The sequence below is a fragment of the Malaclemys terrapin genome, chromosome 3 (assembly GCF_027887155.1).
Source record: "Malaclemys terrapin pileata isolate rMalTer1 chromosome 3, rMalTer1.hap1, whole genome shotgun sequence".
Classification (NCBI taxonomy): Eukaryota; Metazoa; Chordata; order Testudines; family Emydidae; genus Malaclemys; species Malaclemys terrapin.
Window position 1 is genome coordinate 11,536,969 of NC_071507.1, and position 72,089 is coordinate 11,609,057.

The 72,089-nt window shown below is 42.2% G+C and overlaps 1 protein-coding gene across 2 annotated transcripts; it reads left to right on the forward strand.

Moving 5' to 3' along the window:
• The first annotated feature begins 32,112 nt into the window (after positions 1-32,112).
• BTBD3 (BTB domain containing 3) lies at positions 32,113-57,108 on the forward strand. 2 transcript variants are annotated; one of them, XM_054022572.1, is made up of 5 exons: positions 32,113-32,211; positions 46,917-47,178; positions 47,716-47,806; positions 48,285-48,403; positions 52,710-57,108. In XM_054022572.1, the coding sequence occupies exons 2-5, from the start codon at positions 47,036-47,038 to the stop codon at positions 53,740-53,742; spliced, it is 1,386 nt and encodes a 461-aa protein (XP_053878547.1). In that variant the 5' UTR covers positions 32,113-32,211; positions 46,917-47,035; the 3' UTR covers positions 53,743-57,108. The 2 variants fall into 2 exon arrangements, with proteins under 2 accessions (XP_053878547.1, XP_053878546.1); XM_054022571.1 differs by lacking the exon at positions 32,113-32,211 and having other exon boundaries at positions 46,322-47,178.
• The last annotated feature ends 14,981 nt before the right edge of the window (positions 57,109-72,089 follow it).

Consider the following 72,089-nt stretch of genomic DNA (forward strand, 5'->3'; position numbering starts at 1 on the left):
CCTTTGACTTCATATCTTGGAACAGTTTTATTGCGAAGATTAGTATCTCGGTAACCACTCCATACTTCTATTATATTCCATAGAAGGAAAAAAAAACAGGTTATTTAATCTCTCCTTCCTTTATGTTGTAAAAACTCATCTATCCATGTAACGTGTGGCTTTGCTTCTCTGCTGCAGCCTGTTTTACAGTAGCACAAAGCCATGGAGGGATTAATTGAAGGTATTTGGCATTCACACTGTGCTTAAGAGGTTGTCAGAGATATGTATATTTGAATCCAGTAGCCAACTGAACCACACAGGTCTGACTGCATTGAGCACAGGGGCATGATTTACAAGGGCTAGCGGTTGCCCAGTTACTGTCAATAAATCACATTTGGTATTTAATTTGATGATGCAGAAGAAAGAATGTTAAAAGGTAAGGCAAAACCTGTCAAGACAGAGATAAAATGTCCACTTTCCCAATTAATAATTGGGACTTTTTATTTTTATTTTTTGCATCAACAGACCAAGCCACCTTTTCCTTTATAATTGCAGAGGTGGATTTCCCTGTATTATATGATGTTAAAAGCAGGACTCACTGCGTTGCTAGAGAGAGTCTTGTATTCAGGAGATCCAGATTCAGGTGACGAATCTACCATGGGACTTGCTATGTGACTTTGTTCTGTGCCTTAATTCACCATCTGTAAAATGGAGATAATCCTTTCCCACCACACTTTCTCTTGTCTACTTAGACTGTAAACTCTTTGGGGCATGGTCTGTCTCTTACACTATGTATGTACAGTGCCTAGCACAGGGGAGCCCTGATCTCAACTGGTTTCTTTAGGGGCTAATGTAATATCATCACCACCCCCATTAGTATTATGAACAATAATAGCCCCTGTGTTATTGGGATGAAATCAGTCCATGCACACATGGTAATTTGCTTCCTTTTATTGTCATTTAGAAACTCTACCAGCACTGAATTATGAAATTACAACATAAAAGCAAGACAGTATTTCCTGAAGGTAGGCATGCTAGATGGCATTGAGATAACTCATTTGCCTTCTTTTCTGGAGGCACGAATTTAAATCCTCCTTCCATCACAAGTGAAATGAATTCGGAGGGGTCAACCTAATCTTCTTGGCCACATATCCACCTCAGACAGTCACCACGTATCTTAGAGGTTATTGCTTACAAACTGATGTGCCAAACTAGGAAGCCAGAGGCCTGGAATTCTAGGCAATGCCAGTATATCAGTTGCTTTACATTTAAGAGGACGTACGTGAGTAGTGACTTTGCTTGTGGCAGATAAACAAGCCAACATCCTACATGCACCTGCTTGCTCCAGAAGCTGCAAAATCCAGTTCTAGCTGCAAATTTTCCTCTTAACCTGAAGCAAATTTGACAATTACAGTAGTAATCCATTCCATATCATATTTACTAATGTGCACTAAAGGTTTCTCTTTTAGACTGAAATACAGGCCCACCGCTTGTTCATAAACAGAATACACGGTGCGATTATACCTATATCATACATATAATATACCAACGATGCATGTATATCTATATTCCTAGACAAGCTACATGAAGGCTGCATCTGCCCTTCGAGCAGGGTGTGATTCCCAGCTTGAGGGGACATAGTCCTGTATCTCTCAGCAAGCTAGCATGCTGCAGCTAGCACTGTAGCGTGGGCAGCCATGAACAGCAGCATGGGCTAGCCACCGTGCGTACAAGCCCGCCCAGACCCTGTGGGTACCTACACAGAGTGGTGAGCCTGTGCCATGTCTTGCTGTTGTGGTTATGCTGGTTTTAGCACGCCAGCTCGAGGAGAGCCAGCCTGAGTGTGTCTGTGCGCACTGAGAATCACACCCCCAGTTCCAAGGGGTAGCCAAAGATGGAGTTAAGGTTCAGAGGCACCTCTGGGTAAAAAACGTTTCAGAGATGTTATCCCAAAACCTGAGCATTACAAACCCAAGAAATGCAGAGTTCAGGTTAAACTTAAAAGAAATTCAAACATGTTATGGCACAGAAATGCATAGTTTAACACATAGTAAGGCACAGAAATACATTCCCAGAAACACCTCTGGATTTCCCCAGTGCACGTGATCAAATGCCTTATGCGGGGAGATAGCACCCATGGAGTACGTGCCCATGAGAGCCGGTTAGGAGAAGAGCAATGAGTTGAGAGCTCTTGCTCAAACTCCTTCTGTTTATCAAATCCTACTTACTCAGCTCCTGCTTTATGGCAACCTGTACGAAGATGGCACAGTACAGGAAGCCCTGCTTGCCAAATAGGATTGCATGGTGCAGCCTCTGGAAAATCCTGCTGTGAGGATGTGAGGAGTCCCAGAGCTGTGTAATGTTATTTCAGGCCCATCATTTCAGACTGAGAACAACCAGGTGTCTGAAGCCCCGAAGCAGCTGCTGAGAATTTGGAATTCCAGCCCACAAAACAACACCATAGCCAAGCACGTAACCAAGTCTGCTTTGCTGAGTGAGTGGGAGGAGGTTGTTGGAACTCCCTGGGCATGATCCAGCCTCATGGGTGGCACGTAATGAAGGCTAGGGGAGGCTAAGCCTCCCCAAACCTCATGCTGCTGGGGTAGGGCAGTGGCGGATTTGGGGTCCCCTGAAAAATCGTCGACCCCCACCACAGCCCCAGAGCTGGAGGAGCTCTCGCTCCCCGCTGAGGTGGGGGCACAGAGCTTTTCCAGTGTCAGGGCAGCGGGGCAGGGGAGAAAGGAGTGAGCATGGGCAGGGCCTCGGGGGAAAGAGGCGGAATGGAAGCAGAACAGAAACATGGCCATGCTTGAAGAAAGAAATCCAGGCTGGTCCCTTCACTCCCCCTCATAATACAGCATTAAATGTAACATCTAGCACAGCACTGGAGCATGCTAATCCTGACTGATTTGGGCTGACATCAACAGAACAGCGCCATTCAAGGCGAGATCTCTTGGGGTGAGAAATCAGTCATTAGGTTATTGTTTTCCCCAGCACTATATTATCCCCTTGGATGCTCACTCTGTTTTAAATTACCCTCATGCACTTTAATACTAGTCATGAAAAAATAACCGACCACTCATGCCTAAAAGATTTTAAATGATCAGAAACAATACAGGTAGCTATGGAACGGTGATCCTTTTGTTTTCACCTACTGCATGCTTACAAGTCCTAAGCAGTCTTAGTGCTATCGAGTAAGTCCTGCGGGATGTGTAGAGCTGCCACACTACCTGTACACTGGAGGTGCAGCCTTTGGTTTCCCGGGATGCTTCCTGCTGAGGTAGGAACAAAGGGTACGTCTTCACTTACCAAGACAGGGCAGTCACAGGCTGCAGCTACATAGAGTAGTAAGACAGCTTTGTTGCCTCATTTCTGTACATCGTTCCTGTTCATAATAGAGAGTTTATCTTGTCAGGAGGATACTACACTCTCCCTATGTGGAGATGTCAGGGGCCATTTTGTTCCGAGAGATCAGTTCAGATCGTCAGAGAAAGCACATTGTGAGTGATCCCTAATGGAAACATAAGAACGTAAGAATGGCCCTACTGGGTCAGACCAAAGGTCCATCTAGCCCAGTATCCTATCTTCCAACAGTGGCCAATGCCAGGTGCCCCAGAGGGAATGAACAGAACAAGTAATCATCAAGTGATCCAGCCCATGTCGTTCATTCCCAGCTTCTGGCAAACAGAGATTAGGGACACCATCTCTGCCCATCCTGGCTAATAGCCATTGATGGACCTATCCTCCATGAATTTATCTAATTCTTTTTAGAACCCTGTTATGGCCTTGGCCTTCACAACATCCTCTGGCAAGGAGTTCCACAGGTTGACTGCGTTGTGTGAAGAAATACTTCCTTTTATTGGTTTTAAACCTGCTGCCTATTAATTTCATTTGGTGACCCCTAGTTCTTGTGTTACGAGAAGTAGTAAACAACACTTCTTTATCTGCTTTCTTTACACCAGTCATGATTTTATAGACCTCAATAATATCTCCCCTTAGCCATAGCACGAACCCGGGTCTGCGTCTTTGCAGTGTAAACAGACCCTGAGTGCTTGCTGAGCTGAGTCAGACTGATTTGTGTGTGGATGGAAGGGAGGCTTGTGCTCAAATCTGAGTTGGAGCTCAGGCTTAGCGTGCAGTGGAGATACTCCCCCGCGTACTAGTGAACTGCCCACACAATACACATACCTTTAAAAAATAAAATCCCCCAACCATCAAAAGACATAAGACATATGCTCACTCCTGCTCTTTGGGTCAGTTGCACGCAATGCTCAAGCCAGCTCTTGGTACTGGTTGGGACTAATATTTGCACCTTTTCTACATATGTTTGCATGGGAGCCTTATGAGTTGGGTCAACCTATGCGGACAGCAGACAATGCCACCTTCGGGTACAGAAGCACTTTACATGGGAAGAAGGATGGGCTTGTGCTTAAGATTCTAGAGTAGGACTCAGGAGATTTCCATCTCTGCCACAGATTCCCTGTGGGACCTTGGGAAAGTCACTTATTGTGTCTGTACCTCAGCTACGCAGCCGTAAAAATGAAGATCATAAATATACTTCCATGCCTCACCAGGTGCTATGTGGGTAAAATCCATCTGGGAGGTGCTCAGATGCTACAGTGGTGATGGCTGCAGAAATACTTAGACAGCTCGATCAAGGTGCAGAGGGAAATTGCCTCGGACCCCCTCCCCCATTCAGCAGTTCCCCACTGCAGCTGGTTCCATCTGTAAAATACTTCTCTGCCTGAGTTCAGTGCCAACAGCAAGGAAAGAAGAGACCCTGGAGAGAACCGTCTTCAATTCCCTGGGAAAAGAATGCAAGGAGCAAGATGGGGCCAATAAGAGGCTGATCGGAGACCTGAGGTTTACTGAAACCCCTTCCTGGAAATGAGAAAGCGAGAGGCAACTAACCAAAGCAACACAGACTGTAATTTCACGCTGTGTTGAAAGGGTAAGAGAAGTGAAAAAATGAGGTGATTGTGCAGTCAAAATCGATAAGAGGATCCAGAAAGGCTTTTTTAACAAATAAAACATTGGAAAAAGGAGAGAGAAATTAGAACCAATAATAAGCAAAAAGAGGATAGCAACAATGCTGACTTAAATGGCTCAGCAAACAGCTGCTTTTTACACTCTCTCTATAAGAAGGAAAATAAAGAAGAGAGGTTTGGACAATTTGGCAGCACTGAAGACCTTGTAAAATTGGCTGTTGATAAAAAGCTGGTGAGGAAATACTTGTGTACTTACATAAGTCCGCAAATCTACATAATGTGTGGGGAATTAGCTAATGAACATACTGGGCCACGGACAAGTTCATTGCGTTTTTTTTTTTTTCTGGGTTTTACACAAGACACTGTCTCTACTTGAGTCTGTTGTAAAACTGCATTTGGTGCCTTCTTGCCTACAAAAGAAAGTTAGGAGTAATGGGATGAAATGAAAAAAAAGGCACATAGTGATTCATAAATCCCAAGCTCAGAAGGGACCATTGTGATCATCTAGTCTGTCCTCCGGTATAACACAGGCCAGAGAACTTCCCAAAATAATTCCTAGAGCAGAGCTTCTAGAAAAAGTATCCAGTCTTGATTTTTAAATTGTCAGTGATGGAAAATACACACACACAAACACACACACCACGTAGTAAATGGTTCCAATTTAGGCTGAATACCAAGAAAAACTTCCAGATAATGTGATCAAACAAAGTGCAATAGTCTCTCAAGGAAAGTGGTGGAAATGCCATGTCCTGGGACATTTACAATTAGAGCTTTAGGAGGTGTATTGCAGGGAGCAATCCTGCACTGGCCAGAGGATGGACTTGCAAGGCTAGATTTTAGCCGTCTAATTTCTACGTTTTTTTTAGGACACATATACAGAAGCAAAGGAGACAAACAAAATATGGGGAAGATTACCGCCCCATGGACACTAGCAGGGAAGGCAGCGCTGCTTTGACTGCTTTATGATATTCCATTCTTTCCTCTCGGAGAGGTCCTGCATGGTAGCTTGAGACAATTGCTTTTCTTCCGGAAGGGATCTCTTATATAGTGATTGGCAAGACCCTGTGGTTTCCTCCCTCCCATTCACTGTATATGTGGGGCCTATAGGGAAGATAGTATAGCTCTTTGGATTATGGCTTGCTCACTCGGGTGACACCCAGCTCTATTATATTTTCCATCAGACACAGGGCTCAGTTTCACAGCAGGGAGCCTACCAGCAGTGAAATTGACATTCTGCTATTATTTCAGTGCAGTATCTGGGTTTTCTCCATTCCCTACAGTAGTTGAGATTGGGATATGGTGAGGTTCAATCAGGACAAGACAGAACTGCTGCTGAAGGCTTGAAGGAACTTAAGTCTATAACAGGGCTAGTTTCCGCCCCTGTAGTTGAGGGGAGTGGCCCATCTTTTGCCCAAGAAGTTTGTAACTGGGGAGCATGTCTGGACTCCTGTCTACTTCTGGGGTCCCAGGTGACATCTTGGCAGGGGATTAGACTAGATGACCCTTGTGATCCCTTCTAACCCTAAGATTCTATGATTTTATGATCAGGGGCATAGTTTTAAATCAGGGCTTGTCTAAACTACAAAATTAGTTTGACTTAAGGTAGGTTGATCTACAGCCACTGCAGCAATTAAATCAGCTATTGGTGTCCACACTTCTGTCAGTGGTGTGTGTCCTCACCAGGAGCTCTTGCACTGACGGAAGTGGGGCATTGTGGCGCACTGACAGCTGGAGTGTGGGGCACTGACATTCACATGGGGCTCACAGCTGGGAGCTCCCCCCACCCCTGGGCTGGCAGCTCCAGTGTGAGCACAGGGCTCGATTTCACAGCAGGGAGCCTACCAGCAGTGAAATTGACATTCTTGTTAGTTTCATGGCTGCTATTATTTCACATTTTGTCTGGGCTCTGGCTGTCAGTCCTGTGCGTGGGGCTCACATCTGAAGCCCCCCGCCCCGGGGCTCACAGATCAGGCTGTCGGTGCCAGGGTGTGGGGGGAGCTCCCACTGTGAGCCCAGGCCTGGCTGATAGCTTGGGCTGTCAGTGCCAGGGCCGGGGACCTCCAGCTGTCAGCCCCACACGGGGCAGACAGCCAACAGGCAATGTAAGTCACGCAGTGTCTACACGGACACTGCATTGCCCTAACTACATTGACCTACGCGCTACATCTCTTGTGGAGGTGGAGTTATTACCCTAACTCTGTCAGAGTCTACACCTACATTGGTGGGAGCAACATTGTAGTGTAGACACTGGCAGAGTTAGGTTGACATAAGCTACTTTACATCGACCTAACTCTGTAGTGTAGACCAGGCCTCGGTCTCTGCAATATACTCTACAGGAGGCTACACCGGAAGCCACTTAGAAACAAACAACTGGTGTTGAAGAGGGAAGCCTGCCTCCCAGATGGTATTAACAATAAGAAGCATGACTCATCTCCAGGGATTGCATTGGCTTCCTATTCATTTCTGGGTGTAATTCTCTCTACAAAGCCCTACATGACTTGCTATATATGAATAGCCATATGTCTTGTTTCTACGTAAGTGTTGTACCCAGGGGTTTGCCTCTCCCACCTTGATCTTTTTTTGAGGTGAGTTGCCCCAAGAACAGAATTTTCCCTCCTGGCCTGAGCTCAGCCATTTCTGTGACTTTTGAAGTGGGAGTTAGGCTTTCTTCTCTTACCCATGTTCACTGTCTCATGTGGGTTCCCCACACCAACGCTTTTAAGAGTGAATTTGTGCTCCTTCTCCTTCTCCTCGAGGACTTAACATGGGCTCCAGATGAGCTCTTCTTTCATGGAAGTAGAATGATGAGCAACTTGGAGTCAATGTACCTTTTGCACTCTGGGGTGTCTAGTTATGAAACTGTGATGCCTTTTGTTTTCTGAGTATTGCAGCTTTAAAGTTCTAAGAACGGAGTTCAGCAGCCATTTTGTTATCATAGCTCAGTGCAGACTGTGGAGCAGCACACTCTGTGCTCTCTCACTTTTGTTCTTCTATGTTATTCTCCTTAATCTAGAAGAGAAATGATATCAGCCTGGGGACATGATTCCTATTTGGCTATGGAAGCATAATATGCCCCATACATTGGATTATCCTGGTGTGACACTGGTGAAGGCTTCCCTGAAACCTAGTCCCCAGCAACTGGTGTAAAAGTTGTTTGTAGAATCTTTGGGGACTTTTTCTTTCCACTGTTCCTCAGCCAGCTACAGAAACGGAAAACAGGTGATGTTAGTGACATTTTAAAAAAGAATGCTGCTGACAATAATAATGAATATTACTTTTAAATGTTTATTCTGGAAACATAATAATGTGTTACAGCCAGAAAGGGATGAACAAAATTTAATTGTGCCAAATCTGGAAATTATATTGAGTAATAAAATTGTGAAACAGACAAATACTACTCTTTAAGTGCAAATCTTAGCACAGCCATAACTATGGAGCTATTGCTGACACCTCCCTAATATTAATGGCCAAAGAGTCTACTGGAAAAACCACAGGGGCAAGTTTTTTACACATTAGATAATTTCAGAGTGAGTGCAGTGTTTTAAACTCTTGCAATTTTAGAGTGAGACTGTGATATTTGGTATTTTCCTTAAAGCCTACTCTCCTAGGGTCATGGTGTTACATGAGGATCTCAGCTTTCATTTTAAAAAATAGGTAAGTTTCCAGACCTCATAGTTGTGAAGAAAAGCTTGAAAATGTGATCCCAATGTACCATAAAGTTTCAAATGCCAGCTAAAAAGAACACCACATTTATTTTTTTTCAATCGCATTATTTTTAAGCCAGTCTCATGATCGTTAGAGACCTGACTCATGATTTTTGAATTCTTGGGGTTGACAGTACTGGGTACTATGTGTTTACTTAATGAATCCATTTCAGAATGTCCAGATAACTGCCCTGTTTTAATTGCTGTATGTGGTTTAAGTCAACATCCTCAAAGACATTTTGGCACCTAACTCCCATCGATTTCAGTGGGAGTTAGGCACTTAAATACTGTGGTAGATCTGGGCCATAGTTAATAATTTACACATTTTCTTTTCATCTTTCACTTCTCCCAAAACCAGCAGCAGCACCTTTCTATCCTCAAGCAACCTGCAAATGTTTTAGCTTCCCGTATTTGTTGCTAGGCGGAAAGGGGTTTAATCAAGAAATGATGGATAACACTAGATAAATAGAGCATTCACCTGATGACATATGAAACTGTAGCCCAGTTGTTATTAATGTTAATGTTTTTCTAAATCTTCCAGGTGACAAAAAGTGCTTTGAATGTCAGATTCCGTGCTTGGTCTGTGTGTCAAACTCCCTTGATAGCAAGATCTCGCTGAGAAAAAGGATCACATACTTACGGATTTTACATTAGTGCTATCAGGTTTAAAATATTGGTAAGTAAAATGTCATCCACTTTAGACAACAGCTTAATTTTTATTCCAGTTGTCTTTATAAACTATGGGCTGGACCTCGCAATGGACTGCGGGCCCCAACTATCTACCTCCTGTCACTACTAGCAGATGTTAGTATTGGAATTTTGGTTTTATACCATTCCCAGAAATACAGATCCTGCCTTTAGAAGCAGTGTTCTCTTAATGCCATCTGTGACCTGTCCCAGAACCTCTCTAATTGGCAGTGCTTGCAGGAACGACACATCCAATATGGTGACATCCATTGCTATGGAGGGATTTGGGGGTAACCAAACCAATCCAGGCTACTCAAAGCCTTAGAAATCCTCTGTTCTACCCAGAGCAGAACCTTGTTGGCTCATATCAACAGCCATTGAGATGGCCAGATTCTTACTAATACTTCCATTGAGTAGTACGTTTGTGGTCTTTAATGAGAGGCATTCAGCAAAAGACTGGCTGCCTGCACTGAAAGAGTTAAAATCTCTCTGCTAAACAAAACAAACTTGACTTGCATCTGAAACATCTAGAGCTTTCCTACTATCACATGCTTACGGTGAACCAGGCTTATTCACTGTATGCATGAATAGAATGCAATATGTATTACGTGGCCTAAGAGTGAGAAGGATTTTCATTACAGACTTATTTGTCTTCTTTCCTTCTAAGAAGGTTGCAACTTATTTCTAACATTGCCTGGCTCTGGTTCATCAGTGGAGAAACATTACATCATGTCATAAAACAGCCAACCTGTCTTCTCACTCTAAATATCTAGAAAGAAGATTAGTGCCCACGCCACTAATTCATCCACATCTGTCTTGACGAGCCAGACTGCCCTGCTATTGCAAAGCACGTCTCTGTTGCAGATTTCAGAACAAAAACAAATCATTAAACTCAGTATTCCCTTCATACTCAGTAACAGAACGACTGCCATCCCTGACGGAGCTGTCCTGTCATAGTGGAAACTACCAAGATGCTGTTTAGCAAGTCTAGTTTGTATAAAACACAGCTATTTATATCCCTAGTACTGCACAGCAGCGATGGGAAGTGATCATCAAAGACATTTTGATTATATGAATAAGAGTCAGTTTCAAATTTATCCTTGAGATGTACGCATGAAGTCTTTTGATACCGAGGCAGCAGTACCAATTAGGGATACATTCCTTTTCCATCATAGAAGGGTGGGGGGTTGGTCAGTACTTAGGTGGGAGACCTTTAAGGCAAATTTAGTGTGCTGCAGGGAGTGGCTTTCATGTTGTCAGTATGTGGCAGATTCTTCCCTTTGAAGCTGTCCTGCCAGCTGCTGAAAACACTGCTCCTGCCGGTGCTGCCTTTAATAAGTGATTTTGCTTTTGCTTATTAAAGATCCCAAAGCTCTTCTTGCAGGAACTGGACTCTCAATCCTGCTGCCCTGTCCAAATTCCAGCTTGGGGAATTACATTCTGCCTACCTAAATCCCTAATGTCAGTTGGACAATATTCTTCTTCACCCTAGGGTAGCGTTGCAGTGGCTGATAAACAGCTGACGTGATCCGACCCAAAGGTATAAATCAGCTGTGATTGATGGAAATGATTCCTGTGCTGCTACAGTGATTTGTGATCATTAGAAATGCTATATAACTGCCCTGATTACTATTATTACTCCCCCTCTAATAAGTTAGTAATACAAGACCCCATCATTAGAAGTGATCAAAACTAGGCCAGTTAGTCTTCTGGGGGCATTAGCGAAGTGGAAAATCTTATGGAACTGGAATGCAAAGAGATCAGGCTAGCTGGTCTGGAAAGTTTCTCTCCTCCCCAACCATCGTCTTTCCACTTAGAGTGTGAATTTAGCAAACTTCCTTCTGAATAATAAAATAGTCAAAACATTCTGCATGAAGAATCTGAGCCAGTGTCCTTATTTGGCCTTTTGTCTCTGCTGAAGTTGATATGCTCTGTCACTTTTCAGTCCTTTTGGACAAACATGAAGGCGCTTTATAGAGCAGGAAGATCTTATTTTATATATGGTATGGTATATGCAGCATGCAGATTAGCCTGAAATGGAATCCCAGCAATGTAACCAAAACATCTTGATTCACTTCCTGTCATTGCTACGCCATAGTCAAGATATAAAAGGTGGTGTTTGTACATAATCTCAAAAAGCAGCATTTCACCTGACTGTTTTCTCTATATTTCTCATTCACTTTTACCTCTTGTATTTGTTCTCTCATCAATAGCGCTAATCCGGCAAATACTTAAGCACATGCTCAACTTTATCCATGGGGGTAGTCTCCATTATCTTCAAGGGACAGTGATGATTTCTCTGAGCTAGTAATAAATTCTCCCCCCCTCCTCCCCCGCAGGTTGGTAGAAAAACACTGCCTTCAAAGGGGCTACTAACCACAGTTGCCAACTTTCACACGGTAAATAAGCACCCCAACTTTCACAATAAGCCAAAAATCAAGCTAATCCCATTTCAAAACAAGGCCAAAACAAGCTAATCCCTAAGAACCTCAACACTCTATGTGACTAGATCCCCCCGGCGTGCAGTCTGGGACTGTGGTGGGCCCGCTGTGCAACCCTGACTCTCTCCCACCCCTTCTCCCTGCTTGCCATCCCTTGCTGGGAGCCAATAAAAACAAAGAAGCAACAAGCAACAAGCCAAACAAGCAACTCACAAGTCAATTAAGCCAAAAACAAGCCCAATTTCTGTGGTTTTTTTCGTGGGTTTGGCATGTCTGCTACTAACATGAAGTTACGGGTTTATAGGATCAAGACTTATATGATTAGCATTTTCTTCTCACTCCTCTCTTCCCTTTGTAAATATCTACTAAACTCTAATGTTGTTACCACATCCCTTCGCATAAGCCTATTTTTTCCATCCCCTCAAATAACTATCCTCCATCTCTCTTCAGATACCATATTTTCCTCTATAACTTTTTGTCACTTGATTGGTCCTTCAGTGTAGTTTCTCGGATGGTTGCCTGTCCCATATTATAATGTGCTGACTGGAAGCCCGCACAAATTTAAAAATACTTATTTCCATAAAAACGCACTCATTGCCTTGCAGGCTGGTGACAGGCCATTAGCCCGCCATCAGATTAAGAGAAATGTATTATTATTTGTATTCCCAGCGCGCCTAAGAGTCCCAGTCCTGGACCAAGACCCCACGATGCTAGGTGCTGTGTAAACACAGAACAAAGAGACTGCCCCTATCCCAATCTAAGTATAAGATGAGAGACAACAGCTGAGTTCAGACAGACTGGGAAGAGACAATATTGGTCCTGTGGTTCCATTTGTCTGTCTGTTCGCAGGGGGAGGGGGGGAATCGATTTTTAAATCAGAGAAAAGATAACCAGTGTTAGTTTTATTTGTTGTAGCTTCATTGGAGGTCAGCTGTGAACGCCTGAGCCAAATTCTCTACTGGTGTAAACTGGTACAGCTTCAGTGGGCCTGCGCCCAACTCACACCAGCTGAGTATTTTTGGTAGATGGCACCTCTAAGGATGACAAGCCCCTTGAGAACAAGGGAACGTGCATGTATTTTTTGCAATTGAAGCAAATTCAATGCCAAGTCATGGTTTTAAAAGAACTGGGCAGGGGCTAGAGGTGAAATCAAGACACTCCCCTTTATGGACTTGGAGGACAATCCTGCTCCCTCTGAAGTCATTGAGGCAGATCTTCAGCTGGTGTAAACTGTCATCACTTCATTGAAGTAAATGGAGGTATGGCACTGCTCCCATTGACTTCAGCAGAAGCATGTTCAGGACCTTGATTGTAATGCACTGATGAATCCAGCACCCGTGAATGCTCGAAGATATAAACAGTGCACTCACGTGTTACGTTGGGGTGAAAGTCACCTCTGGGTGGAGAAGCAGTACATGGCAAGGTGGTACGTAGTCCCTCGTATTGGTCTCCTGTAGAGGGGTGAATTTCATCCACTAAAGATAAAATCTCAGACGTGAGATGGAAGTTGTATCAGAAGGGAAGAACTGCCGATTCACAGAAGAAACTGACATAGAGAAAGAGCTCACGCAGCACGGTATAAAAATCTTGATATGAAGATTTTATGCCGAATTACACTTCGTGAGAAAAATAGGAGTTTGATGTCATGGTTATTTCCTAAACTGGAGTACTGTGTGCATTATAAGCTGTCTCACAAGGATAGTATAGAATTTTATTTTTCTTATGAATTTCCTTAGTACAACAGATCCTATAAAAACTGCTAAGGAGCTTGTCTACTATCTTTGAAACTACCTCATTTTGTCTCCCTTTCTGGTCCAATAACATGCCAGTTTTATTAAATGACAGAAAGCTCAATAATTTAAAGGGACACTGACATGCTAAAAATCATATTTTTAAATCCCTGGCCTATGTTATAAATAACAGGTTATATTATTAAAACCAAAAGAATGTTCTGATTGATTTTTCATTATTTTGTTGGGTTGTTTACTTCTTGTGTTTTCTCAGCTTGGACTTTCAAATAAACCAGGCAGTTGCTGTCTGTAGTCAATGTCAGGCTTTCCTGCAGAAGTATGTTGCTGCAGTGTTTAATTTGAAAACATACAGAGAAAATGTTTGTTTAATTAATGTATTTATTTTTAAAGAAAGCATCCCGCTGGATTTTTTTTAAACAAAGGTTTCTCTTCTATTGGTCTTAGGGGAAATAATGGGGCTTGAAATTACCAGTATCCCTAACCTCTTATCAAGAGACTTTACCATAGAGTCATCTTCTCATTAAGTCACATACACAGGCTTATTTTGTTTCTTAACATATTATTTTTTTATTGAGATATTGGGGCCTGATCCCACAAACCTTGTGGCAGAGACCATCAACTGATACCCAGGAGTTCTATAGGCTGAGAAACTCCAGGTTCATGTCCCTAGTATGCTCAGGTCCCTATTATATTTAATTCTTAAGCACAACTCACACAGTTCGCATCCTGATCCAACTCCCTCTGAAGTCAACAGAAAGACTCCCATTGATTTCAGCATGAGCTGGATCAAGCCATTAATCCCTTAAATGAGTGTTAATTAAAAAGTAGAGAGAACATTAGAAATTAAGCCTGAAAATGTTTCCCTCCTACACCCATCTCATGGTTCTGACAGCTGCAGTGGCAGGGATCTTGTATTCTTTTCTTGGTTATTAGGAGCTCTGTCAATCAGGAAGGGCTTGGCGGCACTCTGCTCTCTGATCACAGGGGCTGTTTGATGACCCATGCTACTCAAAGGTTTTTTCTTATAAGCACACTACTCGTCTCACACTGCTTTTCTTTCAAACGTTCGCTTTTCTGACACCTTGAACTCTTGGAGTGCTAGCATGAGCGTAATGGGGACAGTTTCCCTACAACAAAGAGCAGTAGCCTCAGGACTGCCTTTCAAAAGGACCCTTCTGTACCCAATTCCTTCCAGCTAATTTTTTCAATAGAAATTTGATTTCCTCTTCTGTAAATAATTTTTGCCTGCAGTTCTAAACAGAAATCCTCCTCCTGGGTAACAGCATCTCAACAGCAAGATTTACTGTTCAACTTTGCAAGCCTATTCAGCTGAGATTTTAAAGCCTATTTGAAATATTGTTATTCTCATCCATTCGGACAATAGGTTGATTAGCCAATCTGGGGACTTGATCCTGCAATCCTTACGCACACAACCAGCCTCATTGTCTTCAGTGTGGCTACCCACATGTCAGGACTGCTTGGGAGAGAGGGGGTTGCAGGATTGGACCCATGTTCATCTCACTAGCTTTCTTCTCTCATTATAATATTGATCCCAAGGAGCCACAGGTGTGGTCCAGGACCCCATTGTGCTAGGTGCTGTACAAAGATAGAACAAAAACACAAGGGGTTATTAAATTGACATGCATTTGGTAAAAAAAACAGATAAGTAATAGACTTATTTCAGAACCTGGGCTTTCCATATTACCTTGATGCCTATTAATATCCTTTATCATAAAAGATCAGTTCATGCAGACCTTACTAGTCAGGACCTTGTCCATTATTGTCCCACTCCTGTTCCCACAGCAGACAATGACAAAACTCCTGTTGACATTAGTGGTAAAGAATCCACCCCTGTGGGGACTTATTAAACTCATTTGAGTCCAGTGTTGCCACCTTCTGTGGTTTTATGAGTATGGCAATATTTAGTGGTTTTCCTCAAGCCTCAGCTCCTGGAGGCAAGTGATTTCATGAAAATATTCCATTTAAATATGGGGGGAGGGATAGCTCAGTGGTTTGAGCATTGGCCTGCTAAACCCAGGGTTATGAGTTCAATCCTTGAGGGGGGCCACTTAAGGATCTGGGGCAAAATCAGTACATAGTCCCACTAGTCAAGGTGGGGGCTGGACTCAATGACCTTTCAAGGTCCCTTCCAGTTCTAGGAGATAGGATATCTTTATTTATTTATTTATAAACATAAAGTCAGTCTCTAGCCATCCCAGTTGCAGAGAAAAGCCTGAAGATGTGAACTTTAAAAGCTTGGAACCCACAAGACAAACAGAAAGAACCTAGAATGTGGGTCCATTTTTTGTGTCTCGTGATTTTGAGGACCTGGCTCATGATTTTTGAATGCTTGGGGTTGGCACTACTGCTTTCCTCCCACTGGGTCTATGGCTGCTCCCACTGAAGATGCTGGCAGAACTCCCACTGATTTTAGGGGAAGCGGTTACGGTCCCTTAGTCTCTGCTTTAAGTTCAGACTAGAGATAACCCTAATGTCCAGGTGTAGCTCCCAATGCCGACAATGTTCAGGGATATCTGGATATGTGGGCTTGGTTCAGGCTCATTTCAAGGGGTCCATGTCTAGGATGAAGATCCGTGCATTTCTGCCATGAGATTCAAGGTCCATGGTCTGTAATTTTAAAATCACAGACCATATGGTTTTTCCCATGATAGCATAACATGGATTCTGTTTGTAACAATTAGCATCTGGATCCAGGGGTTTGTTGTATAATGAAATGTCAGTGTCCAGGTGGGTGGGAGGGGTTATTGCACCAGAGAGTCATATCATGTAGTTTGTGGTTCTAAGTTACCCTTTGTATTCATTTACTTTCGTGTTTGCTGCTGTGATATGAAGACAGCCACATATGATTGAGCTCTAACATGGGGATAGTGAGCTTGACCTCCTTTGTAAAGCACTATATAAGAATGAGGTGTTACTATACCTCTGCGCCCTTCATTAGCCCATAGTTTTCCTTTGAACATCTAGAAATGAAAATCCGAATCACATTACAATATATAGTATTTATTTCATTGTAAACCCCACTTACAGCAGCACTTAATTAACTTTTCATCATCTAACACCATTTCATCTGCATCTTTGGATTCATTACTGTGGAATATTTTTACCAGCAAGGTCTCCTTCTGAAAAAAAATTGACACTTAAAACTGAACATTGTGTCTGACACATGTCCATTTCATCTCTTATACCGCTAGGATCTCTAATCAGTCGCCCTCTTGATCTAAGACGTATACATCTTTAAATACCCTTCATCACAGTCAATGTTTAAAAAGCTCAGAATGGTTCTGTCTACACAGCAGATGGGAGGTGTTATTCTCAGCTCAGGTAGATGGACAAACACTAGCTCTATTCAAGCTAGTGCTTAAAGTTAGCACTGTGCTGGTGACAACACAGATGGTGGCACAGGCTGAGTACGTATGCGGAGGTTGGGCAGGATTGTAATTGGTAGGTTAGCCCCAGCTACCATGGCAACACTGCCATTTTTAGGCACTAGCACATCTGGGAATTACCCTTCCCAGCTACTGTCTAGATTAGTGGTTCTCAATCTGTGGCCCATGTGACATCCTCACGGCCATACAGGTAGTATATATATTGTGTGGATGTGGCCAACATAACACACAGAAACCTGCGTATGCAGTCCACGGTGGTAAATAGGTTGAGAACCACTGGTCTAGCTGTAACCAGAGTGGTCTGCCTCTTTAAGAGAATGTCTGTCTTCTTTACTTCGTTTTCCCCCTTAGAGATGCTGATGTCTTTCCCATTCTGGGTTCCCTGTTTTGTGTGGTCTGGGCGTGCGAGTGAATGATAGGAATGAAATCTGAATGGAGGTGCATTCTTCTTCTGGTTTATTTCTTCATTTTGTTAATCATGGTAGCATTTGGCCTTTTCTCGATCCCACCCTAAGACCTAGGGAATGGACAAGCAGGCAAATGCATACACCTGTGCTGATGGCCATGGGGGTATTAATGACTGGCAGAGCCAGATTAGCCTAGCTCTGCTGCAGGCTGGGGCAGCAGGTGAGCAAATGGGAAGGTGAGGCCCGGAAAACAGGATTTTTTCAAAAAGAATGCGAGATGACTGTGGTTTGAATAATTTATATTTATTGAATAGAAACAAAGATGGGTGATGTAACACATGTAAGGTTAAAGAAACAGTTGATCGCCTGCTGTGGGAATGCAGGGAGTGTTTCCAGGAAAGACAGGTTCTTTGTGAAGAATTTATGAGAGTTTATTGTGAGGGGTTAGTGAAAGTAGCGGGAAAGTGGAGCGACACTAAAGAGCTGTGCTATGTTTTTTGAAGGATATAGAGCAGTGTAAGTGTGTGGGAATGTCTGAAGAATAGAGCAGGTAGTAGACCCAGTAGGTGAGCCTGCTTCACTATAAAGCAGCAGAAGAAGAAACAAGAAACCTCAGGGGAAGTGGGATTGGAAAGAGAAGGCTTCAGAACTGGCTACCCAGACTAGTAATACTTGGGCTAAGATCCCTATATATATAGAGAGAGAGAGAGTAAATCATGTGTGTCTAGCTCTTTGTGTTTCTTTGCCCCATAATGAGGGCTGAAACTTTCCATTTCACCCGAATTGATCTGCAGCACCTTTTTCTTTCTGAGCCAATTGAATTGACGGGTATCTATGATCTGGTGCTGGAGGAACAGCCCCACAGAGCCACCTGGACCTGACATAACACATCATGGGGGAGCCTTGTTTCTAGAGGAAATGGTGGCCCTATTGTGTGTGGAAGAATGACATAGTGCTACAGGAAAAGGGGAGAGGAATTCTAGGCAGAAAGACAGTCACAGTGCAATGAGGTGAGCTGCTGGCCAAGTTCAGGGACCTAAGAGTGGTGTGCTACAAAAAGAGACCATCCAATGAACAAACCCTAGATTTTAATTATGGTGTTTTCTCATTCGTGCACAAAATTAAAACCCACCCGTCCTCTATCGTTCTCTTTTTTTAATTAAGAGTTTTTGCTACACTAAATTGTTACATTGGTGCAATTTTATCAAATCGAACTAAGGACACCAAATAGTCCCTCTCTCAGGATTACGTACGAAGGGCCAACGCCTGCCCTCTCTTGTGTGGAGGAAAGGAACATATGGCACTTCCTCCCTTCCCCCATGCAGCAGTAGGGCAGGATTCAAAAGCCAGTACTCAGTAGAATGCAAGGAAGCTATGTTCAGCCCAGTCCTGAGGTGGTGGGATGGGGTTGGCCAGCTTGGGGCATGGTCAGACGTCTGACCTCTTTCATGTGCTGCACTCAGCAACACATGCTGGGGGAGAAGGGTAGCTGTTCCTCTCTGGAGCGCACTTGTCTCTTTGAAGCATTAGGAAGCTTTGGGGATACATGTATAGCTCCCTCCTCCCCCCACCATCATGCTATGCAGCCCCCTGCTCCCTCCACCCCACTCTCCCTACCCAACACGGGTAAGACCATGACAGATAGGATTTTACCCTGAACATCTCTCCAATAATGTCAGATTCAAGATGTTGTTCCTGGCAGCTCCTAACGATAAATGCATGTCATTAAAGAGAGAGAGAGAAAAGAAGAAGGTGGCAGCTTATTTAAGAAGTACTGGGTCAAACCTATGGTGATCAGTTGAATGATACTTGAAAATTACTGCAGGGTGATCCCATTGTAAGTTATGATAATTAAGTCGGCTGTTAACACACTGCTCATCCTTACTGCCAGTTCAATTCCCTTAAACATTTTACATCCCGCTTCTTGATCTGCCCTGGGGTGTTGTCATAAAATGCAATAATCATCTTCCTTTCTAATTTCCCACTAAAACACCACGTTACTTTTCATTAAAGCTCCAGGCCCCTGGTTAGCTGATGAGTTGTGCCCCCTTTGCTTTGAGGCTATTGGAGCCTGTTTCTGCACCTGGCTGAGCTCTCAAGCAGGAGTGGGTTTATGGAAACATGTTTAGTTAGTTCTGCAGGTGACTCCCATAGGAGCTGCTTCAAACCCATTGAAGCCAACTGGAGCCTTTCATTGACTTCAGTGGGCTTTGAAGCAGGCCCACAGAGAGCTGTGAAGTCAGGGTGAGTTTATCATGAGCCTTTTAAAACCTTTCCACCTAACTCAGTAGTAGCAAAAACACCCTTCTAGCCCTGTGTATACTCTGTATGTGCACGCAAATGTGTCAATGTGTACAGGTATCTCCCAGGGTGAAGAAGGATGGTTTTGGAGTGAAGACACTAAACCAGGACTTGAGACCTATGCTCAGTTTCTAGCTCTGCCACAGACTGTCTGTGTGACCTTGGGCAAGTCACTTAAACCCTGATCCTGGAAAGCCTTATGCTTTGTAACTTCACCCACAAGGGTAGTGCCTCTGAAGCCAAGTCAGGTGAGCAAATTTAAGCAGGTGTGTAAATGTTGCATGATCAGTGCCTCAGTTCCCTATCTGTGAAATGGGAATATTTCCTTAACTTATGCAGGTGTTGTGAGGATACATCCATTAATGTTTAAGGCAATAGGGGTCATGTAAGCAGGGAGGGTCCCTGTGCTTGCTGCTGCTGTCTGTTGACCTAGGTAAGAACATGGAGTAGCATCCCTGGGTCAGATTGTCCCCTGCCCACATAAACTCTATGGAAAGGATAGGAATGAAGAATAAAGGGCAGGTCATTCTCCACCCAAGTCCCGTATCTTTTGCTTCTTGTGCAGCACAAAAGACACGCTTCCTCATCAGGGATGGCTCTGCCGATGTTGGTTGACCCTCCAGTGCCTCCATTTGTTTGACAATGAAGTTGTCCACCGTATCCTGGCTTACAGCTTATGCAGCCTCCATTGGCCCCATCACCTACCTTTATAGAGCAAAAAGGAGTTAAAGTTCTTCGAGTTCAGACATTAAATGCCAGGAGGAAAAATGACCATCTCTGGAGACAAAGATTTATAGTCACTCCTGAAAGGTCCCTTTTTATCCCAAGCCTTTTCCTCAAAGCAAGTTTGGGTTGCTTCATGTTAAAGTAGTCTGGTCACAAATGCACCAGTCCAGGCGAACAGGCAGTAATTCACTTTGGGGGATAGTTCCATGCTACTGATTGAAACTGCCTTTCACATTTTATAATGTCAGCAGAACCTGTCAAATGAATTATTGCCTTGTAACAGACTCAAGTATCTGTATTTTCCAGAGCAGTTAATACTAATGCAATTGAATCCGTGAGCATTGCTATGCAACCTGCTAGAAGACAAAAAAATGGGGTAAGAAAAGACCAATCTGCACCAAAACACTGCGCTGGAAATCACAATCTTTGGCTGCAACTTCCTGGCTTGTGGGTTTGACCTTAAATCTTCTAGTATACGGGATCAGGGATGGCCAAAACTACAGCCCTAAAGAGCTTTACTGTTTGACCTGCAACTAGTTACATGGTTCGAGAGAGCTTTACATGCTAGGACCTGTAGCCTTGATGGGCTACACCTCTCTGTTTAAGATAATGGACCCAGTCCTGTGAGATGATGAGTGTACTCAGCTCCTCTTGGTGTCCATATAAAACTGTGGGTATTCAGCACCTCATCAGGGGCATCCAGCACCCCACAGGATTATGGCTTACAGCTTCAGCTGCTGCAAACTGCTCCATTTGGTGCAAATCACTTGCAGTCAGGAGATCAGGGAAAGTTACCAATGCATATCCCTTCGGTTGGGCCAAGTCTGGATGCCTGCCTTTAAGGCTGTTGATTTCTAAACACCTGGCTTTTACCCCTAGGGCTTGCATGGTAGCTCATATGTGGCACTCACTTTGCCTGACAAAACAGAGAAGAGAGAGCAGCAGCTGCACAGGTTAATTTTACAACAGCTCAGGTGTTTGTCGCAGGCAGGCAACGTTTCCTATCTTTAGTACTAGACATTATTATATTGTGCTTTCATTTGCTAACTGCTCCAGTTATGGCTTCCATTTGCAGTAAATCTCTCCTTCTGTCTTGCCCTCCCCTATTCAACATAGGATGACAACCTTTCCAGGAAGCCTGTGCTGTGAATAAAATTCACTGAAGCTTTAAAAAAATAAAGGGAAAACAAAAACAGAAAGGTCAGTGCTAGCACAATGGCTAATGGGAAGATGCCTGCAAATATGGCCTAATTACACCCCAGAGTTCTCGGAAAAACCTGCCCAGCATGCAAGCTTCCTTGGAAAATAAATAAATAACTCAATAGCTTTTCAAGCTCTGAGGGGAGCATCGCTTCCTATTACCTGAGACTGTCTTTGTCAAGCAAGAACAGATGTGTCTTAATGTGACTGTTCTAAAAATAAGACTCTTCTTATTTTCCTTGTGCCTCAAAGCAGCAAAATCTAGCCCCGAATAGCATGTGCTGTGCTGTCTAAAGGAAAAAAATATTTTTAATCATTCGCAAGCCAGGTCCTCAAATCCACTCCAACTGAAGTTAATGGGGGCTATGGAGCACTCCCGAAAATCACTCCTCACTGTAACCTCATAACCGCCTCCCTACCAGCTACAAAAGCTAAGGAGAAGAGATGGGCATGCAGCATTGGCTAAATGTCAGGAGATTCATGGCGAATGACTTTTATACCACTGAAAATTTGAACACAGCCCCGGTATGCTGGAGTTCTGAAAATGTTATGCTAAATTTGGGCATACACTGTCCTTTCCTTTTCCTGTCTACTATACTTGTTCTGGTACATACTGTACTTGTGAGTAAATTACAGTAGCAGGCAGCATCTTGCGTCTGCGTCAACTCCTGTCTCTCCCAACAAGGAAATAACCCATTCTGCTCAGAAGCTATAACGTTAAAATAGTTTCAAACACAAAGAAAAAATGTATCATTATGCAAAAAGCGCAGGGAAGCAAACACTCTGCCAAACAGCAATACACAATCCTCCTGGAGGGAAACAGAAAGGAAGTCTGATAACATTTTAATTTTTTTGCTCACTGGACATGTGATTCACCTCCGGTTGTTGTCAGAGTGCCAGGGTGGAAAGCAGTCACTCATTGTTACCACAACATACTCAGTACAACTCAAACTGCATGTTACATGGCCCTCAGCATTTGATATAGCAAATTAGGTATGCATGAATATGTGCCCATGCAATCCCCACCTAATATGTGTGAGCGGTTACATTTTTGTGTTGCAGATACAAATAGCCAGTTGGGTGCATAACTGGCCATTTACACACCCAAATTAGATGGACAATTACACTATCATATGGGAGGGTGTAACTGCATACACCCAACCTTGAACCATCAGGCCCTCCATCTAAAACTGTAGGTTACATTGTAGACAAAGGACTGAATCATACTCTCTTCCACAAAAACATACTAAAATGAGAGAGAGAAAAAGTATGTTAGTGAATAAGCTTCCAAGCTCTGGAAAACTCCTTATGACTACCTAAGTGAGCCAGGAGATCTGTACAGGACACTGGCCCCAGCCACACAAAATGGCAGCCCTTTCACATGCCCCCTTCTCCCTCACAGAAGCATGGCTGCCTGGATTGCTGTGCTGCCGTTTATTCACGAGTAATGCCTATGTGCATCTATCCCCTCCAAAGTGGTAAAAAGCACATTGCACAGATTAATGCTGCTTTGACTAGGGTTAAGTTCGCTTGCCTTTTCCGGTAGTAATTGGATGAGTTTCATACTGGAGAATACAAAGTAATGAATCTTCTTCCCACCACTCTCACCCCCCCCCCCCGCATGTCTCCCCCCGGGGCAAAATTTTGCACAGCCTCAGCATTGCAGTATTTGCATGTTATAGCTGTCTGGAAGCTCCTCTCCTTCCATTATTTTCAGTTGTACGTGGACAGCTTTCCAAGTTCTCGTGTTCTCCAACTTGGGGCACAGGGCCCATTAGGAGGTGTTGTTTCATTAGGATACTTCCATTCATTTTAATGCTTTGGTATTAAAACAAACTGGGTGTTTTGAGGCGCTTTAAAATAAAAAGTATGCTAAACAGTTATCATCTAATAAATTACATAGCGTGTCTTAGAAAAACAAATTAGACCTGAAGTGCTGCAGGGTTCTGAGACTCACGCCAAGAACAAAATAAGTACTGGAGCTGGTAATTCAGACTGTTAATATACAGTTTTGAATGTTGCCTGGTGTTTCTGAAACGATTTGTTCTGTCCTCAAATCCTCTGTTTATCTATGGAACCTATACTGTGCAGGCATAAATAGTCTACAAAAACAGTTTAACAACAGTGGTTAAATTCTGAGGACTATCTAGGTTATAACCTCTGGTCCCACCTACAGTCCAGTTACAACCAAGTCAGGAGACACAGTTACAATATGTTTCCATTTTGTAGAACAGACAGAGGTGAAAGTAAGATGGTCCAGTCCAGTCCGGCGTACCAGCAAGAGCCAGTATGCCGTGCCGGACCGCACTGGCTTCCGCAGTGGGGATTTAAAGGGCTCTGGGGTCCCCGCCACGGCGGAGAGCCCAGAGCCCTTAGAATCTCCCCTGAAGCTCTGGCAGCCGGAGCTGCAGTGGGGATTTAAAGGGCCCGGAGCTCGGTAGCGGCCGGAGCCCTGGGCCCTTTAATTTGTCCCTGAGCCCCGGGGGCTCCCAGCCACCTCTGCAGCTGGGAGCCCCGGGTTGATTTAAAGGCTCTGGGGCTCCCAGCCACAGCCGGTGCCCCAGGGCCTTTAAATCTTGAGAGGCCCAGCCTCTTCCGGTTGAGGCCACGCCTCTTCTGGATGAGGCCACGCACCCCTCAGGACTCCGGCAGTACCGGTAAATCCTGTAAGCTACTTTCACCCCTGAAAACAGATGAGATCTTAACAGTGTTTTCTGACCAACCTAAAACCGATTACAGGTTTACCCCAGATATGAAACATGAGCATGGTCCCAATGCACACTATAAATGGATCTGGGTTGCAAATGGATTACCACCAACTTAATTTAATTACCACTGTTAAACTTAGTTGTTTACCCAGTGTAAACAGAGACTTATGCTGCCAACCATATTGTACACAGTGTGTAGATAAACAGGAATTCAATGTCCGCTCCTTTCAGAAGCAGTAAATTTGCATATAGATAGACAGAGAGCTATCTACCTATATGCAAATTTAGGGCTTCTGAAATGAGCAGGATTAATATCACAGATACTGAATTCCTGTTTATATATATATCAAGAAGTGCTCAACCCAAGACTTTAAATGGATGATGGAACACAGTTTATGGTCCAATCTACACTACAAAATGGAACTGTGCAGCAACTGAGTCCTCTGATTTGGTTTTATTTGGAATCCAGACAGACTCTTTGTGGACTCAATTGTGTTACAGCGAGGTTAAAAAACTCTCCTTTGCCCAAGTCTCTACCAAAGCTAATGCATAGATTTATCACCTGGTTGTAACATAGTTTTGCCCTGTCCACAATTGCTAGGCCAAGCCGTAGCATAACTTGGATAAGCCACAAGAAAGTCCAAACCACTGGAAGTTCTCATTGTGTGAAGAGACTTCAGTTTCCCTGTACTACATCACTCAGATACCTTGACCTGGAAGAACCACTGCTAGATGTGAGAGAGAGTTCACTCTCCAGGCTGTCTATGAAACAAGGTCTCCAATTAGTGCCAATTGTGGTGGTCTTTTTGTACTATGGATTTCTGTCCAGTAGATACTGGACTGACCCCAAATTCATTCACAAAGAGCATCCAATGGCCACCAGATGGTGATATCTTTCAGTCAGTATTGACCTGGGCAGTATTAAAACCAGAAACCTAGAAATGAAAGGCTCTGTATCCCATTACCTGTCTCCCTGACCCATTCAGGCCCTTACGCTGTCTTTTTAATTTATACTTTCTGCCTTTAATTCATAGTATAGGTACCATACAAGCAGCAGCAGTACAAACTTCCCAATAGGCCTCAACCCTGCCCAGAGTCTACCTCTACAGGTAAGAGGATAGTTTAGCCTCAGTGTCCTCTCTGTTGAAATGGCCAACAGGAATGCAAATTATGGTTTTGTATTGCAGATACACCGTCTACTGGGAACTGGTCTATGACTTTTCTCTTTGGCCACCAAACACTCTTCAAATGTTAACAACTATTTGGCTCACGAATCGCAGGACTGCCTTTGAACTGGTATCCTAAACACAGTATCGCTAGAGTCTATTCACCAGTCTCTTGAGCTCTCCAGTTTTCTGGCTACACTTGGCTTTCATGAATTTGTATATCATAGTCATTCCAGACCAGCACTTTGAAATCATTTTGGACAAGCACTTTATTTATTAATGTATATGTACATGTTTTAAACTGGATTAATTACACTTTTCACTTACATCATGTAAATCACCTTTATCCAAGGATATCCGAGCATTTCCATACATATTTAAGCTCCCTCTGAGCTAGGTAAACTATAATTCGTGCAATGATTTATACTTGTTTTTAGCCAAATATTATAATATGCCTTCTAAGAATGTATTAGACCTCAGTTCTGCAGGTATTCCACACACATTACTCCCACTGATAGCAGTGAGAATTTTCCATGTGAAAAGAGTGCAAGGTGAGACCCATATGAAAAAAACATCTAATCCTGTTATTTAGTGGGGAATTTTTTTTTTCATCCATTCTTCTGCACACAAAACTCCCAATGGTTTTAATGGGACATACACACATAAGGACTACAGGACAGGGTCCTTAAAAAAAAAAAAAGGCCAACCAACCAAACATTTGTACATGCTAACTTAATTTAAAGTGTTAGCAGGACATTTAACCCCTGTGTAATCATAACATCAGGTGGTGAAATCATTTTCTGTAAATTACAGAAGAGGGTCTCATCCCACTATTTCCCCATCTAAATTACATAAAGCCACCAAAGGGTCTTTTAACTTCAATCAGAAAATAAGACAGAAAATTACAGTGGTTATTTAGTTAAATAAGCTGTTTAAATTTGTTTCAAGCAATGAAAATGTTGTTAGCTTCCCAAGTCCCAGTTAAATCATCATTTACAGTGAATCATTTAAAATGTGTATTCTTCTGGTAAAGATCCAAAATAGATATAGAACGTGTGTGGGTCTATACTTATGATTGCTACTGCTTAATGTTACTTTATTTTTGAATAGATAAAATATTAAATCAGGAAAAACAAGGCGCTGATTATCCACAGAGATGCATAATTCCACATTGCTAAGATACCCATACTTCCAGTACGTAAATGAATATTCACAATAATCTAATTTCAAATACTTTGTAGAGACAAATGCTTCTTAAAGACTCCTCAAGTAAAGGATTTTGCCATGTATTTCAACAAAGTCCCAACAGCCTGTTTTAATTTCTCTTTGTGTTTAGATACACGAGCATGATCAGCAATCTTTTAAGTGTCTATAAAGACATTGAATAAACGTGGGGCCTTATCCTGGAAACTCTTACTAATGCAAGTTCTTACTTGCACTAATGTTCCCAATACTGGTTTAAAAATCGGTCAGTTTGCTTGCTTGTTTTTGAACTCAGTGGGACTACAAGAAAGGGTAAGGGGCACTCACATGAGCAAAGATATACCGGATTTACAGGAATCCTTTGTTTTATAACTTTATTAAATTCAGGCTAAGGAGGAAAGGATATTTATTCTTCCACATAATGTGGTGTTAATCTCAGGATAAAAGCAAAAGAGTGACAACTATCTTCCTAAAGGGATTTTCTCCTTGTGTTTTCTATAGCTCAGAGACTCATCATTTTTAGTTGTGTAGTGGACAGAGTACGAAGATGAACCAGGTACCTAATGTTGACACAGTGGAACTAACTAGCCAAAAATCTGTTTTTCCTTTATTTTAAAAGCTCTGATCAGGGCAGGAACAGACAGCATGTCATCCTTGAACACTCACTTATTCTCACAAAACATCATATGCATGCAAATATTATCACGCAAAGCAAAAAGTAGACATTTTCTCCCTCATCTAGAGGACAACCCCTTAAAATGGCTTGCAAAGAAAAAGAAGTGGTAGGTTCTGTCCTTTTTTTTTTTTTATCTATGTTATAGATAGAAAGCTTGATTGGTTGTTTTTTATAAAGGAAAAAGCTCCATGTGTTCTGGTTTTACAAATGTCAGGTCTTCCTTGTTTTTCTGCAAGAGTCCCTGGCTCAGATATGTGGGCTGAATCCTCTCTCAGCCTTTAAAGGGTGGAGGTGCTGAATCCTTAACAGAAAGGAGAAAGAGTTTCTGTGGTAAGGTGCAGGACTAGGACTCCAAAGACCTGGGAACTGTCCACTGGTTTCCTGTGTGATTTTGGACAGGTCATTTGGGGCCAGAGTTTTAAAGGCATTTAAATGCGGAGGCTCTAGCATGGCAGTGGGGCCAGGCCACTGGCTACAGAGGTAGGAGATCATCCCGCAGCCCCCGCCCCCGGGACATAGACTCTGCAGTGAGGCTGCACCCGACCCTGACCTAGCACAAAGGCCGGGCCTGCCTCAGAAACACCCCAAGGCTCTGCCTTTCCGTGCCGGATGCATCAGGTGTGGGCAGGCAGGCTCAGCCCAGCAGGATCCAAGTGTGGACATGCTTAGTGTTGGGGGGATCCAGGTGTGGGGTGAGAGGATTCTGCGGGGGGCAATCTGGGTGCAGGAGGCTCAGTGGTGGATCTGGATGCACAGGGGCTCATTGGCGAAGCCGGGCTACCAGTGGGGAACTGGAAGCCTGTGTGAGGCAGCTGGACTCCATGCAGGGAGTGGAGAGCCTCCATGCAGCCATGCTCCCTATGGGAACCGGGAGCCCAGGCATCAGCCTGTCTGGGAGTGGGGAGCCCGGGCAGCAGCTGGGCTGGGAGCAGGGATCTGGGGGCAGCCAGGCTCTGAGAGAGGTGGGTGCAGCTCGTTTGGGGGCAGCTGGGCTATCGCTCGAGCCCCCTGTGACACTGCACCCCATATTCTTCACAGTGATATTACGATGATAGGACTATGACATAGTTATGATGTATTCAATGCAAGATAAGTCATGTGAGCTGTCATTGGAAAGGTTATGATTTGCTAATACGACTGTCCTATTTCTATGCATGTATCATTTTTGTATCTGAAGTTATGAATATTGACTATGTATCTATTTCACATGAAGCTATTCCTGGGCAATGCCCACTAGGCAAAAGGCTCTGAGTCTAGATGGCTGGCTGGGAAGGGCCCATTCAAGTTAATGAGCCAGTCTAGAGAACAGGCCTTAGGAGAAGCTTATCTCCCACCTGGGGCGCCTTCCTGAGGATGCTACAGACAGCCTCCAAGTAGTGGCTGCTGTTGCACTACAGGGACATGACCAGGTTACCTGGTGCTGGACTCCCTCTTGGGATGTCAGTATTTTCCACTGACTGGCATGGGAGCCAAGCTTTGAAACAAAAGGTTCCCGCCCTATGCATAGGCAAGGGAGTGACATCATCATGGTTCTTCACTGACTTCCCCACCCAAGAAGACTCCTGGAAACACCTGAGGAACAAAGACTAAACTGGGGGGAAGTGCTGGACCCAGGCTAAAGGGATTTTTAGCCTGTGAATGGAACACCTGGGGATTCTAAACTGTAAAAGTGCAGCTGGCCCCTTAAGAATCTGCAGCCTGCTTGTATCACTTAGGTTGAGAATTGGCTATTCATATCTGATCTATGTAGTATATTAAGCTTAGTTTGCGTTTTTTGTTTGATAGTTAATCTGCTTAGATCTGTTTGCTATCCCTTATAATCACTTAAAACCTATTGTTTGTAGTTAATAAATTTGTTTTTGCTTTATTTAAAACCAATGTATGGGAGTCATCATAGCTAAGAGCAGGAAGCTGTTGTATATTCCTCTCCACATTGAGGGAGGGGGCGAATTTCATGAGCTTACACTGTACTGTTCTCTGTGCAGTGCAAGATGGTATAATTTTGGGTTTACAATCCAGAGGGGGTGCGTGCCTTATGAACTGGGAAGTGCCCTAGCTGGAGCCTTCCCATTCAGGAGCTGGTCAGAGCATCTGTATGTTACTACAGCTGGGTGTGTCCCTACCTGTATGTGCTCTGGTGAAAGTGCAGGCTGGAGCCTGGAGAGGGCTTGGCAGCTTGTCACAATGGTAGTTTAAAAGGGAGCCCAGGCTGATGGGTCAGGGGAGCTCAGTGGTACCCCAATTCCAGGTGGCACCCCAGGGGGAACCCATCACACCCCCACCTGCTCCAGTGGACAGCCCAGCTTTCTTATCAGTTTCACAGTGCCAGCCTGGAGTCTTCAGATTGGCAAGAATGACAGCCAACAGCCCATGTAAGTAACACAGTTCCTACACAGACGCTGCATCGTCCTAACTACATCAGCATAAGCCTTATGCCTCTCATGGAGGTGCAGTTATTATGCTGCTCTAGTAGGGCACCTACACTGGCGGAAGCAAGGCTGTAGTTTGTACACCGACATAATTCGGTCAACATAAGCTGCCTTACGTCGACCTAACTCTATAGTGTAGAGCAAGCCTGTGCTGAATTGTTCTGCATGCCCACTGAAGGCAAGACAAGAAGTAAAGAGCTTAATTTGCAGCAAAGGAGATTTAGATTAGATATTAGGAAAATCTTTCTAACTATAAGAACAGTTAACCACTGGAATAAGCTTCCAAGGGAGGTTGTGGAATCCCCGTCATTGGAGGTTTTTAAGAACAGGTTGGACAAACATCTCTTGGGGAAGGTGCAGATGTACATGGTCCTGCCTTAGATCCCTTCCAGCCTTTTATTGCTAGGATTCTATATTTAAATTCAGGCCCAGTTTTCAGACTTTAGCACCTAATGTCTCTCTAATCTTTCTGATCAAATAGGTGCCTTAATTCTCTCACTTGTGTGTTCATACTGACACTTAATTCCCTAGCTATCCATTTTAGACACTAAAGTACAAATTTGAATGACCAGTGTGGGAGATCAACAATTCACATAGGTACCCAAGTTTTAAAATTGTTCTATGTCAGCTCCATCATATATTGTGGAGATATTCAACTTCTGTTATTCTTGTAGTTTCTTACAGATAAAATTTTATGCACTAATTTCAAGCTGAGCAGTTGGGCATAGGGAAGATTGACAGGCAGGATTTCAAGAAGCTCTGTGTTGGCCTAACTCTGCTCCACTAAAGTCAATGGGTACTTTTGTGTCCCCCCCCCTCCCCCCAGTGAATCTCATGTTTCCTGGCACAATCTTTGTCTCTATGCCGAGATGCTGCTTTTTTCTATTAGTGCTGCTTCCTATTGACCAATGCAAAAATGCTGACTTTGGTCCCTTACCCACACAGAGCAGACGATGCTTCCATTTATCATCCCAGGTATAATTAAATGATAAACCCCTCAAAACCATCTGCTTTCCCCATTAACCCGTGAGGAGCTGCAGATCTAGAGGGGCACAGATGGCTGGGGTTGGGGAGCAACATCCCACAATATTCATATTTAAGAGCATCGTTGCTGACCAGGGACCCTCCCATCACTCATTCACTGTTCCCTGTCCCCCCCCCCCCCCCGCCACATCCCCCTTTCTCCTATTCTTCCCCCAAGCCACAACCTTACCTTCCCCCAGCATGGCCCCCTCCCCTAGCCTCCTCCAGCCACAGAGCTTCCTCCTCCCCCTACAGACCCCCCAACTCACATCCCCCTCCTTCTTCCCCTCCCCCACCACTGACCCCCTTCCCTCCTCCTCTCCCAGCCACAGACCCACCACCTCTTCTCCTCTCCCCAGCACAGCCCCGTCCCCTCCTCCAACCACAGAACTTCCTCCTCCCCCTACAGACCTCCCAATTCACATCCCCCTCCTTCTTCCCCTCCCCCACCACTGACCCTCTTCCCTCCTCCTCTCCCAGCCACAGACCCACCACCTCTTCTCCTCTCTCCCAGCACAGCCCCGTCCCCTCCTCCAGCCACAGAACTTCCTCCTCCCCCTACAGACCTCCCAATTTACATCCCGCTCCTTCTTCCCCTCCCCCACCACTGACCCCCTTCCCTCCTCCTCTCCCAGCCACAGACCCACCATCTCTTCTCCTCTCCCCCAGCACAGCCCCGTCCCCTCCTCCAGCCACAGAGCTTCCTCCTCCCCCTACAGACCTCCCAATTCACATCCCGCTCCTTCTTCCCCTCCCCCACCATTGACCCCCTTCCCTCCTCCTCTCCCAGCCACAGACCCACCACCTCTCCTCCTCTCCCCCCAGCACAGTCTCCCTCCTTCCCCTGGCCAACTTCCACTCCCCTCCTCCTTCTCCTCCCCTGCCAGACCCCCCTCCTCTCCCAGCCACAGACCCACTACCTCTCCTCCTCCCCCCAAGCCAGACTCCCTCTCCCAGCACAGCCCCCACCTCCCCCCAACATCACCCCCTTCTTCCCCTGCCAGACCCCCTTCCCTCCTCCAACCACAGACCCTCCCTCCTCCCCCCCAAGCCAGACTCCCTCCCCCAGCACAGCCCCCACCTCCTCCCCACATTACCCCCTCCCTCCTCCAGCCATAGACCCTCCTCCTCAAGCCACAGCCCCCTTCTTCAGCCTCAGACCCCTCCCCCCGCCACTGACCTCCTAACACTGATTCCCCTCCCGCCCCCAGCACACATCCCTGTCTCCCCTCAACCCAGCACCAGCACCAGAAGTGGCCGGCGCCGCGCTAGCAGCTGACTGCGGGCTCGCGCCCGAGTGACCGTGCCCCGCGTGCGTGTGCACGCCGCAAGAGCGAGCGCCGGGCCGGGCGCGTTCCCGGTGCCGAGGTGCCCTGGCCCCTGCCTGGGACTTGCCGCCCCGCAGAGAGAGCGAGGTCAGTGCAGGGAGCGGGGGCGCGCGGCGACCCTCCCTCCCGCGGGCATCGACGCGGGGGACAAGGACAGCGCCTGGGTGGGGATGCGCCGTGCGTGAGAAGGGGCCGGGAAGGGGTTGAAGAGGCTGAGCTGGGCCCTGGGGAGGGCGAAAGGGGGGGGTTGTTTGTGGGGAGGGGGTTGACTGAGGCCGAGATAGTTGCTGGGGTAGGAAGGACATTTGGAGGAGGTGGGGTTATTTGGGGGGCGCTTCCTTGCTGGGGAAGGGTCTGGGGAGGGTCTGGTTCTGCATTTTTCTCTTCCCGTGCTTGCACCCAGCAATTTCTGTGCTGGGTGAAGTTTTGCCCTGTGTTATGGACTGTGGTTGTGCAGCTTCATTCCTGGATGCTTGGAAAGGACTTCAGAGCCTGCGGGGCGGAAGGTGCTGCCAAAGGGCAAAGTAAAACCTCCCTTTGCAAAGCTCAAAAAACTGGATGTATGGTGTACGTGTTGGTGGTGGGGTTGTCACAACTTGTGCTGGTTGTTTATGAAAACACATCTGAGTTGTGGAAGTTCTCAGATGTCACACAGCGGGGCCTGGGCAAATGAATTCCAGTTTAAAAACAAATAGCTTGTTGCCAATGTCTCTCATAAGAAAAAAAAAATGATTAGGTATAGATTGGGTTACTCCAAAATTAAATGCCTTATTTTTGTAATGTGTTTCAGGAGGTATTTTGGGTCTCTTTAAAAGTGGAAGGAAATGGGAGGGCACAGGAGCTCCCAAAGGAAAATCTGAGGCCTTGTCTACATGAGAAAGTCGTGCCAGTTTTTAAACCACTTTTGCTAAACTGGTACAAACAGCTGAGGGGAAGGGACATTTATTTAAGTTTACTAAATTGAAATAAAAGTGCATGGGCTTGCCCCAGTTTAATTAAATGGGTTTAAAACTTGCGTCTAGCTAAACCTGTGCAACTTTTTAGGCAAGAATTCAGATGGGTGTTGTCACACTACTGTATGAATGAACCAAGAAATAAATGGCTTTAACTTGCTCATCACTCTGCAATAAAATCACAAGTGGGAGTAATATAAATTTGTGTCCTGATCCTGCAAACACATAAGTAACTTTGCTCAGCAGGGTAGTCCTTTTGAAGATAAATTCAGGAGAGTAAAGTTACTCCTGCACAAAAGTGTTTGTAAGGATAGACCCTTGATTTGGAAAATAAATATTATATTATTTGTTAAGTTTCCAAAATGGTGATGTAACTTAAAATACTATTTGACCCGGGACCGTGTTCCTTTTAAAAGAAAAATACAGAGAAGGCAACTGGTGCATCTAAGGCAAGCCAAGGTACTGATCTACAAGTCTAATAGAAAAGTTAATTTTAGAGTAATTTTTCATGTTGTTTGTAGTAAGTGATTTGAATCCTGTTTATCTTAAAGACCACTTTTCTTCATATGTTCTGCTACCCCAGAAGTTGTGGTCAGCCAAGAGTCCTTAGATGTGTGTGTCTGGGGGCTGGGCGTTGTTAGTAATTTGAGGGCCAGTAACTTTGGAATTTGCTTCTTCCCATCCCTTTTCGTGAAACAGAGTTCAAAGTTGTTGATCTTCACAACAGGCTATTTTCTGAGTGGGGATGAGTTGAACAAATGAAGATCTGTTTTTCTGTAATGATGAAGTGTTTGAATTGATATTACACCTCTACCCTGATATAACGCAACCCGATATAACATGAATTCAGATATAACACGGTAATGCAGCGCTCCGGGGGGGGTGGGGGGAGGGCTGCGCACTCCAGCGGATCAAAGCAAGTTCGATATAATGCGGTTTCACCTATAACATGGTAAGATTTTTTGGCTCCCGAGGACAGCGTTATATCGGGGTAGAGATGTATATTGATATTTAAGTGTGTTTAAATATTAATTATTAATGTGTCTAAATCAAAATAAGAAATATTGTCTATGTATATGGAGGTATTCTGTCTGAGTGACACTAGCGGAGCCGTTTTGCTCTGTTAATAGTCTTACCATACCTTATTACCAGTTGTGTAGTCTCAAACATTAACATTTAGGACTTTGTAGAGAGAGGTGGTATTGGTGGGCTAACTGTATATAATGCTATATGTGTCCTTACTTCATCTTTTTTTAATCTGAGACTCATAGACTCAAGGTGTGTGGGTGGTGGGTGAAGCTTCTCCTTAGAGAGGCTCTGTCTCAGCCTGCCTCTTCTGGCTGACAGTCTTTTAACCCTCCCCTCCTCTCCCCCCCCCCCCCCCCGCTGTCCAGAGATCAGAAAAGCGTTCCTACTGCGGTCATGGAGCGAGAGCTTCTCCAGCCCTGGGGCCATGGCAGGGGGAGATTTTTCAGAGGCCCCAAATCCACCATTGCCCCCCCCCGGCGGCACAAGGTTTGGGGAAGCTTAACCTCCCCTGGCCTCCATTACGCACCACCTGTGTCAAGGTAGTTGTTTTAAGTAGACAAGAACTAGTCCTACTATTTTCTATAAAGAGTGGTGTGTTCTGTCTTGAAACATGACATCTCTGGTTTAATTATAGAAATGAATTCTCCAAATGAATTCTTTAGTTTTGAAACTATTAACTTTATTCATTCAATGTCACAGTGTTTGGGAAAGATGAGCGATAGACGACTTTGGAGGTTGAAGTCCTCTGTTTAGCCTCTGCAGTACAGAACAGCCAAATGCACTTTACGTTTTCTCATGTTTCTCCTCCAAAATGCCTCCACTCTGACTTGCAGGAAACACCTTCAGAAGTGAGTGTAATTCTGACTCTTCAGCTTGTTTGCTGAGGCTGACAGCAGAGATACCAATTATGATGGTGATTTTTATCGTGTGGACACTTGCCTATTAAAACCTGCATACAACCAACTTTTCCTATAGCTCACCAAATAGCTATTGATGATGTTGACATGGAATTACTGCTCACCTAGGTTGAATTAAAGATGGAGATCTAGTGGTGACAGGCTCATATTCTGTTCTTATGAGAAATCGAGTTGTTTCTGTTTTGTGAACCTGTGTAAAAATATAATACTGGTTCTGTAGCAAGGGGATGTGTTCAGGACAAAACCTAGTTTTCTGTGGTAGATCAAAATAACCCCCCCCAATACCCCCCCCAACACCCCCCCCAACAAACATACATATTATTTCAGAGTAGCAGCCGTGTTAGTCTGTATCCGCAAAAAGAACAGGAGTACTTGTGGCACCTTAGAGACTAACACATTTATTAGAGCATAAGCTTTCGTGGGCTACTGCCCACTTCTTCGGATGCATATAGATGTTCCACTCTATATGCATCCGAAGAAGTGGGCAGTAGCCCACGAAAGTTTATGCTCTAATAAATGTGTTAGTCTCTAAGGTGCCACAAGTACTCCTGTTCTTTATACATATTATTATTTGTATTACAGAAGCATCTAGAGCAGAGGTCGGCAACCTTTCAGAAGTGGTGTGCCGAGTCTTCATTTATTCACTCTGATTTAAGGTTTCGCGTGACAGTAAAACATTTTAACGTTTTTAGAAGGTCGCTTTCTATAAGTCTATATATTATATAACTAAACTACTGTTGTATGTAAAGTAAATAAGGTTTTAAAAATGTTTAAGAAACTTCATTTAAAATTAAATTAAAATGCAGAGCCCGCCCCCGCCCCCCGGACCAGTGGCCAGGACCCGGGCAGTCTGAATGCCATTGAAAATCAGTTCGTGTGCCACCTTTGGCACCTGTGCCATAGTTGCCTACCCCTGATCTAGAGGCTCCAACTGGCACTGAAGCCCTATTATGGCAGGCATTGAATAAATACATAGTAAGAGACAATTTGTGCCCCTAAAAGTGTAAAGATGAAAGAACAAAATATTATTATCCTCACTTTACAGATGAGGAACAGAAGTACAAAGAGATTAAGGGACTTGCCCGTGGTCACTGAAAAAGTCCATGGCAAAGCCCAGAATTGAACCCAGATATGAATCCCCCAATCCAATACCTTAACCACAAAACCATCCTATTGTAAATGTGAGGAGAAAAGTTTAGGCAAATGTACACCTGGCGCCAGTCTTTTCAAACTCTGTATTTTGGGCCTGTCTTCCTTTCTTCACCCTCCACTTGCTGGAACTCTGTAGCCTAGGGAAATTATTATAAAAGAAGAAGAAAGGAGTCTGGTGTTCTTGCTAGCCAATAAGCTATCGATATTTTTTTAAAACTGGGGGTGGGGGGTGCTACTGACCCATGAATGGTCTGTATGGGATACTTCACATTCTGAAGGATACCTCTACCTCAGTGCATGATAGAATTGCCCTTCAAATCAGAAGAGTTTTTAATTACTTACTGAGCACATCCTCCAATTACAGAGCACTCATGCAGTCACAAAATGCCCTGGCAAACATTTTGCAGTTGCTACTGAGGTGAAGCAGCCTACACAGCTGCATAACTCAGGAGGCTTGCAGGTCAGAACATTCAATGGACCAATATTCAGTCAATATTTCAGTCAACTGGTGAAAAAAAAGTCTGAGTAATTTTGTTTGAAAACATTACATTCTCTAAGACGGCAGTTTTGTGCCTTCAGCTCTGACCCAATGACTTTTTCTTCAAGGGTATGAAAACCAAGCAAGTTTTCAGTCCACTGGGCCATCTGCTTTTCTCTGTCTAGTAGCCATGAATCTCTTATCTTTGGGTTTGTAATGTTTTCAGGGGCAGGACCCCTTTTTAAATCTTTCCTCTGTGGGCTGAATACCAGTTAACCAGTGACTCACCTAGCCCACATGATAGTATGTTGGAGGATGCACAGAGTCTATTCTGCAGCATCAGAGTGGAGTTGTAGGCAGCCACATATTATTCATAACAAATGTATAAGGTGCCTATCATTGTGGTGTCTGTTTTGTGTACATAATTAAATACACAGTAATAAATAATGCCACATTAGGCATTTCACAATTGTTACTGAAGTAACTCTTTGCAATTGTAGAACTAACAGCGCAAGCACAAAGACCAATAGATTTCAGTGTCAAGTTGATTTCAGTGGACCTGAGACCATTTAAGCCAGTGAATCTTTAGTACAGCGTACAACACTTCTGTAAAATCCTCTGTATATAATGCAATTCAAGGATTTAGAATAGCTATAAAATCACTGCCACTATCAATCACTTAAAAAAAAAAAAGTGTGTTACTATCATTAGGGTTGTAGTAAAATTGCTCCATTCACTTACGTGTGCTAAAAAAGTATACCCAGGCACAAAATATACATTTCATGTTTAGTACTACTTGTTTTGTCTTACACTTGCTGGCCTGTCAGACGAAGTTGTACTTGAGGAAAGTATTTCACAATTTAAATAAAGATTTTTCATACTAGATAAAACTTTCTAATATTTCAAGCGAACACAGAAATCCATTCACCTCACATGGTCTCTTAAAATAGCTTAACAGCTCATGTTTGATTTAGTTGTTTAAACAAGGATTTGTTCCTTCCTAGCTCATCATTATTTCCATTTCTGTCTCATTATGAAGTCAAAGTCCATGGAATTTCCAGAGGTCTCTGAGGCAGAGTTACCACGGAGGGGAAATTAAACCTGCATTTAGGTAATCATTGCTGGACAACTACCCCTAAAATGGTTTTAAAAAAAAAATCTTTAGTTGGAAACAGTGTATTCAGAAAACTAATTATATTGTTTATCTTGAAAATTCATTAAAATGAAGCACATGCCGTTAAATTGTGAGAAGGAGGGAAAAGTATTGAAATAAAAATACTGGAGCGTGACTGATCTATTAGGCAAAATGTGACTGAAATGTTTAGAACATGGGAAAATAAATGTAACTTTCTAAAATAGTAGTTTCAAAGGGAAATACCGCTTATTTTCATCTCACCTTTGGAACTCCCATTTTGAACTTCAATTAGCAAAAAATCCACATAACATAAAGCTCTTGAGGCAAGCTTTTAAAATTATGAACAGGTAATAGGATACAAAGCCTTTCACCTGTATGCCCAAGATTAATTCAGCTCAGTGTGTTATGGCCAAGGGCCATTTAAATTTAGGTTTCTAATGACTGGAATGTTTCAGATCCAGCTCAGGTTGGCAGTGATCAGAAATTATCACCGCAGATGAAAAGCGTATATAGTATTCTATATATATATATTTACAATATCACCAGTTGAGCATTTATGTACCCTGAACTTCACTTGTGTGAAAAGTGAGGGTCAGTAAAACAAAACAAAAAACTTCCATCACACTTTGAGTGCAACCGTTGTGAACTGACTGTTATGCCCATGAAGCAACATGCTCTTTTTTTCTCTGATTGGATTAATGTTTGCTTTCCTTTCTGTCCTTTTAAAATTCATCGAAAATAACAGACGGTGCCAATTTTTTCTGTTTTTAAACTCATTTAGAATGTCTTTCACTGAATGCTGCCAGGTATAATCTCCCACTATAAACACAAGTCTGCCAAGTTACTGATTTGATTTAGATTTTTAAACTGCACTTTTTATTTGTAGTAATGTTCAGGGAATTGTAGTTTAAAACAAAATTAACATTATCTCGTTTACCCATGATGGAACAATTACATTTACATTACAATACCTAACACAGGACTTTTTTGAAGGTTCCCTTTATGTTTTTCTTTACCAATTGTAAGGGCTGCCAAACTGACAGTCCAGGGAGTTGATGTCTTCCATTCACAGAACAGGTACAATGCGGGCAATGGTAATGTGAGCTTCCTTAATCTACTCTGCCAGTGTGCCTTAGCTCAGCTAAAAACTACAGATCTGTCTACATGCAAACATTGCAATACTTTAGCTATATCAGTATAGTTAAAGCAGAACAATCTCCTGGACACCATTATGTTGATATAAAGCTGCCTTATAGGTGTGTAGCTATTCCCATAGGGAAGGGATAAGCTACATCAGCATAAGGCACCTTTGTTTGGAATTATATACCTGTAACTATTTTGTTAAAAAAATCATACCCCTAACTGAAATAGCTAAATCAATATAAAACTGTGTTGACGACCCCTATCTTTAAGATAAGAAGGGAAGTTCAGTCTGCATAGAGATTCAGTACTCAGCCTCTCCACTGAGACTCTAGAAAGAGTGCTAATGTTAATGGTGGCATTACTGAAGTAGGCTGTGATCACTAGCTCCTTTCTTACAGGGCACTGAACAATCATTAAATGCTAATGACTTTTGATTACTACTGACCTCTGTCAATTTAGAATTGGTGACCTAGAGATGAAAAGCTCTGTATCTCATTACCAATTTCCTGAGCCATCCAGTCTCTCTTTTATACATCATTTTTGTAAGAGGCAGTATAGAATTAAAGTTGATCTGTTTCTCACTTACTGCAAAAAGGGTTGAATGCTGTCGGGTCTGATTTTAGAAACAAAAATGACAATCACTAAGGAAGAGAACTTACTTTTTGACCCAACAGATTTGGTGGAGGAAAATTACAATTTTTCAAGGTACTATGCAAAATTTGAGGTTAAATGAGACCAAAATCTTAACACTACAGTGACTGAGGGGGCTGGGGATGCATAAATAGGAATTAGTAATTTCCATATTGGGCAAAAAAAAATATTTTAAATTATTGTATCTCTTTTTATGGCTTCTATAGGCCTTGAAGTAAATTTTCATCATGAGGTTGTTTAGTTGCAGATTTACTCATCCAAGAATTTATGTCTAAGATTAACTGTAGTCTTTAGTCATTCTCATTTTTGCTTGGATCCATTAATAAAAAAATTAGTGCTTATAGATTAAATTCTAAATACTTGAATTTGGGATATTCCTTACCTATATTCACCAGGCTGACTGGCAGTAGATGATATGTATCAGCACACTGGTAGCGATAAAACTTTTAATGCTATTCCATGCCATTTACAACATGCAGATGGAACAACATGTTTGTGGGCTAATTAGTCTTAACAATAATTTCAACTTGGAGGGCTGCGTCCCTGTAGCACGTGACATCAGAAACGTTGCTCATTATAGCTATGGTCCAGACAGACTACATTCATGCAGCAAATTCTATTAAAATAAGCATCCAAGACTTGCTTTGTAGATTCAGTGTGGGTAGGTAGTCATCTTTTTGGTCTGATTCGAAGCATAATACTTAAAATGGATCCATAGCTCTTAATTTAATGGTAAAACAATTGCTCCACTGTGTACTGTCAGCTAAAAAAAAAGGGGGGGGGGGGCTATGTCACATTCTGGGCTCGATTATGCAGCCACTGAATAGGAGTAACTCCCAGTGAAGTCAACAGTAGTTGCACAATCCAGCCCTCCATTTGTAATGGTCTTCTTTAATATGTACAGAAGGGCTTTGAAAATGTAGGCGACTACTAGCTAGAGAACTTTAAACCTGCTAGCCAGCAGCTAATATAGAAAACATCAGGAGGAGGTGCATCACAATGACTGCTCCTCCACCTGGGTGTTAGCATCCCTACCAGATTCATCATGTCCCGTGAACCTACTGGGGGCTCCTATCAGCCTCTGACTAGTAGGTATGTGATTAAACTGATAAACCCACATGCCACCCATTTTTTCACCTTAACTTGCATCACATTTAAAATCCGATTGAAATCAAACCTGAAGAAAGATACTTAAAATATCCTGTCATTATAGAAATTGATGCTATTCCCTCATTTTAAATATTGTGTTCTGTTTTGGTCACTCCATCTCAAAAAGGATATCTGAGAGAGGATCCAGCAAAGGGTGGTGAAAAATATTAGAGGCTTGGGAAAAATTTTGTATGAGGATAGATTAAAAATATTAACCCTGGTTTAGTGAGGAGACCTGTAAGAGGTGGCATGCAGAGATATATCACATACCCTCTCTGTACAAGTACAAGAGGACAAAAAATGGGGAAAATCCAGGACCACTCATTTAAAACTGATAATTTTTAGCACAACTTTGTATTACACTGAGCAGTGAGTTCAACAGGTTACTATTGAAAAAAAGATCTTAGGAGATTCAGAGAAGATATCTTCTGCAATTAGACTAGCTAGGATAACATTTATGAGGGGATATCAGTTCTCATACTTGAGGACATAAGACAACTGCTAACTAGAGTTAGGAAGGATTTTTCCCAGTAGACATGTTATTAGTATGGCCACCGTAAGATGAACTACTGCACTAGATGGACCATTGAGCTGGTCTGAAATTGCCACTCTTTCCTATGCTACTTTACCTTTCCCCCAACTTTTCGACTGTTTTAAGATAGGAATGGTCGCTGCTATTTTACTCCAAATTCCTGGCTGGTGTCAGAGGTCTTGACTACTGTTCCTGTAGCCTCTCTTTCTGGAGGGTCCTTTGTGAATACAACTTCAGAGTCAATTCTCCAGTGCAACACCAGATTGAAATTGTGTGATTCTGGTCAGTTTCCATGCTGCCATTCAGAACTGTGGAATTGGAAAATTTTTGACAATTTCAGTGGGTTGCTTCTTGGGGGAAATCAAGCATCTCTCTCTTCAGATTCAGAAAGATGACACTGCAGAAGGTATCTTCAAATGTGATCTTCACAATAAAAAGGGTGGGAAAGGTAATTGGGTACATGATTCAGGAGCCTATAGTCTGGTCTACACTTAAAAATGAGGTCAACCTAGGTACATCATTCAGGACTGTGAAAAATGTTGTGCCCTGAGCACCATAGTTAGGTCAACATAAATATGCAGCTAGGTGGATAGAAGAGTTCTTCTGTTGACCTAACTACCGCCTCTGGGAGAGGTGAGTTAACTGCATCCATGGAAAAACCCTTCCGTCAATGTAAGAAGTGTCTTCACTACAGTGACACAGCTGCAGCACCATAACTGTGCTGCTGTAGAGGCTGTAGTATAGACAAAATCAATGGATTCTAGGATCCTACACCACTTACGTACTTTGGCAAATTTTACACATTGTTTTAAAATCAAAGCTTAAATTCAGCAGATATTCGTATGAAAAGTAGCAGTGGACAGATTTTGTTAAGCACTGATGTTGAGTAGTCATTCATGGTGTATATCGAGACTTACCTTTTAATGTGGGTATGCTCTCTATGAAGGGAAATGTAGAATTTGAACAAATAATTTTAATAATGCATAGCAATAATTACTTCACCAAATGAGGCGATACTTTACAAAAGAGAAGTATGAATTTTCTCACTACTCACGTAGAATTATCTTCCCGTGAACAAGATCTTGTGGTGATAGAGAACTGAGAAATCTGATGAAATATTGTTGTTATTTCTGATTCAGGGTCTTGCTCATTAAAACAGAGATAAAACTACAGCCTAATAAGAGAGGGTGATTTAGAAATCTTAGTTATCACTGCTACCATGGCATGACAGATTTTTGGGAAAAATGCCATCTGTCCCTGAAAATAATTTTTTAATAGCATGTATAGACTTTTGAATGATGTAATTCAAACATAGTTAAACCAACATAGTTAAAGTTGTATTAACATTTGTAGTGTAGTATGCCCCTCTGGCATCCTTCATAATAATCACAAGGCACTTTATAATCTTAAAAAGCTAATTAAAAAAAGCATTGCACATATATTACTTAAATTTGAATTTAAAATAGACTTTAGTTTTTTGACTTGTGACCAGAAGCTGATTTCCATAGGCTTATAACTCTCCTTTAACAGTTTGTAAGGCAATTGTGTAATGCACAATATCTCCGTCTTGAAACATTTTCTTCCTTATTTCTAACAGCTGATGTTTTGGACTTTGCCTACCTGTGCTTGAAGAATTAAGTGTGAATTTCCTACATATTTTAACTTTAAAATTTTTTCTAGTTATAATACTTTGCTCTCGAAACAAAGATAAATCTGTTTTTAGAACAAATGGTTTCTTTTTTTTATTGTATTTGTATAATACAGAAATGTTCCGCCCTGCTAATATAAAATAGGGAATTAATGAAGAAAGAAAAGCTATAGAACATTAGAAAACCATCTTAGATGCCGCAGAGAAGAGTGTGGAAGATAATCAGTTTGTTTGCTTGATGTTGTCACCAGAGGCAGACTTCTTGATTTGTTGTGATGATCTCGACTAGTCTTTCAATAGTGAGCAGTTCAGGGATAACTTGTATTTTTAATTATGGTAAAATACCAAATTGTGAGGTTACTAACATGTATGTGGACTAGAAAAGTACAAATATGCAGAAGGACATGGATTAAAACAGCCCCAGAAGCAGGAAAGAACAGTCAGTGTTATACAGAATGATAATTATGTTTACCTTAGTAATTTGTGCACAGATTGTATTTCTGTACTTGGACAGACTGGAATTGTTCTGTTCCACTGGCTTTGGAAGCCAATGTTTGCAAATCCCAAAATGAAATCTTTTAGTTTTTCCTGTTCCTAGATCACGTACCCTCATTCATAACTTGGCTATAGTTTCCTATCTCACACAGGAGTGACCATCATGTGACTTTTATATACTTAAGGAAATAAGACTGGTTTTATGGCAGCTGGAAAAACAAAGAAATGTCATAGGTCCATAATCTATCATAGTTCTTGGTCTCTATTGTACCATCTTTTGCTGCACGGCAGGAAAGTAGTCAAAGTAGTTTTATTTAGGCATATTGTCTATATATTGTGATAAGGCTTTCTACTATTATCCAGATATTATCTTCTTGTTAAATAGGGTTTTGCCTGATTTTTTTTTTAAATTTATTTAGACTGAATATACATCAGCTCTTTCTTCTTCCTCTTTTCCCAAGAAAGTGTGGCGGAGGACTGTATCTAGACTTATTATACATGCATTATATTTTCCAGAAGTTTGAAGTATGGTTGACTCCAGCCAGTTTGCGTTTAATGTTTCTTTTTCCAGGACTGAGTTAATCAGATCTGCCTGTTCTATTCTTCTTAAGAAATGCATGAACAATTACAAGAGAGGGCCACTCAAAATCTACTGGAAATAATTCTGGGCATAACTTCTGGATTACTTTTGGCAAATTATTTGGGGAAAAACACACATGAAAATCCTAATTTTAGTTTATTTGAATAGTTGTTTTATAAAATGGACTTTTTCACACCTAATCTCCTCTGTAGATCTTCTGACTTCCCACGCATGTTATGTTCTCTTCCCCTTTCTGCCAGACTGATACATTGAAGACCAGATATTTGCAATATTTGCTAGAACATTCATTTAGTTGTATCTGTAAAAGCTTGAAACCTTATTCCTGTGAAATGTCTTTCCCACGGAGACTTAGGAAGAAAATGTTGCACATCCAGAAGGTTATCTTCATAACCATTTCTTTAAAAAACAAAAAAAACCCTCAAATTTTGCAAAAAGATGACTACCCCTTATCCCATGTTATAAATTCCCTAAATCTGGTTTATAGTGAGAAATTTCTGCAGAGTGTATTTTTTTCCATTGACGACGAACATGACCTAGACTATCAACTTCCCCCCACAAATCTTTCTATTGACAATCTTCCATCTGTGACAGACTATAACCATATTGCTAGGCTATAGCTGTCATTTGAGGTTGCGTAACCTGTTTCTCAATGTTTGTACAGTGCTTTTAAGATGCAAGACACTATGTAAGTGTGAAGTAGTAGTGTTATCCTACTGAAGAGAGCAAAGGCTTAGCATCTGTGATGTCTTCCATGAGTTTGCTACATATCTGTCCATTTTGCTAGGATGCAATGCTGTTGTTGGACTACGGCAAACACCGAGCCAGTCTATTAATGCAGCGTATACTCTTTTGGAGAAGAGAGTGGGACAAGGAGAACGTACAGTCTATGAACAACCTGCAGCCTTCCTCCGCAGCATGGGGCAGGGATCACTAGCAGGAGAGTCTCTGCCAATTGAAGTCACTAAAACACAGGATTGGGGACTTCAACAGCAGAGTCAAGGGAAGGGGTAGGGACGGTTTTGTGGCCTGCAGCATGCAGGGGGTCAGACCAGATGATCATAATGGTCCCTTCTGACCTTAAAGTCTATGAGTCTATGAGCTAGTTCTTTTAGTTAAATGGGAATTAAAGACACCTTGAACATGTTTGTTATAGAGCCATGGTGATGACTCCAAGAAGTGGGGTTGTAACCAGGTTTCATTAAATACCTGGAGTGAAAATCTGGGCCCCATTGAAACCCAATGGCAAAACTTCCATTGACTACAATGGGGCCAAGATCTCCCTTCCTATTTTTTGGCTCCCTCTTCCACAGCTGTCTTGAGAAACTGGTTTGGTTTGGCTTAAAAATCATTAGATTTAATTTTTCTAAAAAACTTGAAGAAAATTGTGAAATTGTCTGAGTAGTGGATCATTTACAAGATAAATAGCTTAATGTGATATTTTGGGGTCCTTCTGTTGAGGGGGGAGGGGGAACAATTTAGGCATGTCTGTTAACTTTTATGATGCTCAGCTCAACACTAACGCCGCCCAACTGCACATTTAAATTGTTGAGCAAGTCAGTGGCTGAAAAGTACAATTCTAAAACTGGTTGGCTTAGTTATCTAATTCTCCTGTTATTTCAGAATGTGTTTATTAATGAAATCTGCATTTATTCATATCTAAAACTATGATTTTGACAGATTCCTTAGATAAGACAAAGTTTTTTCATCTAAAGCTTTGAAACATTGATTAAATGTATGGACACTGTTTGAATCTGATTTGCACATCTAGAAGTTTTCTTCTGATGCAGTGCAACTGTGTCTGGTGTAACTTGGCTTAATTAGTACTGCTCAGTGATTTGGGACTGGTATCAAAGACTCTTATTTTAGCAAAAACATAGTTAAAGCTAAAGCTGTGACCTCCTCTCTGTTCATGGTGGACCAAAGTATACGTTGCACCAAAAGGCATTGTTTAACTTCATCTTTCTCTTTTATGCTGCAAATCAATTTGCTTTAATTTAGTTCTGATATTAATATCCTTCTCTGATTAACCATTATATTTTTATAATAATGGGTTGGGAGAATTCAACAGAAATACATAGTAGAGCTACATGGAATATTCACTACTTCAGAAAGTGTGTCTCTAATAGAAATATTTAAATACAAAGCTATTAATCTTTTTACTTAATGTGGGGCTCTTCTTATAATTGTGAAAATCTGAGTACCATCAAGGACTACTAAAATATAAAAGATACATAGAAATTTATACATTCCTGTCTAGTCCTGCCCTGATGTAACTCTGCAATTTCCTTTATTACATAGACTACACATTAAATGCTTTCCCTTTAATATTAGAGCTATGCACATTACAATAGGTGTCACTGTGCTGCTGGGTCCAATCGTTATCAGTGACTTCAGCTATTGGCTCAGAACACTGGCTGTCTGACTCCATCTGCAGGGCTGTAATACCTACTCTGTTCAGATCCATTCAACACACAAGTTCAGCCAGCTGAACAGCCTAGCAGTGCTACGGCACATCTTGCTAGCCTAATTCAACAAGCCAGTGCGATAGCTAGATGCATACTCTCTTTGCACAGTGTAGCACTTTGAGGTGATTCAGTTTCAGGAAATCTGGAAAAGAGCTTGCAAGTAAATAAAACTGGGAGTCACGATGGAGATGTATTTAACAAATCAAATACTGGATCAAACTTAAAGCCAGTTTCTTATTCAGTACCCTGAAAAGGTCACCTTGTCTTGCTGGAAAAGAAGCAAAATCTCAGCTTTGCTGCTTTTTATTTAACAGCTTGGCTCCCACTTACATTTTCTTCATGTTCTTACCTAGTTAGGCTATCTAGCTATACAAACAAGGATACTCATGGTAGATGACAAGGGAAAGAACATGAAATGTCTCACCTTCTTCTTGATGCTTCCAGAGACAGTCAAGAACAGGTCCAAGAAAAGCTCTAAGAAAGGAAACAGTAGCAGCAGCAGCAGCAAGTTGCCTCCAGTTTGCTATGAAATCATTACCTTGAAGACCAAAAAGAAGAAGAAGATGGCTGCTGATATTTTTCCCAGAAAGAAACCAGCCAACACTAATACAACTGCTGTCCAGCAATACCACCAACAAAACCTCAACAACAACAACACTATCCCTGCCCCCAATTGGCAAGGGCTTTATCCCACCATCCGAGAGAGGTAAGTTCAAGAGAATTTATTTTTGATGTTTAAATGAAGTGTTGAATTGTAGCAAAACAGGTTTGCAATGTTAAATTTAGTTTCTCATTTATACACATTGAATAAAACATGCTACTCCTTTTCCCCAAGCAAGTATTTGGTAATGGAAAATTTTTAGTATCTCTTTCCGGACAGTGCAGCTGTTTTCCTGAAGTAGTACAAATGTTGTTGTAAGCTGCAGTACTTTAAACTGATAGGTATTTGCATGCAGACTTACGTGTTTGTTGTTTTAGTAATACATGTTCTTGATCTTCATTTTCACTTTTTGAAAAGTTTTCACAAAGTTTTTCTTGGATCTGTTTTCCTTAGTATATTTGTGTGTGATCATGCGCAAAGTGGTCAGAAATTGTGTGACCTGTTTTTTTGTTTGTTCTTTTGTTCTTTAGCTGGTTTGTTACTGAAATGCTACTTTAAGTTGTTAAAAAGTTTAATCTCATGGGTCTGGGGTGAGAATCGGATGCCAGATTACATAAATTAACACATTGCCTCTGTCTGTAGAAATGCAGTGATGTTCAACAATGACTTGATGGCAGATGTTCATTTTGTGGTTGGGCCACCAGGTGGGACCCAGCGGTTGCCAGGACACAAAGTAAGCAACAGCTGCATTATCAGTTCAGATGTGGGAATAGCAACAGTAACTTCAATTGTAACATCGTGACTTACTGTGGGAGACTCAAATTCTTTGTGACAGACATAAATTTTGAAATGGCTTTGTCCAGTGAAATACTTTACTTTTCTTTGTATTTCCCATTAAACATTGTGTTGTGATAAAAGAGGCTTTATGTAAAATTGGGAAGACTGTTTTTTGTCCCTTTTTATGGTTGGTGGTATGAAGATTTTCTAGAAATTCACTTGTTTCTTTGAAGATAAAACATATAATTGTACGAGGTAAATGGTAGGAAAACGTGTAATTTTGTTAGTAAGTTTGCCTTCGTTCTCACATAATAGTATCTAATTTCTATGCTCATGAAGCTAGTATACTCATAGTGGTAGTGGCTGTACCTCATTGTTTTTATTGGCAGTGCCTTCAGTTTCTAGCATGAAATAAGATTTCCCTTTCTCAACAGTACGTCTTAGCTGTCGGCAGCTCTGTATTCCATGCAATGTTTTACGGAGAGCTTGCTGAGGACAAAGATGAAATTCGTATACCAGATGTTGAGCCTGCCGCTTTTCTCGCTATGCTGAAGTAAGCATCATTCTTCTGGAAATGTATTTGTTTATGCCGTATATGCACAGCAATACTGTCACAGTTCAAATATTGGATATCCGTCTAAACAGAGGCATAAAACTAGAAATGAAGTAATAGTTCAAAAATAGGCCTTCCGCTATATATTCATTGTTTAAAACTTATTTTCACTGAACTTCTCTCTCACCCTCTATTTCTAGACGCGGAAACGTTAGGCTAATGTAGGCAGTTGTTATAAATAATGACTGACAGGAGATCTTTGAGCACATTGTAATGCCTATTGATTTGATTTGTCACTACACTTGCTACACAAAAGAAGGGAGTTACTAAAAAGAATTGTCAGCTCTAACAAAAAAACCTATTTTACTTTGAAAGTATAGTGAAAAGGAAAAAAATTGGAATTTCTGGGTTCATACACTGACATTGTGCTCTAGCTCCTTTGTATGCTTACTGTACAGAGTTCTTGTCTGTTCAAAACACCCCCGAGTTACTGAATGCAGCCACTGAAAAGTAAAACCTTTCTTTATTTTATTTAGTATTGGGCATTTGGAAAGTATTAAAAATAAAAGGGCTGTTTAAATGAACTTATTCCCCTCCCTGTATATCTGGTTTCTTTCTGCCAACCTGATTCGGAACTAGGTTGCTTTTTCGCTGGATGAAGAGGATGTAATGAAATACTAATTGTTCCCCTGCTGAATTATCCTTGGACTGTGACTATAAACTTTGATTTTCAAATGGAAATTATATCATGCAACCTCTATAATTTGGAGTTTTTTCCTCTGGTATTTAACACTGTCATTGGTTACTTCTGGACCTGGTTGTTTCTCATTTTAATTGAGATCAATATTCAGACCCTTTTAATATGCTACTGGTTTTGTTGCATGCAATAGTGAAATTGCTAGTTAACAACCTTATAAATATATTTCATGGGTTGCCTTGATTAGCTTGTGATTGCAAACAATTACTTTGTTACATTTCAATGGCATGGTAGATATAGTGTTCAAAGTTGCATGCAGCTGCAGAGTTTTCAGTTTGTCAGCAGGAACCTCAGAAATATTTGGGATGCATGTTGACAGATGCCTTTCATGAAAATCAAAGGTCACTCAACAATATTAATATGGAATTGAGACAAAGTTATGATATGCCACCACATGTGAATAGATACATTACAGATCTTCATTTTGCACATTGCTATTTAAAACATGTTTTTCATACAGCAAATACTTTGACTTTACAGAGTGAGATGTAGTTAGACTTTCTCTCTGCAAGGGGCGAATATAAGGTACTTTAATTTTTCTTTTCTATTGGGACAACAACTCGTTCTACATAATTTTATTACTGCTACATTAAACTTGCCATTTAAAGAACAAATGGATTTTGAAATCTGCTTGAAGACATTTGTACAGTGGGGCAAACCTGAAAAACGAGAACTTTAATACCAAAATCCAGTGCCTGACGAATTCTCTTGACAATAGTAAATTAGGAAACTTTATCTGAAAAGTGGGGGGACTCAGCCATCAACTTCTTCAGAATCCAAGCTTTCATTTAAAAAAAAAAATCTAGTTATTTTGGTTGTGCAGATTACCTTCCAAATGAGAACTTGGTGCAGTGCTATTTCCCTGAATCTGCAGTGCTCTAGTATCTCTACTGATGTTCAAAACGTTCCCAAGAAGCAGCATGAGACTGAAGGCCCAAAACACTCAGGCTACAAGAAGAAGAGAGGAGAAGAGAATTTGCACCCATCCCTGCAAACAGGAATGAGAGGAGCATTTAGTTGAACCCCCTTTTCGCCAGGTCCCCTTTTCAACAATCAAGAGGAATACAGTGCAATCTTTTGTAAGAAAAGAAAGAGTTGGAAATGCTCATTTTCTTCTAAGCCATGAACTCTTATAGTGTGATATACACTAATCTGTAGTTGGGTATTAGTTGTTAATAGTGTTTAGTTGGTTAATTTTGTAGTGGACACATGGAAGACAAACACCAGTAAACCTATTATTAAATGCAGAAGCTTCAGTAGTATCTGTTATTGGCATGTAGTAATTATGCCCCCAGCAAAATTGATTAGCTGTTCACTATAGCTTTACAAATACAAAACAGTTACATGTTGCTAAATGCATATCCTAGTTGGCACACTCAGTTAGTGTCTTTAACCCTGAAGACCAGGATTCAAATAATAAATTAAAATTAGACTCATGGTCTCATTCTAATCCCAGCCTGTGCGCATCACACATGTACAGCTGTAACATACTTTGCTAAGGAATAGACCAGGACTGAAATATCAGCAGTTGCAGATCAGGATAGAGATGCATTGACAGAATGAGAAATGTGGAATGCTACAGACAGCCTATCTGTGCTATGGCTGTTTTAAACCAGTGATATTACTTCTCCACTTCCACGAATATTAAACTCGCAGTTTTTGTACTGTTTAAATTTAAAACAGATGCCGCCCTACTTTTTTGTATTAACAAGCAGAGAGGGAGAAGAAGTTGGAGGTTGAGGAGGAGAATTATAAAATGGAACAAATTTGGAGAGATGATGGTAGAAAAAACAAGAAAATATGTAGACCCTTAGGGACCCAAACCTGCAATTTATGCTTGCATGAGTAATTCTTACTCCTGCAAGTAGTCTTTAGTTTTTTACTTCAAGAACTAAAGATTCAGTTCTATATTAATATTCATTACTTGCTACGTTTCATTGCATCAGAGTTTATATACTCAACAGAATTTTTCAAGCGTTACTTAGCGTAGCATTTTTAGAGGCACATGACTGTGAAAAATATATCTCATTTTATTTGACCCCAATTTCTCTAGAACTCGTAATTGGTGTTATTCTCTACCCCATTACATGTGGTACATTACTAGTTTTCCATCATTAACTGGAAATCTGCCCAAGCAGGTTGGAGTCTGCCATATCCTAATTCATGAAAACCAAACAACGAAACAAAACTTATACATCTTTACAGTAAAAACAAAAACAGCCATAATGAGATATGGGTTGATACTAATCCAGTAAATTTCATTTTATCATTTATTCTCCTAGGCCTTGTATATCCTGTGAAAATGCATCATTTTAGAAAACCAGTTAACTTAACACATTTTCATTAGCATGAAATGCAATTTTGTCTTTAGTGGCTCAGCTGCAACCAGCAAGCATATTTTTAAACATAACTCCCTTGTTCACTCTAAAGGCAAATTTATGTTTAACATTGTTTCTAACAGAATGCATTTACCCAGAATAGATTGGACCTAATGTGTGAAATATTAAAAACAAGGTGCCTAATTCATTATTTCCCCAACAGTAGTGGACCTCAGGAATTTAATCACGTAAACAGAATTTAGCTGAATCTCTTCTGTTTTGACATGGCAGTGGGTCTTAACAAGTTTTCTTCCCTAGGAAAGTGAGAGAATACATTTTTTCTGGGGAAGCTAGCATGTTGTAGCATCGATAAACATATGAAATCCTTCCCTTTACAATCTGAGGTTAGTTAGTCTAAGAGGTTTCATCAATTGATTGCAAATCTTAGAGCCTATGGCATGATGATGCATGGTATTAGATGTATTTTGACAGTGTTACACTTCTGAGAGCCTAGATTTTAAACCAGTTTGTCTTGGCACCCATGTCTGATGTGAAGTGTTTGTTATTGCTGAAAAACTCACTTTTCTTTTTCTTTGCACATGTGTCTGAATAAAGGTCACCATATAGTTCACCAGAAAAGGAAGTTCAATGTATGTCCACTTGAAATTCATGTCCTAGACAGTATTAACTGTTGTTTTAGCCATATAAACCAACCCTTCTTCAAGAACCTTGATTGACATGAACCCTTTTTGGGGGTGAAAAAAATCTCATTCATCAAGTCATTTATTTGGAATTTTTTCACCCAAGTTTGCTAGGATATGGATACATTAGAGTCACTACCATATTGCAATTGTTGATTGACTGTTTAGAGTGCGTTCTCTACCTCATTATTGAAAGCAACTGTTGTTGAACTTGGAAGAAAATGGGAATGAAGGGGTAGCACTTCATAGTTGTATCAGTTTCTTTGTGTAGCATGTGACCCAAATGAAAGGCCCAATTCATCGTTGGTGTAAGCCCATTGACTTCGATGAGCTTAACCCATGGATGAATTTGGCCTGTAGTTTCTTTATCGTGTAATTTGAAGCAGGATTTGATTTTTCCAGAAAGTATTTCTTAGTTTTAATACTGCATTGCACCATTCGAGTGCTCTGTGCTTCGAGTTTTCAGGTGTTATTGACAGTCAATGTCTTTTTGCTAAAGAGCAGTGTCACATGTGCGTATTTTATTTCAGATACATCTATTGTGATGAAATTGACTTAGCTGCCGATAACGTGCTGGCCACTCTTTATGCTGCCAAGAAGTACATCGTTCCTCATCTTGCCCGAGCATGTGTCAACTTCCTAGAGACGAGCCTAAGTGCAAAGAATGCCTGTGTGCTGCTCTCCCAGAGCTGCTTATTTGAAGAACCTGACCTGACCCAGCGCTGCTGGGAAGTGATTGATGCCCAAGCAGAGCTGGCTTTGAAATCTGAGGGGTTCTGTGATATTGATTTTCAGACGCTTGAAAGCATCCTCCGAAGGGAGACGCTGAATGCCAAAGAAATTGTTGTTTTCGAAGCTGCGCTTAACTGGGCTGAAGTTGAGTGTCAACGGCAAGATTTACCTGTTAGCATAGAAAATAAACGCAAGGTCCTAGGGAAAGCTCTCTACCTGATTCGCATCCCTACCATGGCACTCGACGACTTTGCAAATGGTGCCGCTCAGTCCGGGGTGCTGACTCTCAATGAAACCAACGATATCTTCCTTTGGTATACAGCTGCCAAAAAGCCAGAATTAGAGTTCGTGAGCAATGCCAGAAAAGGCCTTGTCCCCCAGCGTTGCCACCGCTTCCAGTCTTGCGCCTACCGCAGCAACCAGTGGCGTTACAGGGGTAGGTGTGACAGCATCCAGTTTGCTGTTGATAAGAGAGTTTTCATTGCCGGCTTTGGGCTATATGGTTCTAGCTGCGGATCGGCAGAATATAGTGCAAAGATCGAACTTAAACGCCAAGGTGTTATCCTAGGCCAGAACTTGAGCAAGTATTTCTCAGATGGATCTAGCAACACTTTCCCAGTGTGGTTTGAGTACCCAGTGCAGATTGAGCCCGATACCTTTTATACAGCTAGTGTGATACTGGATGGCAACGAACTAAGCTATTTTGGACAAGAAGGAATGACTGAAGTTCAGTGTGGAAAGGTAACTGTTCAATTCCAGTGCTCTTCAGACAGTACTAATGGCACTGGAGTGCAGGGAGGGCAGATTCCAGAACTCATATTCTACGCCTGAGCAAAAATGTTTCCAGAGGAAGAGTTTGACCTGAAGTACCCATCTGGTTCAGACCTACTGATGCTTAGCTTATCTGCAGCTGTGATCAGTACAGAGCATATGTAAGTAAAAGCTGTGGATAGTTACTGCTTGCTGGACTTGTAGCCTCTTTGGTGATGAAATTTAAATGTAACATTCAATTTTAACTGGAAGCTCTTAAGAGCAAGGAAGTTTCTAAAGCTTTGTTTGAGTCAGATATACCTACGCCCATGATTCCCAGCCTGTCTTGTTTGGCGTGCCCCTACTCGCAATGGATCAGCAGATGGACGCCCTCTTTCGTATCTCCAATGGATTGTGCCCCCCAATACACTGGATGCTGCCTCTTTTGGTCCATTTTCTCTTTCTGTCTCAGTTCTTTTTTCCTTCTTGTCTTTTTCTCTCTGCTTCTCATTATTTTTTGCTCTTGTTTTTTGCTCCCCAACTCTGCTCAGAGTCAGGGAAGGGGCTCCACAAGGCTGGTCCGCTTTAGTTCTTACAGCTGAGCCAAGTGTTATGGGGCAGATACGAGAAGCTTGTGTGTGAACGCGCAGCCCCATAGAGGCAAGCCAGTCCCGTATGTAGCCCGCTGTATTGGGTGTGGCTGCAAGAGAAGAGAGGGAGGGTTGGCAGGCAACATTCAAGGAGCCGCACGCTGCTTTATACACAGATGCAGGATCATACTTGCAGCCAGGGTGAGCTGGGCTCACACAGCTTTTCCCACCAGCACCCTCTTGAGCTCCTCTGACTCATTCCCTTAAGACTGGGAAATACTTGTGTACACACAAACTGTGTAGGTGGCTTCGAAGCATTTGCCCATTTAACCAAATGTTGCAATAGTTATACGGAGATGCTTTTAAAATTGCTCTAATTTGGCCCACTACTAAATATCTGGGTGATGATATCTAGCATGAGACAAAGGATAGGTTAATTTCTTTTTCTTTTTCCAAAATAGTCCTAGAACATTTGGAAGGGGGATTTTTTCCCCCTGTAAAAATGAAAATAAACATCACTGCACAATAACGTGTACTAATCCTGAGTTACATATTCCTTCTCTGTAATGTGAGCTTTATTATATTATTGCCAAACACTCTGACTCAGCAGATAATTAAATAGATGATCGCAAGAAAATTCCCAAGAGTGGACTGTGTCTGGCGGTGAGCACCAAGTGTAATACAGTGAGGGGAAACGTATGTCTGATCTCTTGCAATTAGTTTTAATTTAAATGTGAAATGGAGGATTGTGTGGTCCAAAAACTTTTTTTTTTCCCCCCTGAATTACTTTTCAAGCTTTCTATAGTCCTGTCTGTATTTTTGGCAGGAACGGACTACAGATTCATTGCTGTTTAAGAGGGAAGGAAATCAGTATAACTAAAAGATCCAAGTACCATTTAAACTTAATAAAATAAAGTCCACACTTTGGAAAAGAAACTCCTTAATCACTAGATTGTGAAACTTACTTACAAAGAGGACACTACCGAGGTAATTTGTCTCACCTTTATAATATCTCTGAAGTTGTTATGTTTGCTTTCCATATTATAAGCTAAAATAGAGGACCAAATGATTCTTTGGCCAGGCTAAAGACTAATGTGTGTGCTACACTAAATATAATCATCAGTTTTACAATGGAATCGCTTTTCCCGTATGGTTACTTATCAGTTAATGTTTATTACTCCACCTACTCCTTGACTGCTGGAATCTTGGCCTCTGGCCATCTCAAAGTGCCGGTATGTTTCTGCAGTGTCCAAAACATGTTCTGGAGTAATGACAAGTGGATTGGAGTAGGCATCAAAAACTCAAAGGCCCAAAGCCAGTCTCTTGCCTGTCCTGTGGATGATGAAAAGAAGAGTGAGGGGAAGACTGTTCTGCAAGTACCATGTTCTTTATTCACTGTAATGGTTACAATTTTACATATGTGAGCAAATACATTCTTTCTGAAGTATAAAATACCCTCGGAATATATAGAAAATGCTTTTTATAACAGATGTACCTAAACTAGACTGTTAGTGAGATCTGGACAGAATGTTCCCTTGAAAACTGACTATACTTTTTTTTTAAAGCTCCAGTTAATTATATTTAGATCTCTCAGCAACCAAAAATATACACGCAGTATAATTTTATGGATTGGGGAAATATTTATTGAAGAGACAACGAAGGAATGTAAGATTGTCATGGGATAATAGTCAACTACTTGTAGACATTATCTGAGCAGTAGTGAATTTATTTAAAATAAACGTTAAAGCAAAGACTGGCCAAGTTACTGTATATGAAATGGTTGACATAGATATAATGGCTCTGTCTGAATGATTCTTTTATGGGGTAGAGTGACAGAATGCAGCTATTTAACAATGTTACAGCAAGTAACTGATTCGTTTAGAACAGACTTATGTGCCTCACAGTGGGACAAAAAGTGTACTCTACTAGTATGGATAAGCCAGTCTCTGACTGGCTCTAGTTTTTTGGTGTTTTTCTTTTTAATTTATCTACAAATAAAGGCTTAGCATCTATTAAACTGACTGGCTGGAACAGATAGTTATGGGATCAAATTAATGTATAGCTGTGATATGTAGAAAATCAGCTTTTTTTTTTTTTTTTTTACTTGTTATCCCTTGAATATTTTTGACAAAGTAGAATGAAAGCTCTGCTTCTTGCTTAATTCCTCTGAATCTGTTCCAGGTATAAATTAGACTTGTTGCTTATGGTCAAAATATTTAAGCTTGGATCAATAAACTTAGACACCTAAATAAGTGGCTTGATTTTGAGAGGGGCTCGACACCAGCAAGCCCATTGCAGTAAATAGAATCTGCTGTTGCCAAATACTTTTGCACATCAGGCCACTTAATTAGGTCCCTAAATATGGATCTAGATCTGGTCAACTAACTTTAGGCATCCAAGTTTGAAAATGTTAATCTATATTTTGAAAGCACCCAATGTATCATGCTGGAACGTAAACACAACTTCAGCAAAAAGAACATTATGTAGATGGTATTTTATGGCGGTCTTTACTACTTGTATATTGATTTTGCTGGTAGGGGGAACTAAGACAGGGCATTGTAATGTAATATGCTTTAAGCATATCTGAAATAGGATTTAAATGTTCTAATTTCTACATACTTATTGCACTGAACTGTTTTTTAAATTGTTGTGATAAAGTCTGCTAATTTCAGGTCACAGCACCCAGTTATGCTTGACCTTAAGCTTACAGCATTATTTATGAAGGACAGATATATAAATATGAAGTACCTCATGTTGAATGTTATTGTACTGTATCTTTAATGTAACAGTGCAGATCTTGTTAGACACATGAATGTGTATAATCACATTAAACATATGAATAAAACTGGTTCTTATACAGTTGTTTCCTGTGGTACTTTTGAAGCATCCGTGGAATAAATAGTGAAATCCTTATTTTGGCTATTATTTTTAGTGTTTTTAATTGTTCTAGATAATTGTGCGGGAGTATTTGTTAAGCTTGGGTATTCTGGGATCTTTTGAACCCAAAAGAAGTAAAAGTCTGAGGCAAAACCGAGGAAGAACAATGAATATGTTAATCAGTTACATTGTTAAGACTGACGATTAAGCTAATGAGATGGAGTGAATGAATTCATTTATATGCTTTATGAAATTTCTTGTATACTAGAATTTTAATATTTTCTATTAATATTACCAAGCTGGGGGGAGGGTGGTGTGTCATTCTGTTTATTCTGAAAGACAGCGGGTACTGAAAGCGACCAGAGCTGTCAGTCCTTAAGATTCTGGAACAGGGTACACTGATAGAATTCAGAAAGATTTATGGTGCAGGCTTAGTGGAAAGAGGTTGTTCCCTGTTGGAAATTTGAGTCTTCTCATTCAACCATTTCTTTCGCAACAGAGTTGAATATCGGTTCATCATATTTCTTCACAGAAAATCATCAAAGAAGATGAATTTACCCTTCCTTGATCCATTCTGAGGATTTTGGATCCAATAACAAACCAGCTAAAGAGAGGGTTAGGAAAGGGACATTCAAAGAGAACTGGAGAAGTCCACCCTCATGGAAAAGAGAGAATTCTTAACTTGATCCTAAAATACATTCTGAACATTCCAAGTAGTGTCACTTGTGATGGGTTTTCTAAAATCGTTTACTACTGTTAATCCACATACCATATGATGTGCACAATGAGATGCAAAACCATAAAAACCTGTCTGTCTATGCCTTGTTCTATGCTAACTGCATCAGTACTTAACACAGATACCTTATGGTATGTGTCTCTATCAACTACAAAAAGTATAAATTAGTGTCAGTCCAGTTTTAACTGGACAAACTGACTGCATCAGAAAACCAGCACCTTCAGCCTCTCTATTGAGACTCGGCATTGAATGAGTGTGGAGAATAAGCTATCCTCTCGCCCAGAGAAGTGTTCTCTCCTTGCATTGTTTCTGCCTAAGATGGACCTGCTTTTCCCAAGACTTCCCCCTATAAATACATAATGTGAAATCCCAATCAGTGGAAGTTTTGCCTCTTCTTCAGTGAGGTCAGGATTTCACCCACAGTGTTCAGTTAACATCAGTACTCCCAGAACACACCATTGCTGAGGGAATAGAAAATTTTAAAATTCACACTGTACACTGATTATCTAGAAGTCCATCAAAATATCATAGATTCTAAGGCCAAAAGGGACCACTGTGATCATCTAGTCTGACTCCCGGTATAACGCAGGACATAGGATGAAACCCCATAATAAATCTTAAAATAACTCTCATGGGCATATGGCAAACAATTCAAACATTAACATGAAATAATTTATTCTAAACCACAGTGATATTTGCATATGTCTTTATGTACATTTTTACAAGCATACTTCAAATTCATAGCACACAAGGTATAGCAGGGGTATAGTAATTTTCACATTAGAAGATGTTTGAATTGCAAAGGTTCATATGCTCAAAAGAGCTGTTCAAAGTGAAGGAAAAATATAGAAAGGCTTTAGCTACTTTGGTCCAAGGTTCAGTCCTTTTAAAAGAATCTCTTAAAATCTGTTTAATTTGTCAACAGTGTCAGGAATGCATTTATATTAATCCTTTAACAACAATATTTTAACATTCACTTTTTAATTGTTTGCTAGAGACAACAATAGTGTAGTTGGCTGTCGGGAGATCCTATGTTTTGCTGCGGTGGAGTTTTCTAGATCTAACTTTAAAGCTTCATAGCTGCTTCAGCTACCACTCTGGGAGAGTCAGCAGTTCAAGAATAGCATGGGCTGGCTTTTAGACTAAACAAGCTAGAACTTGGAAGAGGGGGATGAGGTCAGCAGCAAGGCCACAGGGAAATGCTGTGGACAAGGTATTTTGTCCCCTTAGTGGGTGGACACACCTTACTCTGTTGTCTTATCCACCATCTGCTGGGAGAAGGCAGGGGCTTCCTGGATCCTCCTCACCGCCCCGGGTCCCATTGTCTACCCTCTGCCCCCTCCCCCAGTTGGCAGCACTTGGGGAACTCTGAGGTAAACACAGAGCAAAGGATTGGCTTCTCCTCCCCACCAAGAGAGGAGAATCTGGAAAGATGGCCAGTCTCTCAGGCAGTCCCTGGGGATTTAGCCCTATGGGCTTAGTCTGTCAGAGTCTCTGGTCCTTTGTGGGGTTTGCCTTCTGTCCCTCCTCCTGGGGCATACTATTTTGCCACCAGTCAGGGCAGTTTTGGGAGCCTGTGGCTGTCTCCTCCTTGGCTGGACTGCCTCTTTTACAAGCAGTTTCTGAGTGGGGCAGCCTTCTTCCTGTTCCCTGCCCTTTTCGGTGGTAAGTTTCTTCTTTTAAGCTCCTCCCGCTCCAGGCTGAACAAGCCTTGCAGGTGCACCTCTTTAGGGCTGAACAGGCCAGAAAAGCTCCTTAGTCTCCTCCATACCAGCGTGAGGGCGTGTTCCTTCACACCATGCCACGGTTAATTTCAGCAGAAGGCTGAAAGTCACATATATGGTACAGCAGCAGTACGGGGGAGTGTAAAGAGACTTGAGCAGCAGAAAGAGAAGTTCTAAATGAAGGTAGGGGTGAAAACCGTGAGATAGGCCTTGCGTTCCCAGATCGTCCCCTCGGACAGAGAAGACTGGCATGGCAGATTCCCCTCAATAGTCCAGTGGTAGAGAAAGGACCCTTACAGCTCTGTTAACGTATCACTACTGTAAAAACAAAGAAAATAAGCTTTGCATCAGTAAATGTCTTTTCTGGAGCTTCCGACAGGATTTTTTTCTGGCTAGAGTGCTTATCTCCTACAGAGCTCTTTCGCATTCATTTTACTATGCAAATGAGACTAATTTCCTCAGGCTCCAGCCAACCACGTAAGATGTCTGCTATCGAAGTGAATTTTACGGGATTACTCATCACCTCACTTCCACAGAGCCAGGCCTGTACTTGGATGCAGAGTTCTTGCTGTTTGTTTGAAAGATGCAACAGTCCTCAAAATAATTTAGCTTTGTACACTTAGGCACAAGGCCAAATCCTCAGCTGGTGTAGAAAAAAAAAATCAGCGTAGCGCCATTAGAACCAGTTTCCATCAGCTGAGGAACTGATCCACAATTGATCCTCTCTTACAATACCGTCCATGACAAAACATTTATAGAGCGTAAGGGCCCTGATCCTATAAAGACTTACTTATGCTTTACCGTTAAGCCCATGAATAAACGTAATGGGTTCAACAGGGTGACACGTGTTTAAAGTTGCGTCTTTTCAGGATCAGGGCTTTCCTTTCTAGCACCTTGATTTTAGGACTTTACAATGCAGTAAACTAAATTCCTGCTGGGATGACATTTGGCTTTAGGCTGGGAGTGGATATTTTTCCCCCAAGTTTGAAAAAACCTTGTAAATTCAAACTCTACTAAATTAAAAGAATGTGGTTTTTTGTTTGTTTGTTTTTTTCCAAAAAAAGGGAATTATAGTTAAGGGGTTCAGATTAGTTTGTGTTCATCTGGGTGTTGAACGATATTCTTCAGGGGTTCAATTCTCACATTGCAAAGATAGAAGGTTGCAGGACAGGGATCCTTGGCATGCAAGGTTGAGCCAATGTGTGCTTTATTTATTTTTCCTCCTCCCCTCTTCCTGAAACAACTTGGTGCACTCTCTGACCAGGGGATAGTGCCAGCAGTACTGCTTGTGTCCGACATCATTAGTGCTTAGGATATAGTGCTGGAGAGAAAGGAAGGTCAGAGAGCTGGAAGGAGGAGGAAACTAAGAAATAAGAAAAAATGTATCCTACCAGTAAGGGCAGCACTTGTCAGTTACAGACAATAAACAAAACACTGGCTTCAGAGGAGCCGTTCAGGCGTTTCAGGAGCCAATCACCTGACGTAAGGTAAGACTACAAAGGCATGACCATTATTTGAATATTTTTGGCCCTGTTTCTCATGCTTGATGGGACACAGAGACCTTCCTGGACTCTGTAGTTGTGGAGATTATTTTGAGAGGCAAAACCAAACAGCATATTCTCTCTCTCTCCTAGGTGCTCCTTCCCAAAATGTGGCAAATGAGCTCTTGGAAATCATGTGGGGTGGATTTACTGAGCAGGTCTTTTTGCCAGGACTGTTGCCCGGTAGACTCAGTCTACTGGGAAATAATTTTAAAGATGCCGTAGCCTGAATTTGCCAGGCTGCTGCTGGCGGAACAACTGCAACTCCAAGCACCCACCCTCCCTGTCCAGAAACAACCGCTGTGGCCCTCAGTGAACAAGGTCCCCTGAAGATGATGGCAGAGAGGAGTCATGTAGTAGCAGTTGAGGAGGAACCATTCCTTTCCTCCCTCTCAGACGTTCAATGGTAGGACACCACCTTCCTTTCACCCAGTTCAAAGGGATGGATTTTGTTTTAATGTAAAAAGAAACCCCCCTGCAGAGCCAAGCGCAGCCTGGCCACCCCATAGGATGGTACTCAGTCTCTGAGTATCTCTCCTGGAGAGTAATATCTGATGAGGACACTGAGAAGGCCCAAGAATTGGAAGGGAAATAATCCTTCCACCACCTGGGAGGGCACTACACCTCGCTCTTCAGGAAGAGCTTTGGGTCCCTCTTTTGAGGATGCTGGGTGGCTGGTTTGTTGTCTTCCACGCCAGGCCAGTCTTTCCTCTCCTAGTCGATAGGAACAGCATCCTGGCCTGGAAGGCCTCAGTGACATGACGCAGCACAAACCTTGAGTAGGCAATTTCAGCAGCCACAGTCTCATGCACTCTGCTGGCTCCTGTTTTCCTTCTCTGTCAGACAAGAAATAATACAATTCGCTCTTCCTGGCACAGATGTTAAATTAACACAAATGGCATCTGCATTTCTCAGCCTGGCCTAGCAGTGGGCATCAGAGTCCAATATCTAGGGAGATCCTGGCCATTGCATTTGCTCTGTGGTCACGCTAAGCACTGATGCCACCAGCTCCAGATGACAAGGCACATCCCGAAAAATGTGGCTTTAGAAAGCTGCTTGGGGTGTGCTTAATAATCAGACGAGAGATTATTATACTGAATTATTTAATCCTTTCTAGGTTTTAGCACGGATGCATTCTGTAGCTTCAGTCATGCAATCATGGAGTGAATATTGCTTTCCATTAATGTGGTGTGTGAAGAAAGCCTGAATGCCAGCATCATTGGTGTTAATGGCAAATACCTACCACCTTCCACCAAGAGAAAATCTAGCGCAGACATTCATCATCCAAAGTTTTCACTTTGTTAGTAAAAGAAAGGGGGGTGGATATTAAGGGATCCCTGTTTTAACAACAGTGTGTCTGCAACATCCTGGCTCAGCGGTAACACCATCCACTTTTCAGGATTTTTTTTTTTTTTAATCAGATTAATTGAAATGAATTTTGGAATGAAATGCTGACGTGAGCGTAAGTTGATCTGGGAAACAGTCTTGTAGTAATAATACCTAGAGAACTAAAATAAAAAAAAGATACAGCTGGGAACAACCAGGCATGGAAGATGGGGGGAATGGCATAAGTAGAAATGAGGAATTCATAAGTCTATTCCATCTCTACTTTCTGTGACCCAGTACAGAGAGTTAAGTGTATCACTTATGGGAGATACATACAGAAAAAGTAACATCATATGTCTAGGACCAGATAAGGGCACTTAAAAATAAATAAAAAGGATTTGGACAGTTGGGGGTGGGGGAATTTAATAAACCAGGTCCGTTCTCTTTGTCTTGCTGCATCAAGTGAGTGAACACATCAAACATGTTTTCCCCGCGCTTCTGCGCCGGTACCCTAGTTAGTAAAACAAATTAGCCCAGAAGACCAGAGTGAGAGGTCTTTCAAAGGTCATTATCAGAAATGGTTTCTTGTCAATACAGCACTTGATTGGAGGAAAGTCACAAAATTGCAAGGCTTTGATTGCTGAGGAGAAGCTTTTAACTACTTCCTGCTGTTCTGTCATTTTGCACTAACCCCAAATGGCCCAGTTAAATTGATGTAATGTTTCCAATTCCCTGCCTACAAATCACTCTTCTCTAGTTAATATTGGAAACATTCGCACATGGTAGGACTCAAAGTGGCTAAATAGGAAATCTTAAAAACAATAAAGAACTCAAGGCTTTTACTTAGTGATCAATTTTTCTTATTTTTTTCTGACACTTCACACTAAGCAATTACCAAGCCACCTTCTTTGAGTACAATGCAAAGCTCCTAATATACATTAACAGCCTCTTGGTATATATATATGCTAGGATCAAGCCGTTCAGCATGAGTCGATCTGATTTCTGTCTGATAGCTGGTGTCTTACGATTGTCTTAAAGAAAATGAAGGGCTGGCACTTCAACAATGCAACCACCAATGAGTGCTGGTCCATCCATAGCTCTGTGTAGATAATGATAAATATTACCATTGAAGGTACCGTCACCGTTCAAATCAGAACACAAGCACCAAGTGCTCAGTATGGAACAAGGTGAAGGAGTTTTTGATCCCAACCAGAGAGACACTGTTGCCTCTTTGCCCCAAGTGACCTTGCAGGGTTGTGTCCCTCAGGATGAGTCATATTCTTGGTTTAATCTTGTTTAGATGCAAAGAACAAACAAAGTCCTGTTTCCTTGCACTAAAATCTCCCAGTGTGCCTTCCCAGCAAGTTCTGTGCTCAAGCAGCCCTGTCTCTCTGCTTCCTTTCAGGATAATGCTCACAACTTCTTCTCAAGGCTTTCTCCTTCAACACACACAACCAAATAACCTATGCCCTGGGTTGGTTACCAGGGAAACCCATCAGTCCACACAGCTTAACTCTGACCTGTCTAGTCTTTGTGTGGTAGCCTCCTTTGATTACAGCTGACTTGACTACATAAAAGAGCTTGATTGCTCTTTCTGTTGAACCTGAAAGAAACGGGTGAAAAAAAAAATCCTGATATTTGAAAGTTCTATCCTGAGATCATGAGTGAGGCTGAGTTTTACTTAGGAATTACTATCAGGTCCAGGTGGCCAGGGTTCCCCTGCCAGCCTGGGAAGTGGGAGAGGGGACCCCACTGCAGCCGCTGCCCCTGAGACTTGGGGAGGGAGAAGAACCCTAGGAGGAGCAGAGGTGATGGTGGATTATGGCCTGGGGACTGCAGAGGGACTGAAGTGAGGAGGGTGGGTGCTGATGGGGTGGGAGGGCTGTACTGATGGTGGGTTCTGAGCAGATGGGGTGACTGCTGAGAGGGTGAACCGAGGGCAGCGGGGTCAATGGGCTAGGGAGGCTGAACTGAGGGGGACCTGAATTGAGGGGGGTTGGATGGGGACAGAACTGATGGGGGACTGGATTAATTTCTGGGCAGGAGATGGGCAAATGTGGGGATGAGCTCCTGCAGCAGGAACCAAAATCACCTTATCCAGGATATATGGGAGAGTGGGCAACACTCATTGTCACATGCCCACACCCTGTGGATGGGCAGGGAGAGGTCAAAAATCAAGAGACCGACCTAGAAACACAATATCTTTTTTTTTAAAAAAAAACCCTCATGATTTTTGATCTCTTGAAGTTGGCAGTACTGTAGATGTAACTAAACCTTCGAAATTTGCCCTACTGAAAATCAGAATGAAGGTGGATTTCCACCTAAATCCTTTCTAAAATCTTTGTAATCCTTAACTGCCTATATTCAGTTTTTTTTTTTATAAGAATGAACAGCCTGCCCAAAAGTAAATACAAAATGAAAAATATCCCCATAGCAAATATATTACTGGTTTTTAAAATAATGCAAAAATATGTATAAAATAAAGAAATCTCCTAAGATTTATGTTTAAAGAGGAATTAATGCAAATATCACAGTTTTATCCTTCAGTTGCTCCCTTCAGAGGAGTCACTGGGGAAGCAATTTGTTTCTTTTTAACTAAGACAGGAAGCTTTGAAGTTGGTGAGTTGTCTATCTCTGCAAGTATCCTGTTTAATCTTGAGGAAAAGGTGTCAAATCTAAGCTTGCACGAGTTGTTAACTATTTGTGAACCTTTGCATTATTTATAGCTCTGTTAATGAAAGATCTCCAGAGAGCCACCAACCCATGGTGGAAAGAACATTCATGTATGGAATGTATTTATCAGCTGTTCATGTTGCACATGTGGTACTGTAGGGAGAACAATTGTGCAGTACAATCCCATGAAGACATTTCTTCCCAATCTACCTAGTGATCAGTTTATACCCTGAAATAAGGAGAGTTCCATGTGCACTGAAATGTGAGAGCCACAGACTTTGTTGCAGAATCCACCTTTGCAACAGAGCTGATCTCCAGCATCCATTAAAAAAAAATTACAGACCAGATCCTCAGCTGATATAAGTCTGTGTAGTGTGACAAAGTTCCTCCTCTATCTTGGTGGGTCCTACGCATATTGGCAGATTTTTCTTGCCTCAGAGATTCACCATGTGGGTTGGGGAATAGGCCAGAGATCTTCCCCTTTGGAAGAACCCACAGTCCAGGTCAATTGGGAGGTTTGGGGGGAACCCGGGCCCATCCTCTACTCCGGGTTCCAGCCCAGGGCCCTGTGAACTGCAGCTGTCTATAGTGCCTCCTGTAACAGCTGCATGACAGCTACAACTCCCTGGGCTACTTCCCCATGGCCTCCTCCAAACACCTTCCTTATTCTCATCACAGGACCTTCCTCCTGGTATCTGATAACACTTGTGCTCCTCAGTCCTCCAGCAGCACTCACTCTCAGCTCCTTGCACCTCTTACTCCCAGCCCCTCACACTCACATCACAAACTGAAGTGAGCTCCTTTTAAAACCCAGGTGCCCTGATTAGCCTGCGTTAATTGATTCTAGCAGCTTCTTCTTAATTGGCTCCAGGTGTCCTAATTAGCCTGCCTGCCTTAACTGGTTCTAGCAGGTTCCTGATTACTCTAGTGCAGCCCCTGCTCTGGTCACTCAGGGAACAGAAAACTACTCATCCAGTGACCAGTATATTTGCCCTCTACCAGACTCTTGTACCCCACTGGTCTGAGTCTGTCACAGTAGTTTCATTGAGCAGGGTCTTGCCAGCTTCCACCATCTCAGTTTCTGACCCTAAGTTTCTAAGCTGTAGGGTTGCAAATTTGAGTTACTGACTTATGCCTGTGGAACATAGGGCCTTCCCCATTGCCTTCCATCTTTGGCTGTCTTTTGCTCCAGTCTTACCTTCTTCTCATGTCATTTTGATGCTTTCAGTTCTGCTTCTATTATGTGTTTCTAAGTTGTCCTTGGCCTCTTGTCCTGGGGACTCCAGTCCAATGCGTATCTTATTATCTTGTTCGGTTCTTTCCTCCATGTGTGTGTTACGCTATCTGGAGTGGCTCAACACCGTGAGTGCTGAGTGCAGGGCAGACTGTAAAAAACAGGGCAGACCCCCTTCCCCCCCCCCAAACTAGTGGTATTTTCAATTATTAGAATTCACTAAGCCACTGACAAATGTGAACTCCTGGATCGCTGTAACAGTCTTACCATGGAGTCACAGACAGTCCTCTTAGATTCTCTGGTCTATCTTGTCACTCAGGTAAACTGGACTTAGTGATAAATGGTCACTTACACCAAAAATCACAAAATATTCAGGTTGCTTCCAGTCCCAAGACCAGTCACTTACCCCAGATCAATTGGTACCCTAGATCTTACACCAAAGACAAAGCCTATAACTGGTCCTGTAATAAACTATCTAAAGGTTTATTAACTAGGGGAAAAAAAGAGAGTTATTTACAAGTCAAAACATGCAAACATATACACACAAATGAGTTGCAATCTAAATCCTAAGAGTGACAGAGTTGTAGTGATCTGTCAATTCGAAATGTCTTTCAGGGAGGACCCCTGGGTAGCCCCTGGAGATCTCTGGCTTCACTTTAGTATCTCTGTCCCTGTGAGAGTTCAAACAGCAAAGAGAAGACAAATGTTCTTGTGACCCTGTTTGGCCTTCCAGTCTATGAGACAAGCTCCCTTGTATGTAGCATTTCCAAGGTGTGATAGGGCCGTTCACCAATCCTTTGTATTGTGATGTTTCTTCATGGCCTGTTTAATCTGGATAGGCGTCCTAAATGGCTGGAGCAGGAAGAATGATTCCCGTGCCTGGGTTCACAAGTTCAGAGCCGACGTTTTGAAAGGAAAACTTACATATTTCCTTATAGCATGGAATACAGGCATTGCAACTGAAATTAATGATGCAGCAGCTTACAAGCATTTCATAGAATCTAAACACTAAATACATTCTTATAAGACTAACAGTATTTTGAACAAGACTAACATACGGGGAACTGGTTTGATTTGCAGCTATGAGTTTGTCCGTTCTTAGCTAACACCTATGGCTTTGGCCAGAGCTGACATTTGGTTTACCAGAGTCACAGTATGTCTTGGCCATTTCCATTTCCATTCCAAAGGAAACCTTCCAAATGTGACCAGCGTACAAAGCCGTGCAGTGAGGTTAGTCTGGGTCTGAAGCTACCTTGGAACGATAGTTGAAATAACTGAAGGTAATTTACACTTCCTGTAGGACTGAGTGTTCACTCTGAAATCTAATGAAGTAAATTTCACTGTCCACATTTCACTACTTATCATTTTAACATCCAGTTAGTGAGCTTCAATCACTGACCCTAGCTGTCTCCCCATACCTTTTCTGCAGGTTTCACAAACCCTGTCTCCTATCCAGCTACTGAAATGCCAGCTTCCCCCTGACAACTTCTCTATAAGACAGCTGTGCATGTTCAATACAAAATTCTGCAGCAGGTTGGAAATTAAAATTTTGCAGGAGTTTAAAATAAAATGAATGTAATAGTCAAATTGCAGAGGGGTTGCTCTAGTGAATGATTCATTTTCTTATTTAATTTGATATAATATTCTTCTGAGGTCCCCGTTCCCATAGTATCTTTAACTTCACAACACCCCTGAAAGGTAGGAAAGTATTATCCCCATTTTACAGATGGGAAAATGAGGCCCACAGAAAGTCTGTGGTGGAGCAGGCAACGAACCTCAGTTTCTGAGTCCCAGGCTAGTATCCTAAGCACTGGAGCATCTTTCCTCGGAAGGCAAACACCTTTTGTATTTTATCTGCAGCTACTGAAGGATCAACAGTTTGCTGCTCTGGGATTACACACAATGAAGAGATCAAACCTCAGAATTTAGGTTAAGCTTTCTGCCGAGCACAGGTGGCTTTGCTTATAATACATCTCCCAATAGGACTGGGCCTGTTACAGGAGGGAAGAGTGTGGAGTTCCTGTTTCAGAAGATCTCACTCTAGTTCTGGTGGGGAGTAACAAACACTTGGACTGTTAGCTGAGTTAATGGCCTCTGCAAATGCACCATAAAGTCAGTTTCTATAATGGCTTGGAATTTATATCCTGGTTCATGAAACATAGGAGTTGGTGATTATTTTAATGGCTAGCATGTGGCATAAATAGTACACTGGGCCAAATTCCTTCCTCTGATAGTCTAGGGAACTCTGTAAGTTGGGTGGATATCCAAGGGCAGAATTTAGTTCTCTGTGGATAGGTGATATACTGAGAATAAGTATTATCTCCTTTAGGAATAAGACCAGGAAAACAGATCAGGAATCGAGCTTGTTTAAGTAGCTGGAAGAGAGAGCCATACTAAGCAGGAGCTGGCCGCAAAATGGCCAATTTATGGTAGCAGTTGTTTGCCTCTGCCAAATTTAAAGGGCCAGCTGACAGAAAAGCAGGCTGGGAAAAAGTTCCTACAAAAGGGCAACACTGCTGTAGGGAGAGATAGTAGAATCAAGATTGTTATATAAGGGAGGGGCTCCCAGTGTGGGTTATTACTGTATATCACTCTCTACAGCATGTATAGAGATGGTAATTCAATACAAGGAGAGTCTGATGAGCAGACAATGCAAATGCTGATATTAGTATAAAGAAACAGATTTATAAAAAAAGAGGAAAATTATAGAAATTCTGATATTTGTGCAATTCTCTACTGTTAGAATCAGGAAGCAAAAGTGAATAACATTTACCAAAAATCTGTAAAACAACTTGCAAGGGGAAACAGCACTTTGCTGATACCAGTATTATTTTGTCTCTTTCTAAAGCCACTGCTGCTGTCTAAGATTCATGGTCTATCTAAGCAGTCACCATAACACAGCACAATCAGTTTAAAATTTGACTTTTGCTCCTTCTATGCTACGCAGCTTTTAGTATTGCTGAAAACTGAACTGCTGAATTCCTGACCATTTAGCAGGCAAAAGTGAATTTCTTCACCAGTTTCTAAAATTGATTTGCTGGGGGCAGGGGAATTTAAAGATTACAGTTTTTGTGTGCACAACATGAAAGAAAATAAGGACAAACTCCTATTTGATCTACGGTAATTTCAATTAAGCAAATCACATGCAAACAGCAAAGTTTCAGCTAATTATATTACAGGTTGTCACACACACAAATACAGAGAATAATATAGGCCTTAATAGAAACTATAGGGCACCAGAAGAGCTTGAGGGCTGAAAAAGCATTTATACAGGGTTAGATCAAGAGTTCAAATCCACCCCAAGTCATTAGTGATCAAGAGCTGACACTATCTCAGATTTGGCAATTTATTTGGTGATTTCGGAGCAGTTCCCACTAGTTTAAGGCACAATAAAAGTCTGCCATCCTAATTCTATTACTTGACTAGTAGTCCTAAAACAAACACAAGGAAGTAGTGCACACAACACACAGTCAACCAGTGGAACTCATACCAGGTGATGTTGTGAAGGCCAAAAGTAGAACTAGGTTCAAAAGAGAATTAGATAGTTAACGGAGGATAGGTTCATCATGACTATTAGCCAAGATGGTCAGGGACACAACCCCATGCTCCATATCCCCTAATCTCTGACTGCCAGAAACTGAGACTGGATGACGGGATAGATTACTCAATAACTGCCCTATTCTTTTCATTCCCTCTGAAGCATTGGGCACTGGCCACTGTCAGAAGACAGGATACTGGGCGTGATGGACCATTGGTTTGATCCAACATGGCCATTCTTAAGGATGAAATGAGCATGGAGACTGGACTCCCCTCTCAGGCCTAGAAGAGGCCCCTCCGAAACAGAGCTGGGGTCCAAATGTGGGAGTCAGGTGGAGGAACTGAGCAGAAGAGTGCTGTACGTACATATCTATATTTATAGATATATGTAGAGAGAGGACCTTGTGTTATCCAGGGCAGTTCAAGCCAGTACCTTTTACAAGCAAGGAATTCACAGAAGGTTTAAAACTAAATAAATTATAACATCTTAATGAATTCTAAAGATGACACAGCAAAATAAAAAGAAAAGAAGAAACATGATCAGTAGAGCAAGAAGGACGTGATTGACCATGTGGAATTACCAGGGTGTGTGAGCAGTTATGCCTAATGATTAGTGTGTGGTATCAAGCCAGGGGTCAGAACCGGGGACTGTGTCGGGGGTAAGGCTTAGGAGCAGGGACTTGGAGTGAGGCAGGAAAGCAGGACCTGGGAACAGGTGGGGGTCTGGCATAAGGAGGACAGGAGCTGGCAGGGAGGCAGGGCTCAGGAGGGAGGGAAGCAGGAGGGGTCTATGGTAGCAGACCGCCAGGGATTCCACTAGTAGTTCAGACAACTACTTGTGCTTCTTCCTGTGTTAAATAGAGTCCAATGGGGGTGCTGGGTGTTGCCTCCCATCAGGAGCTTTGGGGTCAGGGCCCTTTGTGAGCTAGAGCTTCACTGGTTCTCTTCTCCAGTTACTTAGATGAGCTGCTGGGTGGCATGTGTGGCCTGCACACTGCCTGGGGACCAATAGGGTCAGGTTTGAGGCCCATGGGCCCTCACACCCCATTGGCTGTTCGCCATTCACAACAAGAGTGCAGGCTCCAAATCCTGTTAGATGGTAAGAAACAAAGGGACACAGCAGAAACGTGAGCTGGAAGTCATGAAACGCTCAAACGTTGTTTCACATTTCTCAGGATCAGGATGATTTTTTATTTAAAGTTACTAAAACGCTAAGTTTCCAAAAGACACAGCTCCTCCCCTCCACCCGATCGTCTAAGTTACAAAGCACCTGTCATAACGATGATGTAGTTGAGCAGTCTAACTATCTCTGCAGCTCCAGAAGCCCAACGGTGTTTTCACACTGCTCCTTACTCCAATTTAGGGTTACCATACGTCCGGATTTTCCCGGACATGTCTGGCTTTTTGGGCCTCAAGTCCCCATCAGGGGGGAAATCCCAAAAAGCCAAACATGTCCGGGAAAATAGGGACATGCGGGGCCGGGGGTGTTGGGCCGGGCCGGCAGTGCTGGGCGGGTCGGGGCCGGCACTCCAAGGCCCGAGCCGAGCCGAGCCAGGCTGGAGACGCCGGGGCCGGAGGGAGCCGCTCGGTTGGGGCGGGCAGACTGGGCTGTGCCTCCTCCCCCCAGCTTACCTGCTGCCTGCTTCAGGCTTCCCGCGAATCAAATGTTCGCGGGAAGCAGGGGAGGGGGCGGAGTTGGGGAGGGGACTTTGGGGAAGGGGAGGAGTTGGGGCGGGGGCGGGGCTGGGGGCAGGGCCGGGGCCCCGTGGAGTGTCCTCTTTTTGGACACTCAAAATATGGTAACCCGACTCCAATTCATCAAAGTTTTCAGATCATCGGCGGACTGCAGCTTCCCCAATAAAAGCCACGTCGGTAGGGAATGGCTGCTGTTTATGCATTTTTGCAGCCATGAATCTGTGGGATGGCATTCCTGCTGACTGAAATGCCTTGCAGCAGTTATCTCATTGCAAGTAAAATTTTCACTGGTTTGCTAAATTACTGAGCCAGAAAGGTTTATTCGCTAAAAAAACAGAGGCTAGAAATAGGAAGGGGGAAAAAAACCAAGGCAGGAGGCTGTATAAACTGTTGGACTGTGATCAGCATTTTGAGCATTTTAAGGTTGTTGGTTTTTTTTTAAATAAAAAGGTTACACTGCGAGCTGGGTGAATAATCAGATCCTGTTCCTGGTGA

Bases quoted from the DNA above. Each gene is read 5' to 3' on its own strand.
- BTBD3 (XM_054022571.1), top strand. From the start codon at position 46,859: ATGGTAGATGACAAGGGAAAGAACATGAAATGTCTCACCTTCTTCTTG. The intron at 47,807-48,284 runs GTAAGCAACAGC...CTTTCTCAACAG, and splicing joins AGCGGTTGCCAGGACACAAA to TACGTCTTAGCTGTCGGCAG. The intron at 48,404-52,709 runs GTAAGCATCATT...ATTTTATTTCAG, and splicing joins GCTTTTCTCGCTATGCTGAA to ATACATCTATTGTGATGAAA.